Source organism: Periplaneta americana, chromosome 15, assembly GCF_040183065.1.
Source record: "Periplaneta americana isolate PAMFEO1 chromosome 15, P.americana_PAMFEO1_priV1, whole genome shotgun sequence".
NCBI classification, from domain to species: domain Eukaryota; kingdom Metazoa; phylum Arthropoda; class Insecta; order Blattodea; family Blattidae; genus Periplaneta; species Periplaneta americana.
Window position 1 is genome coordinate 176,785,184 of NC_091131.1, and position 72,089 is coordinate 176,857,272.

Here is a 72,089-nt window from a genome sequence, read left to right on the forward strand (position 1 = left end):
AACCATATTTATGAAACACACTATACACTGCAGTGTTTACTTCACTGCTTGAAGACTTCGAATGCAACAGCGACCGTAAGTTTGTGTGTCTGACGGGAGCAAGGACATTAGTGAAGGGGTGGGAGTGAAGTACATTCAGAAATACAGTTACAATAAAAATGCAAGTAAAAATAAAATGATGTCCCTGTATAAAGTCAACATACATTCAGCAGTGAACAACGCTTCTTGAGTTTTGATGTTTTTGTATAATTCCACCTTCTGCTACTATAGCAACGAAGACTCAGTGTATATATACTCCGCGTTGCAGTCAACTTAACTCATCGGTCCCAAAGGTGCTATGTCTGGTGATAATAATAACAACAATAGTCATAGTAATAGTAGTAATAATAATAATAATAATAATAATAAAAAATAATAATAATAGAAATAATAATAATAATAATAATAATAATAATAATAATAATAATAATAATAGTAAACATGCCAAATTTTGAATACACAATGGAATATAAAGAATATGGTCGAAAAAACAAAATAATCAGAGACATTTACTGAGAGAAAGCCCTCGTTTTCGGCAGTCCGGTAAGAGTGGAGGTAGTGCAGCAGATATTGCCGGCCGCGCCACCCTTTCCCCCCTTCCCTCTAAAATCGATTCCTTCAAGACAGATTTGTGGAGCCAATCGCCCGAGCTTTTGGCAAGACTTTCTGATTGCCTCATCGCACGGAATTGAGTTTGTTGGGTTGTCCGGCAATAGGGTGAGAATACGCGCGCACATACACGAGGAACGTGCGTCTACTGGGAACTGAGACATGGCAGCAGACTCGCTATGAGTGCGTAGTCTAGACTCTAGACCAGCCTTCGGAAAATTTGTACTCACGATGACATCACTGGACGCAAGCCGCAATACATAAAATGTTATATCAAGCGAGGAGTATAGAGCACTCCGTTCGCATCTCAGTGGCGGATTCTCAACACAAGCATCTGACGTAGACTACACAATATTGATTTATAGGTTGGCAGATTATACAGGGACATCATTTTATTTTTACTAACATTTTTAATATTAACTTGTCTATACCTCTGGATCAACGCCGTTTGCTGTCACCTTCCACGACTGGAGTTCGATGATACTGACGTAATATACAAACAAATCACTTTACTAGGTATAGGAGGGAAGAAAAGTAGTTCATCCATTTACGTAAACTAGGAAATATTGCGCTTTTGAGTTTAATCATTTTCATTAGGTTTTTGTTTAATCAAAATACAGTACAGTATTAACAATGAGTGTTTTTACTCACGAACTGAGCTATCCATGTGGACGTATTCATTATGCAGTGTATATTATACTGTCTACAGCACATTAGCGTACAATATAGAGAATGAAGTTAAATTGAAAAATAATCATAATATGGATATTAAACACATTTCGATACAGGCTTCAGTTCTAATGTGCATATTATCGCACTATAGACTATTGTACTTAATTCCAATTACCAGCTCTTCGTACTAGTAACTCATGTTGAAATAATTCTGTACCAACTCTATAAAAGAGTACCTTGCGTACTGTAAATTCAATCTTTACTTCTGCCCGAAAAGATGAAATTACTCAGACATACTATCTACTGTCGTAGGGTCATAGAAAGGGGGAAAATCACGTGACAGTTAATTACTTAACGAGGTCCTTTTATTTAAGTTATTTTAAACAGTTGTATAATATTTCGTAGACGTCCAATACCTAACGGAAATTAATGTTCTCAGAAAAGAGCTAAGACAGCCCAGCCACTAGCTGGCGAATAAAAGCTGGTTGGAGAAACCGGGATACGACGTAGGCAAATGGACGACAGTACCTGTGCGAAAATGATTCAATATTGAAAGCTCTTTCGTCACTGGAAATAGCGAACATATTTTTGGAACGTACTGTGGCTACTATGACTGTATATGCGGTCTTGGATCTGTGTGGAAGACGGTTGAAGGGGTGGGAGTGAAGTACATTCAAAAACTCAGGTACAATAAAAATTGAAGTAAAAATAAAATGATGTCCCTGTATTTTATTACACCTATATTTTTACTGTGCTATAACCACCTAGGAAAATACATCACGAATTGCCACTGTTAATATAAATAGTAAATTTTCGTCTGTTAGTCACGATCTTTGTTTAGATAGGCCTATTACAAGTTTTCGTTCAGAAAGTAAGTGTTCCGAAATATACTGAATATACAGCCAAAAATAGCAGCTATGTAATGTAGCTGCAGGCTGCCTATGATAGGAGATTATTTTTTCTATGGAAAGCATTTTAAATTAATGTAAGCCAGTCTGGTATGCATAATACACAATGGCAACATTTTATGTCCTCACTTATTTCTAGCTCTCTTAATATCACCTAGTAGAGTTTTTTAAAGTCGTATTTCGAAACCGTACGTTACTACAGATAGAAGTTGCTTTATCTTCAGATGCATTTCTTCTACAGGAACATCATTTTATTTTACTAACATTTTTAATATTAACCTGGCTATACCTTTGGATCAACGGTTGCTACCCCCTTCCACGACTGGAGCTCGATGATACTGGCGTAATATACAAACAAATCACTTTACTAGGTATAGGAGGGAAGAAACGTAGTTCATCCACTTACGTAAACTAGAAAATATTACGCTTTTGAGTTTGATAATTTTCATTAGGTTTTTGTTTAATCAAAATACAGTACATTATTAACAATGAATGTTTTTACTCACGAACTGAGCTATTCATGCGAACGTATTCATTATGCAGTGTATATTATACTGTCTACAGCACATTAGCGTACATTATAGAGAATGAAGTTAAATTGAAAAATAATCATAATATGGATATTTAAACACATTTTTCAAAATGGTGGCCATTCATTTCGATACAGGCTTCAGTTCTAATGTGTGTAATTCCAATTACCAGTTTCGTCTTTCGCACTAGTAACTCATGTTAAAATAATTCTGTACCTACTCTGTAAAAGAGTACTTACGTACTGTAAATGCAATCTTCGCTTCTACTCGATCCGAAAAGATAAAATTACTCAGACATGCTACCTACTGTCCGTCCAAGTGGTTATGTCGCAGTCGCACGATCGTGGAAAGGGGGGAAGTCACGTGACGGTTGTTTACTTAACGAGGCCCTTTCATTTAAGTTATTTTAAACAGTTGTTTGGGTATAATATTACGTAGACGTCCAATTCCTAACAGAAATTAATGTTCTCAGAAAAGAGCTAAGACAGCCCAGCCACTAGCCTTTACAGAGAGGCGAATAGAAGCAGGTGGGGAAAACCGGAATGCGACGTAGGCAAATGGACGACAGTACCTGTGCGGAAATGATGCAATATTGAAAGCTCACTGGAAAGCGCGAACATATTTTTGGAACGTACCGTTTACTATGACCGTAAGGCTACTATGACTGTATATGAGGTCTTCGATCTGTGTGGAGGACGGTTGAACTTCATTAGTAGAAGGGTAGGAGTGAAGTACATTCAAAAACTCAGGTACAATAAAAATTGAAGTAAAATTAAATTATGTCCCTGTATATATTTTCTTCATGCTTGGAATAACTCCTATACTTTGTACTTTATTTAAGTGCAATGACATCGAGCAAATATTCTTATACAGAGCGATCCTTCGCAACTCCTCGAGTGAACATTACCAATTCTGCTGTATCAATATCTGTGTTTCCACCTAAAGCGAGAGATTAGACCACTGTTTATGCATATTTGATTTAATTCATCGTTCAGCTAGTGTTTCAATATCCCTTATCCTCCTTTGTATTGTTCGTGTGGATAATTTCATGCTGTTAAAAACCTCAGATTATAATGTTAGCAACTTTATTCAAACATGTTTTAATGAACTGTCCTTCATTAAAAGTCTTAATTGATTTTGCGATTTCCAAAGCAATAACGTAACTTGAATGTAGTTCCCTTTGACTCGTAGCTTGTTTCATCATATTTTAGTACCCCAACTATTACTTCAATTTAGTTTTTCTTTAACGTTTTAATTGCTTCGCTCCGTCCAGCCCTACGAAAAGAAAATTATATTTATACTTATTTTCTACTGTACACATTTCCGTTTACAATTACATTAGATATGTTCATGCTTATCTATAATTCCGTGATAATCTTATGACGTGTCGTAATGTCGCTAGTTGTTTTATTTATAAATGCCTATTAGAATAGAACACAAGAGGCGTCTACATTGTCACCATGTGCACAGCAAGTACTGTTCCTCCCATTCTTCCTTAAATATACGTTTCCGAACAGACGTTGAAGGTTTTGAGAAAGAAGCAATGTAAATCTTATCAGGTAACCCGTCACTGATAGATGCCTGTGTACTGGAGTTGTAGGGGAGTTGGACGGAAGGGAGGGGTGAAGCAAAGACAGTTTACAGTACTGTGCCTGGGACGTCACTATTGCTAGTGATCACGATGACATTTCTGCCGATCCTTGCTCTAGTGAAGTAAGGATGGATAAGTAGACATTATTAACCATTATGGATAAATAATAGATCTACAGTGCTGACATACTAATGCAATCAAGACGAATATGAACTGTTATACAATAGTAATATACGTTACAAGAGCGGTATGTTGAAGTTTTCATGTTCGAGGAAAAGTTTGAAAAAGCGAAACGTAGTTGAGGAAGATCGTTTATTACATACCTGAAAGAGGAATTTCTAATTAGTTGCAATGAAATCTCCATCTTGATTTCTGTTCAATGACGGCAAATTTGTAAAACAAAAATATCTATCTTCAACATCGTTGCTTGAAAATATTATCTGTGTTTACTATACTCCAGCAAGCCGTGATATACGTCTGTCTTTTTTTCCCCCAGTCCATAAATGCGAACTTAAAACAAACGGTAAGGTTATGTAATGATTTATTTTTCTTTTTAATATTTTAACAATATGAATTATATAACATATTGCAGTAATAACATCGGCATCTGGAATCTTGTTGATTTTTTCACGGCTTCCTTAATGTTACTTGCATCACGATTGCAGTAACTTTAGTGGCGTTGTAGAGTTTACTTAATTTTTGCAAATATTTAAAAACAATAATTAACAGTGCAATTTAGGTGAAATTGCAGTGGTAAGTTTCCAATTTATAATTATTACTATATTGAACGTCTCTAAAATAATATGTTATAAGCCTAAAGCAGTAAAATCAATATGTCACTTAAGCGGTAAGAAGAGGGAAATTGTTATGTGTGTTAGGTTGGGAATACTGAATGTGGAATTTTAGACTTACCGCGGATTGGTTTTGTGCGGAAACCAAGCAAATACGCACGATCTCGCACAAAACTTATTACCTATATTCCACCAGTTTGTTCCTTTGGATATGTAATTGAAATTACTGTTGGAAATCGTTTGGATTACAATATCAGTGTTCATGCAACTCAATCCGTATCGAATATGATGCAATCCCACTTTCTAGATGTATCGACCTTGAGACCCAGATCGTTCTGAATCCTTTTTTTCATGGAAGTTTCAATACGGTAAACGTATTCAAATCCATTTGAATACTCCATGAAAACGTACAGACTATAGACGAACTTAGGGGACAGTGTATGAAAAGAAATTTAAGCACTACGGAAATAGAACAAAATCACTATCAACAGTGACATATGCCTTCTCTTCATATGAACTGCGGAGAGATTTGGGATTTAACCCAGACATATTGGTGCGCAATTTAGTGATTAGAAGTTGTGCATCACCATCTCTCCTAGTCTGGAAATAACATTTCTGACCCCGCCGGGAATCGAACCAGGGCCGGCTAGTCTGGAGGCAGACACGCTACCACAGAGCACACTCGACGGACTTATAATAATAATAATAATAATAATAATAATAATAATAATAATAATAATAATAAAACTGTCACATTCACATAAATCAGTATTATTGTTATTTAACTCAGTTTTGTACAAAAACCCAATTTATCATTGATTCTCTACAGTGTAGATCAGGCATGTGAATTGAAGCCTACAGGAGCAAGAGTGCTCTTTAGAGCCCAGGAGAGCCTGAGCGCTTTACAGCGGAAAGGAAAGAGACAGACGAAAGAGGTAGTATATGCCGCTTGGTCGAGCTATATTCAGGAATGGCCGCCATTGATTCAATATATAAAGGGAAGGGAACTTATTAAAACTGTATCCATGTTAATTGTTAGATTTGCCTGAGAAGTATAAGTGCATTATAAGAATGAAAGTTTTAATTTTAATGCTCATTTTTCACAAGTTTGATTTTTTTATTCAAAAGAAATATTTTCTCAACTTTTCGTATAGAAAAGTGGAATTTTCAGGTATAGGCCTATTTATTTAGTTGCCTTACAGAATGTTTTTGTAAATCAAATATATCGTATATACGTATTACTGAAGATAGTGTATTGAAAATTTTGATAATATTCGCATGGAAATTGTTTGTAAGGAAATGAATTAACAAAGCAACTACTGTTACATCATAAACAAAAGATATCTACCCATGTGTTGTAAAAATGTCAGCTCTATAGCTTCAGCACAATTCGAGAAAATAATTTAATATTCTGATGATAGGAAGTTGCTCACAAATATCACCTTAAAAGCATAATGCGATAAGAGTTTTGTTATGTAATATTAGTTACACTTAAAACAGATACAGTACCTAGGTAACTTTGCTTTGTACTGTAATATTGTTTTGATTAGTTTATTGATTACTTTTGTATTCTAAAGATACCATCAATATAAATTCCAACTTATCATGTCATTCTGAATCTCTTTCTTTGGAATATCACTTTCTTTATGAAAGATGTGTTTCATTCACTTAATACAGTATAATATTATACTACTATGGAATTTAAGTGAATATTCCTTCTTAACTCTCTATTATGTTATTAAGATTTAAAACACAAGTGCAATATTAAGAAATCAGTATTAATATACTTTTATTACAGACAATATAGATAATATTAAAGAGAAAGAAGCCATATAAAAATAACGACATAAAATTTCACGTTCCGTTTGAAGTTTGTGCACCACTGTTTTCTTAATCCAACAGGCTGCTTATTCATATACATAACTCTTCCTCTTTCCATACTTAGCGCTTGCTGCCCGCGCACGACGTCAAGGTCAGAAAAATGCGCTTGCTTTGACATCACTGGTGTAGATCATTAAATAAAATTCTACAGTAATTTTCTTTCTATTCTCTTGCAGGTATCATCTTCAAAACTAACGTAGCTCTACAGTATATCTTTGAAATAACTTTCAAATACCTTTTTTTTTTATTTTTTTTTTTCAAGATAGATATTTTTGGCATAAACATCCTATCTTCATGAATATTCGCGACTAATTTACTGGCATAAATGAGTCACAGTCATATAATACTGCCTTTATACTTATTTGTACATCTGTCCCATTTCGCGTAGATCTGCTGTTTATCAATAGCAACAACAAAAAGAAACCGGCTCTGAACATGTGTAAGATGTCTTACTATAAAGTCATATTTTGACGTTTACTCTTACTTCAGGGCAACAGGACTGTTACATGAAAATGTGTAATAGAGAAATCAGTTACGACTCCGGGACTTCATGTGACAGTATTTCGTTCACAAGTGGAAGTGGCATCAACGTTGCGTAGGGATTCCCCTATTGTTAAAAACACTTTCCAGCTGGACGAGGCTGTCGATAAGAGTAAAAAATGACTGCACTTGAAGAAATAATGCCATACCTGTTGAAGGTTCCGACATCTCTGTGACATCAAAGGAGGGGCAAAAAATCTTTAATGATGGCTCTCGTCCTCTCACTTTTTTATTTCTGTTCCTCGCTTTGACAAACTTATAGTGCAACGCTCTCAAAATTCTTTCCAACGTCAAGTATTAAATAAAAAGAAGTCCACATCTGTGGAGTAACGATTAGCGCTTCTGGCCGCGAAAACAGGTGGGCCGGGTCCGGGTTCGATTCCCGTTTGGGGCAAGTTACCTGGTTGAGGTTCTTTCCGGGGTTTTCCCCCAATCCAATATGAGCAAATGCTGGGTAACTATCGCTGCTGGACTCATTTCACCGGCATTGTCACCTTTATCTCATTGAGACGCTAAATAACCCAAGATGTTGATAAAGCGTCGTAAAATTACCTACTAGATTAAAAAATAAAAGGAACCAATGCAGAAAATTGATTTCTGTTGCATGTGTAAGAAAACAAAGGAACTAAGGAACGTAGAAACTATTACGAAATAATAAAGGATACAAAATAATGCTGTAATATGTTACAGTTGCGCAATACGATATTCTCGTACTGTAGAAATATGTAGAATTAATAATGGAGCAATATTGCAAAATGTTTGTAACCTTTTGCGCGGCAGAAATAAACTTCTGAAGCCATAAATGTGTAGTAAATTTTACCAACATTCAGTTTCTGCATTTTGATGTAGTAAATTGTCTGAAAAAACCACATTTTTCGCATCATTGTGTATTGACCTCCATAAGATTTTAACTGAGCCTAAAAAAAAGACATAAAAGTCCTGCTTATCTTTAAAGTCTACTCTTTCCAATAGTGTATTCATTATAAATTAATGTTATCTATTTCCGAAAATAGAGTATTTCTAATCTTGTGCTTTTTACCCACTATGTATATATACACATAGCCTATATATCTACAGGACATGATATACTGGGCAAACACCTAAATCGAATTAGGATTATGCAATCCCCAAACTGTATGGTCTGCAATCTTAATGAAGAGATGGACAGTTGACCTTACTGGGAAGCCAGGATGAAGATGTGTTATTTCAGTTAGCTGCAATTTTCCTATTACTCTTCTTGTTGTTTGTTTGCAGTCCATTGGTTAATACTTGAATACTAGAATGCATTTTCCTGTTTGTGATTATGTATTCAGTCTCTTTTTTTATTATATATATTTTTTATTATTATTTTAAAGTTAATACTGATTGTGCATATGTATTCAATTTGTTATTATTATTATTATTATTATTATTATTATTATTATTATTATTTTAATTTAATATTTGTATATCGGTATGTATTTTTCAGTATGTCATCTGATCCTGGTTGAGTGGAAGAGAAGGCCTGATGGTCTTAACTCTGCCAGGGAAAATACAACTATTATTATTATTATTATTATTATTATTATTATTATTATTATTATTATTATTATTATTATTATTGGTCGTGTACTAGCCATTTGCAAAATATATAATACATACAGAGTGATTCACGAGGATTTACCGCCACTTACGTAGCTTATTTCCGAAGTTATTCTAAGCAAAAAAAATGTCACAGGCTATAAACATTTGTCCTAATTTCAATGTATTCAAAGTTACAATAATCTGAAGTTGTTTGTAAAATACCTTTTTGCTTTAGTTGTAAGGGTAAAAGAATACTACAAATAGAGAATGAACTATTCAGAAGTGTCATTTCTTTATTTGGCTACTGTTATGAAGCTAAAAATACTTGTTAATTGCTTTGTACAGATTTTGTTCATCAATTTTTAGGAAAAATTACATCGTTCTTATGCACTTATCACAAAAATTGTTACAAATCATACGACTTTAGGAACTCGATTCTTAACAGTTTAATTATGCATCCTAATGTAGAGTCTTAAAGAATTTACAAGACAGGCGTGATTTTTTTAATACTTTACACTTGAGCTACATTAGGCATTGCAGCCCGAAAGAGCAGAAGCTCGTGCTCGGGCGCAGTTCAGATCAGTTATACAAAACATATCACAAAATTAAGAGAGTTCATTGAGCACAATAACATTAATAAATGGTAAAATACATACAGCATGTAATAATAGGGTCTATATACAAATAGAAAATACAAAAGTACATGAATATTAGAGTATCAATTTTAACTCAACTGGCTTAAACAATTAAATATTAATCGTATTTGTTTCTTAAATCTATGAGTGTTAAGTGTACGTAGCTCAGGGTAAGCTCTAATTAATGCATTACATAAACATTGTAACAACTGTTGTGATAAATGCGTAAGAAATTGTAATTTTGTAGTTAAAAATCGAAAAAAAAAATTCTGTACGAATCAACTATGGAATTCACAACAAATTTTTAGCTTCAGCTAATTAAAGAAATGATACTCCTGAATAGTTCATTCTTTATCTGTAATATTCTTCTACCTTTAAAACTTAATAATAATGGTGTTTTACGAATAGTTTCAAATTAGTGTAACTCTGAAAATATTGAGATTATGACAAATGTTTATATGACACTTTTTGCTCAGAATGTGTTCGGAAATAAGCTCCGTAAGGGACGGTAAATCCTCGTGAATCACCCTGTATATAAGATGATTGTTTAATAAGAGGAGGACGGATATATGCACAAAGTTTCAAGCATTTCAAAATAAACTCGAAAGTTAAAAAAAAATAGTAATAAACACAGTAATATTTCTAAAGTATTCCACTTTTCATAAAGCTTTGCATATTGAACTGACTCCTGAATACCTTCATACATATGCACTAACAGAAGTATAGTAATTTGAACATGGACTCGGCAAATAATTTGGAGTCGTTTACGATAGTCAGGGATTCAATTACTGTGCAAATCGATTCGACAGTACCGCGGCTTTGTACCACAATCCGTTAATCAGAGAGCACAATGGCGGCCTGACGGAATTACTATTGTTTGTTGGTTGCAACATGGACGCGAGCGCTAATTAATGTCGTTGTGATGAAGGGGGAGAATTACCCCGCCACGTGACATGCGAGAATATCATCACGACAGTCTCGTTATCAGCTTCATTACGTTATTAGTTACAATTGGCCTGCGAGTCTGCCTTCATATGTCACTTTAGCACAATGCACGTTCGCTGTGTTTGGTTGCTAGGTTACTAAATTCTCGAAACTAAACATTACGTAGCTACATTGACATATTATAGTAATATACGTTACAAGAGCGGTATGTTGACGTTTTCATGGTCGAGGAAAAGATTGAAAAAGCGAAACGTAGTTGAGCTTTTTTAATTTCCGAGAACATGAAAACAAACATACCGCTCGTGTATCGTACATTATTTTGTGCGAAGATCATTTATTACATACCTGAAAGACGAATTTCTAATTAGTTGCAATGAAATCTCCATGTTGGTTTCTGTTTAATGACGGCAACTTCGGAAAACCAAAATATCTTTCTTCTACATTGTTGCTTTAAAATGTTTTCTATGTTTACTATGCTCCAGCAGGCCGTGATATACGTCTGTCTTTTTTCCTCTAGTCTATAAATGCGAATTTAAAACAAACGGTAAGGTTATGTAATGATTTATTTTTCATTTTAATATTCTAACAATATTATTTATATAACAAATTGCAGTAATAACATCGGCATCTGGAATCTTGTTGATTTTTTCACGGCTTCGTTAATGTAACTTGTATCAGGAATGCAATAAGTTTCGTGGAGTAGTAGACTTTACTTAATTTTAGCAAATATTTAAAAACAATAATTGACATTACAATTTAGATGAAATTGCAGTGGTAAGTTTCCAATTTATAATTATTACTATGTTAAACGTCTCTAAAAATAATATGTTAAAAGCCTAAAGCAATAAAATGATTGTCGCGCTTAAGCGGTAAGAAGAGGGAAATTGTTATATGTGTTAGGTTGGGAATGCTGAATGTGGTATTTCTCACTTACCGCGTATTGGTTCTGTGCGGAAAACAAGCAAATACGCACGATCTCGCACAAATGTTTTTTGTATGGTATTCACTATATTTAAACTTCAGAATATGGCTGATAATACACCGCGTACTTAAAAGAATATAGCAGATTACAGTCATTATATTATCATTCAGATGAGGCGTAGAAAAATGTTTGTGCGAGATCGTGCGTATTTGCTTGGTTTCCGCACAAAACCAATCCGCGGAAAGTCTAAAATTCCTCATTCATTATTCCCAACCTAACACACATAACAATTTCTCTCTTCTTACCGCTTAAGTGACATATTGATTTAACTGCTTTAGGCTTTTAACTTATTATTTTTTAGAGACGTTCAATATAGTAATAATTATAAATTGGAAATTTACCACTGCAATTTCACCTAAATTGCACTGTTAATTATTGTTTTTAAATATTTGCAAAAATTAAGTAACTGTACAACTCCACTAAAGTTACTGCATTCGTGATGCAAGTAACATTAAGGAAGCCGTGAAAAAATCAACAAAATTCCAGACTCGTCATGGCGGCTACTTTGAACGAAGGAGATCAAAAAAGTTTGACAATAGAAAAAACTGGTGGTGGTGCTCCAGTGACTCTGAATAACTGCACAAATGTGACAATTAATTTCAATGTGCAGAATTAGATGTGAAAGATATTTTCCATTTCTAAACATCTCCTTGACCGGCAAAATTAAACTTGCCACAGTTATTACTGCAATATGTTATATAAATAATATTGTTAAAATATTAAAATGAAAAATAAATCATTACATAACCTTACCGTTTGTTTTAAATTCGCATTTATAGACTAGAGGAAAAAAGACAGACGTATATCACGGCCTGCTGGAGCATAGTAAACATAGAAAACATTTCAAAGCAACAATGTTGAAGATTGATATTTTTGTTTTGCAAATTTGCCGTCATTGAACAGAAACCAAGATGGAGATTTCATTGCAACTAATTAGAAATTCCTCTTTCAGGTATGTAACAAACGATCTTCGCACAAAATAATGTACCATACACGAACGGTATGTTTTCTTTCAATTCTCGGAAATTAAAAAAGCTCAACTACGTTTCGCTTTTTCAAACTTTTCCTCGAACATGAAAACTTCAATATACCGCTCTTGTAACGCATATTACTATTGTAGACTCAAATGAAACAGGAAGGAAGACAGTTTTAGCACAGTCTACTATATACATGACGAAACTCAATACGTAGTAAATATGCATCCATAGATATTTGCTAACCCCTAGGATCGCTAATATCGCCTCATTACAGACAATGCGAAATAGTACTGGCACAGTCTATTGTTCCTAGCACCCTCAAAACTCAAGCTTCGTGACCAGGTATGCCAAAACCCTACACATTGTGCAGTCGCGCACATTGTGCAGTAGTCTCTGTGCGATGTGCACTCTCTATTCCCCTACCTGCAGGGAGTGAATCGCCTTCGAGGGGAACGTGAGAGGGCTATACAGACCTGTAACAGCATATCAGCTTTTGTTTCAGTAATTCAATTTCAGCACGGGTACTGATTAGGCTGTGTCTGTGAATGAGTTATGATCAAAGCTCGGAACTTGGGGACTTGTGTCTTTGAACGTGGCTAAGCGACCGGACTTCAATGTCAACAAACTCCCGCTTCCAGCACAGAGGTACTGTAAGGTCTGCTATAAAAGTGGTTTCTGGCTGGAACAACATAATGATAATATTATGGTAGGTTGAAACAAGTAATTTTATAGCATATCTATAAATAAACATGCAAAATATTTTAAATTTACAGTTCTGCTCTGTATATTTTATTACAGTGTATGACTACATACATTCGAATATTTTTCGAACCCATACTTTCTTCGTCTGTTAGTTAAACATGATTTGAAACGAAAGAAACTTATTTCCACGTCACATGAAGTGACGGGTGCAAAATTAATTTTTTTATTATATTTATTTTAACTAGCTACCTACTGAATACAAATTACATTTATAAAAGAAAAATGTTTCTAGCCACTACCGTAAGAGCCAGGCTCGTGTACGGTGTGGTCTTAGCCAATAATATAACATAAAATTTACAAGGACACTTTACTAAATACAGTAAGTAACTTAATTCAAACCAATAAATACAACACAAGAGCAAGAATAAAGAAGAAAGAGAAAATGAGAGAAAAATACACATTTAATATAAATTGACAATTCGACAGTAGCCAGTGATATTCAATAAAAACAAGAATATAATAGACAGAAATAAAAGGAAAAAAAACATTTGTTAATATTATATTATATCGTGGATAATTTTACAAATGTATCTTTTAAAACCTTCAATTTTAAAAAAATTCAAATTTGGAAAATGGTTTGTAATTGTATTATAAAGTCTTAGGCCGAAATAAAGTATTGAATGTTTTCACTGTCACTGTTTCCTGTTCGATTTTCAGTAGTTGCTAGCTGATCTCGTATCTGAGAAAGATAAGTATCCTAAATTTGTCTCGAAAATAGTTTTCAATTTCTATGTCACTACTAGGAAAGGTTCCACTACGACTTGATCCATGGCTATGGACAAATTTTCCACCGATTTAAGGGACTGCAATGTATTTCAACGAATTCCCGTTTGCAATCTCTAGTTGGTGTGTGACACAACTTACAAAATATAAACTCTCCATTCGAAGAAAATAATATATCTCCTCAGAATTCCTCCACGAAATTCTGTACCTAAATTTTAATAAATATATTTTCAAACGTATACAATACCCATTCGAATAATACGTATTTTCTTATTTTCAAACAGACCGTTTACCTCTAATTAATTATCTGAATGTCATTGGCTTCGACACGACACAGTTTCCTCGTCCGTCTTCCTGTCATTCGATGTGACCACTTTCTTACTACACACGACTGTCCCTGAGCACTTGCAGGTACGTTGTACCTGTAACCTTACTCATGCACACGACACACAAGTCCCCAAGTTCCGAGCTTTGGTTATGATGAATAAAGTGAGGAGTTCACAGATAACGAAGAAGAGGAATTACGAAACATATAACATTAAGTTATACACAAACTGGTAACAAGTAACACATTTGTATGTATCGAACAACGGGAATTGTTCATTTATTACACCCATTTGTTTTGGTTAACATGGGAACAGGTTTTGTTCATGTGTCAAAAGTAAATTTACTTCTTATTGAATTTTTTAAATCATTGTCATTGACTTGGTTTTATGACTTTACAAGATCGAATTAGTCTTCTTCAGTATTATTACTTATTATTAGGTCTAGGATTTGTAAGTCTTAAAATCGCAAGTTGGGGACTAGCCTAGTTTGATGTTTACAAACTGTAGGCAGACAGTAAGAGGGAGCGGGTTCTGTGTACTGCTGGACTGTTGAAGCGGTTACGAACTCTCCACATTATATACAACGTTACGTGAATAGTAGGGGATACTGTTGTAACTATAAACACTTTCCACATTTTGGTTTTTTTAATTTTGGGAAATGCAATTATCATAATGAAAAAGAAACTTGAAATAATTATTGAAGATTCCTTTACAACTTCTTGTATGTATTTTGCTGTTTTACAGATCTATTAAGGATGGAAAAATAAAATAAAGGGATATGTAATATTTTGAAAGGTATAACAGGTTCATGTATCTTTGAACATACTCTCTTGTAGTTTGGAACACATGGAATATAGGTGGAAATATAGCGTAAAAACTGTCAATCATATTTAAAATGTATTTGCCATCATAAACCAGTGATGGCTTTTCTGATTGACATTTTATTTCCTGGGGGAGCAATAATTGCTTCAACAGCTTTCTTCAAGGCATCAGGATCAATTGGGGGCCTCAGGGTATATGTGCGTGTACGACCTCAAATATTCTCAAAAAAATGCAGGCTCTAAATTTCTTAAATTTTATAAGGAAATGAACTCACAATTGGACAAATATTACAAGGTACCACAACAAGACTTATTAGAACTTAAATATCTGATAAAGTTATAAAAAGGTTACTAATAATATTTTTAAGAATTCACATTTTACTTCAAATTAAATTTTCCAAAATTTGAAAATTTTCACACACATTTCATAACTCCACAACCATTAGAGATAGAATTCTGAAATTTTGTACACTGATTTAACATGCATTTATGCAAACGTTAGACTAAAATAATGCCCATTTCTTTGAAAATAGAGAAATTAGGTCACAAAACATTATGTAAATTTTAATATATTTTCCATAGAACAAATAAATAATTAATTTTATTAAAATATACGACTCTACATGTCTGAGGGTAGTCTACTTTTCAGAAATAAGTGTTTATTACATGCAGGAAAAATTACAATGTTATGGTTACCAAAATGATGTAACTGTAGAATTTTTTTGCTTTTGTCTTTCATACTCTGATAAAACTGATTTGAAAAATATTATTAGTGACCTTTTTTATACATTTTTATCAGATATTTAAGTTCTAATAAGTCTTGTTGTGGTATCTCGTAATTTTTGTTCAATTGTGGTTTCATTTTCTTATAAAATTTTAGAAATTTAGAGCTTATATTTTCTGATAATATTTGCGGTAGTTCACGTACATATACCCTTAACTCCAGACTTACTTCGTGACATGCTCTTAAAGTAAAAGAAAAACAAAAACCAATAATATCGTGTAGGCCTACCTTGGAACATGTTCCATGGTACGATATGTTTTGTGTTCAAAGGTACAAGAGGTTACACGTTTAAACAAGTATGGCTCCCAAACCTAGAGATTCGAATAAACCATGGAAATTAAAATATATTATTACTCACCAGATTATAGGGAACACACTGTACTTGGTAGATAGTCACAAATATAATTTGGTTTTGTGTTAGAAAACATATATCAATGAACGAAATGTTTACTTTTGGTATTAAAAAATTTATTTTGTCCACAGAACTCACGCTTTGACAACACTCGTAACCCACGCGGCTGTACTATATCCACGCAAATGCTCAACTGCACCAGGATCAGCAGTACACAGTTCCCGGCCTCTTATACTGTCTACCTACAGTTTGTACACATCAAACTAGGCTAGTCCCCAGCCGAAGGTTTTTAGAGTTATTATGAATGTAAATGAAGTTTAACGAAAGGCATACGAAAAATGATAACAAAACATAATTTGAGAATATTAGTCCGTGCAGTTTACAAGCTTACAGAAAGTTAATGGACAAATTTGAGAGAACTGGTTGTGTCACGAATGAGAGATAGTCTGGAAGATCCACACACACTAACTAATTATGTTAATGTTCCTGAAGTATTATGTCAAAATGAAGAAATAACTGAAGATAGTAAATATATAGTACCAATGAATTTGCAATACGCCTTCAAATGGGTTGCACAACAATCTGGAGAAATCTCAGAAGAATTCTAAAAAGATATCCTTATAAAGGGACATCATTTTATTTTTACTTCAATTTTTATTGTACCTGAGTTTTTGAATGTACTTTACTCCCACCCCTTCTACTAATGAAGTTCAACCGTCCTCCACACAGATCCAGGACCGCATGTACAGTCATAGTAGCCTTACGGTAAATAGTAAACAGTAAAGGTAAAAAGGTAAAGGTATCCCCGTAACATGCCATGAAGGTACTTGGGGCGGGCATGGAGGTAGAGCCCCATGCTTTCCGTGACCTCGGCACTAGAATGAGGTGGTGTGGTCAGCACCACGCTGTGACCGCCTTTTACCCCCGGGAAAGACCCGGTACTCAATTTTATAGGAGGCTGAGTGAACCTCGGGGCCGTTCTGAAAGTTTGGCAACGAGAAAAAATCCTGGCACCACCTGGGATCGAACCCCGGACCTTCCAGTCTGTAGCCAGCTGCTCTACCAACTGACCTACCCGGCCGCCCAATGTAGTAAACAGTACGTTCCAAAAATATGTTCGCATTTTCCAGTGACGAAAGTGCTTTCAATATTGAATCATTTTCGCACAGGTACTGTCGTCTATTTGCCTACGTCGTATCCCGGTTTCCCCCACCAGCTTTTATTCGCCAGCTAGTAGCTGGGCTGTCTTAGCTCTTTTCTGACGACATTAATTTCTGTTAGGAATTAGACGTCTACCTAATATTATACATCTTTTTAAAATAACTTAAATAAAAGGACCTCATTAAGTAATTAACTGTCACGTGATTTCCTCCCTTTCTACGACGCTACGACATAATCACTTGGACGGACAGTAGATAGTATGTCTGAGTAATTTCATCTTTTCGGATCGGGCAGAAGTGAAAATTGAATTTACAGCACGTAAGGTACTCTTTTATAGAGTAGGTACAGAATTATTTCAACATCACTTACTAGTACGAAGGACGAAACTGGTAATTGGGATTAGGTACAATAGTCTATAGTGCGATAATATGCACATTAGAGCTTAAGTCTGTATCGAAATGAACGGCCACCATTTTAAAAATGTGTTTAAATGTCCATATTAGTCCACACCTGTGGAGTAACGGTCAGCGCGTCTGGCTGCGAAACCAGGTGGCCCGGGTTCGAATCCCGGTCGGGGCAAGTTACCTGGTTGAGGTTTTTTCTGGGGTTTTCCCTCAACCCAATACGAGCAAATGCTGGGTAACTTTCGGTGCTGGACCCCGGACTCATTTCACCGGCATTATCACCTTCATTTCAATCAGACGCTAAATAACCTAGATGTTGATACAGCGTCGTAAAATAACCCAATAAAATAAAATAAAAAATGTCCATATTATGATTATTTTTCAATTTAAATTCATTCTCTATATTGTACGCTAATGTGCTGTAGACAGTATAATATTCACTGCGTAATGAATACGTCCACATGGACAGCTCAGTTCGTGAGTAAAAACACTCATTGTTAATACCTACTGAACTGTGTTTTAATTAAACAAAAACCTAATGAAAATGATCAAACTTAAAAGCGCAATATTTCCTAGTTTACGTAAATGGATGAACTACTTTTCATCCCTCCTGTACCTAGTAAAATGATTTATTTGTATATTACGCCAGTATCATCGAAATCCAGTCGTGGAAGGGGGTAGCAAACTGCGTTGATGCAGAGGTATAGGCAAGTTAATATTAAAAATGTTAGTAAAAATAAAACGATGTCCCTGTAAAATGCAAATTTAATTTGAAATTAAAGAAGATGATAAAGAAATTAGATGGAATTTCGCTCTTCGAGAAATTCAAACAAATCCGCAGTGGTTGGATAACTTCTTATGGACTTATTATGCAAAACTTCAATTGAATGCCGGTATTAATACTCATAACTAGGCTTCGTATTCCAGCTACCTAAAGACTGAAGTTAAAGACACATTGGGTATATAGTACGCCGTACAGAGGTAATGCAACGGATAAGGATATAAACAAACAGGTCGTCGCTGCGTGTTCGTGGAGTACAGTCAACTCCCGACATTCTGAAGCTTTACTAGTAAACACATGCTTGAGCCGTGATGTTCATTTTCGTCGTGATCTTTGCAGTGCATAATATCGTGCATTCGTAAGTTACGGAACTTGAACATATGCGGATGTCACTTGAAATGATTTATATTGCAAGAAATTCTTTCAATAGCACATGACGTTATTGGTGCATGATGTAGTACAAGATATTCCTATTGTCTGATATTTTTTATTGTTTCATTAGGATATTGCATATGTCTCCCATTACTGAAAACCACTAATTTTCGATGTAGGCCTATTTTTCTAGAAATTCCCTGAAATGTAGATTATTTAACTTATTAATTATTGAGATGTTGGCAATGAACATCATGGTAGGCTACACAAATCCATGCTAAACGTTGAGTTAATATCTTCAGATTGTGATGGTACTGGTTCTTTTGGATTACGTTCAACACACTTTCTACGGATTTTGGTATTGTAGTGTCTTTCAGTGCACTGTTTTTGTCACCTATACCTTTATTTTACACAATTTATAAGTAATGTTGTCCATATTACCAGTGAAAGTATAGGCCTATGTTCAAATACCCTCAACTATGCCCTGCAATATTACACGCTTGAGCGCCTTACCTAAAGCATTTTACCTCTGCAATGAACCTTCAATCAGCCACAAAGATGTAGTTACTTAAATAATACGACTAGTAAGAGTAGTGATCGATAAGACTACTCACTATGATTGCGTCCAGAAGAGGGCAGAGGATGTGTAACTATTTTGTATACGAACGTACCTATACCTGCGCTGTGACGTCACATACCTATACTTCGAATCAGGCAACCTCATTCCAGCTTATAGGTAGCTGAAATACGAAGCCTACTTATAACTGTAAGATTTGGTGTGAAACAAATCCCCATACTGTTATTCAGAAAGGACAATATGATATGAAAGTGACGTATGTTGTGGATTCACAACCCATTTCATTATAGGATCCTACTTTTTTTTGAAGAGAAGAGTTATTTTGACATGCTGCAGAATTTTGTTATAAAAATAAACGAAATCGTGACATCAAGAAAATAGCCTTAATACGGAATGACGCACCTCCCCATTTTTATACACCAGTTAAGTGATTGTTACGTAACACGTTTGATGATTGCACAAAAAGCAGACATTTTCCTAACACCTGACCAGCGTGTGCCCCCCATATCAATGCAGCACATTTTTGGCTGTGGGTTTATCTAAACTATCGACTCTTCATTTTCCTATATACACTTTTAACACTTAAATATCACTGATTAACTTTCCAACTTCTTTACATTTCTTAAATGTTACAAAGATTCGTAACCTTCTGAGGAACAGAGAATTTGATATTGGTGTCGTCATCCAAAGAGAGGGAAAGGCGTAGTTTTATTTAAACAATATCCTGGTGCCAACAAATGGATTTGTAAAGACGAAGGACTCTCCAACAGCGAATGGCGCGACGGCAATAAAATGGTTGGAAATATTGCAGCTGTACGTGCTGTGCCGGGAAGATCTCAGGACAATCGTTGTAGGCATTGCCACAACGAGGTTGAAACTCTTGCACACGTCCTGGGATCCTGTCCGCACGGCGAAAGTCTGCGAAACGCTAGACACCATTAAGTACGATCAATTATAGCCACTGCCCTTAAAGAAGCCGATTACAACACCTTTGAAGAAGTACATGGTCTCTCCGACAGTGGCAGTACACGGCGCATAGATGTAATAGCTTTCAAGGAATCTACAAGATCTGGATTCATAATTGATCCCACTGTGTGTTTCGAAACGAATGAGGAACAGCCAGCAGAAGTGGATAAGGAAAAAAAGAATATCTACAATCCTACCATTCCATATTACCTCCAAAAGTACCAGCTAGAAGAGCTTGAAGTAATCGGACTTCTGGTTGGAGCAAGAGGTACCGCTATTCTCTTCACGAAAGATGTGTTTAAGAGGCTTGGAATACCTACATCTATTATTCCGATTGCAACTTTAGCTGCATTGAAAGGATCAATTGGTCTCCTGAAGCATCATCTATATTCGAAATGAAACCAAGTTCATTAGCATTCTTTACTTTTTTGTAACACTTGCCTCCCTAAAACTAGGTATATTTCCACCAATCACAAAATGTATTTCAAGCTATGTACTTGGAGTTTCATTGTCAAAACAAAATTAATGGTTCACTGAATTTGTATACATTTCTATGGTAAAGTCCCTTGTGGCAGCTCACGAATACTGAGAAGATTTATAAATTCTCTTCTAATTAGAAATTTACCTGGCAACTAGTTTCGAAGTGTTGTTCTTCATCGTCAATTGGCTTGTTATAGCCTAGGCCAGCGGTCATCAGCACAGAGCACCCTGGGGCTAGCGGCTCTTACCCGCGGAGAAGACACTGCACTATGGTGCATTCGTAGCTGTTGGCGGGTATGCTCACTAACTCTTCCTGCTGCACGACGAGGCACAATATGTTACTCCGCTTTCCCTTTACCCATTTCAGCGAGTGCTGACAACCACTGCCCTAGGCTATGGACAATGAAGTACTACACTTCGAAACTAGTCGCCAAGTAAATTCCTAGGGTCCACACCTGTGGAGTAACGGTCAGCGCGTCTGGCTGCGAAACCAGGTGGCCCGGGTTCGAATCCCGATGGGGCAAGTTATCTGCTTGAGGTTTTTTTCCGGGGTTTTCCCTCAACCCAATACGAGCAAATGCTAGGTAACTTTCGGTGCTGGACCCCGGACACATTTCACCGGCATTATCACCTTCATCTCATTCAGACGCTAAATAACCTGAGATGTTGATGCAGCGTCGTAAAATAACCCAATAAAATAAAATAAATTTCCTAGGGGCCATATTCATAGACATTCTTAGCGTGGGCTTCCGGTGGATGATCAGCGAACTAACGTTATTCCTATTCATAAACCAGTGTCAGCGGTAAGATATGATATAAATCCTGTACAAGTAACCAGTAGATAGCCGGGGCTAGTTTAGCACGCCCGTAGCGCGGGCTAGCGAAATGTCTATGAATAGCACCCCTAAATATTAACACAGTAAAAGGGTTAAAAAGTTAATCAGTAAAAGATCGTGTTTTTAGTTAATTCTACTACTACCGCCGAACTAAAATATGTGATTTCGCAAAAATTTAAGATATATTATATATTATATTAGTAAATGCTATTCACAACATAGAAGAAAGATCGTTGAATGGCGGATGTATTCAACATTTAAATTGAATCCAATAAACCCCATACCTTTATAAGTATGTGTGTTCTTGTTTTGTGTATATTTTAATTCTTAAGTAGGTTATGGCGACGTCAAAAAGTGTATTGCTTACATATTTATGTTATGTTCTGGATCTTTATGGTCACCTGGACTGCCAAACAGATATCCTTGTTTTGGAATTAATAAAAATAATGATACGGACGTCAAAATTGTTTTTGGGTTTATTTCAACTTCGTATTTTGCACGTAAGTTTCAATAAAGTGTTACAATCAGTCTTTCTAGGTCGTGTTACAGCAATATTTCTAACTACATGTAATTTACAGATTAGAAAAGTTGTCACTATAATATCATTACTAGTCATAAATAACTATTAATTACGTCTGTACCTACATTAGCGTCTAGCTCATATTATGCTAGTAATAAAATCTCTGGAAAATCTACAGAGAATTCATTTATACATCTATGCGAGTTTTTTTGCAGTACATGTATCAATTAGTACTTTATATCCTGTATTTTAATGCAACACAACCAACCCCTCATTTCTTCAGTAGTTGCTGAAGTTCTTTTCTAGTTGCATTTCTTACATCCTTGGTAATTTCAATTTTCTTCCATATCGGAAAATCGGTTCAATTTGCGTTTGTGCTTTGCGTAGTATTTTTCTGGTATAATTTTGACCATCACGTTCGACTGGGCATTTCTTGTATTCATTTCCAATGGACATTCTCATGTTAATCGCTCATTCTTTCAAAATTCTGACATCTTGAATTAGCTTGTTCGGTAAGCGTTAATATGTTCGTTCACCACAAAATTCATTAAATTGATTCCACACACTGTCTACATTTTTCACTATATTTTTTTTGGATTCGAACTTTAAATGACGAAATCAGTTTCTATATTTGACGTAAAAGCAAAACGTTTTGACCTATCCTCCATTTTTGAAGTTATGATTGTTAGCTATTAATCATTTCTTGCACAGCGACTTAGGAAAACGAGTTGGCGACACTGAGAAAACAACTGAATGTCGAGGTGAGAAAACTAAAACGATCAAATGTGAACGATAAAAATTTATTCCAACGACATACAGCGGTCATTCATTCATTCATTCATTCACATTATTCTGACAAAGTTCAGGTCTTTCACTGCAAAACCCAGCATTCTCCAGTCTTTCCTATTTTCTGCCTTCCTCTTAGTTTCCGCATGTGATCCACATATCTTAATGTTATCTATTATTTGATATCTTCTTATGCCCCGAACTCTTACCCCGGTCACAATTTCTTCCAGTTTATCCTTCAGTAGGCAGCTTTTTCTCAAACAGTGACCCAGCTAAATTCTTTTTTCTCTTCCTGATCAGTTTCAACATCATTCTTTCTTCACTCACTCTTTCCAACACAGCTTCATGTCTTATTCTGTCTGTCCATTTCACATGCTCCATTCTTGTCCATATCCACATTTCAAATGCTTCTAGACGTTTCTCTTCACTTCGTCGTAATGTCCACGTTTCTGCCCCATACAATGCTTCACTCCACACAAAGCACTTCACTAGTATCTTCCTTATTTCTTTTTCCAGAGGTCAGCAGAAAATGCTCCTTTTCTATCAAAAGCTTCCTTTTCCAACGCTGTCCTCCTTTTCACTTCCTGACAGCAGTTGATGTTACTGCTTATAGAATACTCCCCAAGTACTTGAAGCTGTCCACTTGCTCTACTGCCTAATGTATAATTCGCAAGTTTACCTTCTTTAGGCCTACTTATCTTCCTATGACCAAGGTTTTCGTCTTGTTTGCATTTATTTTCATCCGGTGCTGATCACAGCTATCATTTTAGCTCCAGTAGCATATCTCTTAGTATAAATCTTCTCTTCTGCTAACAACCCCATATCATCAGCAATATTATGTATTTTATTCTTCTTCCTGGTACTATCGTTTCTCCCATGTTCTGAAAACAGTTCTTAACTAAATCCTTCACCATGTTTGCAGTTTTCTTGAGCAAGGTAGCTTCCCGTTGCTTTTCGCACACGGCTCTTTCTTTCGCATCTTAAAATATCCCAGGGGCTTCCAGCGTGGGGTGAGAAGACTGATTTGACTACTTAGGCCCTACGGACTTCACCGAAATGGTTAAATGTCACTTCTGAAATTAAAGATTTCTTTACATTTCATTGGTACAATGTAGGATGACATCACATATGTGAAATAGTCACTGTAGCCTCAATTGTATAACCATTACTGATTTGAACTGAATCTGGGTTGTCGCTCTTATTTTGACTTTTGAGTTAAAGTATATTAACTTATCATGGCCGCTTGGATACGAAACCGCTCCTGTAGTGTAACTGACGTTCCAATGATATTTCTCTTCTTCGCTTTACTGTATACGTACGCATTTTCCGTATATTGCTGTAACTTGATGTGAAGCGAAACATTATACTTCATATTTATTCGACGGATATAGCTAGAGGATATGTGACTTGAATTAGCAGCATTTAACAGTGTTCACTGAAAGTTGTAACATCATGATGCTGGGGATTCTGATTATAACGTTTCGCAATTAATTCCAAGGCATGTAGGTGCAAGACCAGCACATGTACATTGAATTCATAAACTTGTTATATCTCAATATACTAACTACGTAGGCCTACAAATTATTGTTGTTTTTAATTAATCTCTTCTTAAATGTAGAGTTCAAATCTCAAACTTGAACGAGTAAATTTCATTTCTCGTGGAATTAATGGTCGTTAGTTGGAATTCTAGAGAAGACAGGGATAATTATCTTTTTGTATTTAATATCTGTGTTCTTAGAAGTGGAATTGTTGTCCTCTACCGATCCATTTGCTTTTTTGATATTTAAGAATGTTGTATTTAGAGAGATGGCTCAGTGGTGCCTCACTAGATTCGCATTCGGAAGTTCCGGGTTCAAATCCCATGGTCGGCTAATCTCACTGAGGTTTTTGAAGATATCCCTCTTTCAAAAAGAAAAATTCCGGATTGGAAATTTATATCAAAAAGTAATTGGGCACCATTTTTGCCCCTTTAGAACCTCGTGGAACCACCTCCTGTTGCTATAACAGCAACCACCCTGTCAGGCATGCTCTCCACTAGTTTGTGTAGGATATCCACTGGAATGCGTCGCCATTCCTCTTGCAACATGGCACTCAGTTGTACAATGGAAGTTGGCCGCATCTCCCGACACCTCAATTGCCGGTCCAATCAGTCCCAAAGGTGTTCAATGGGATTGAGATCAGGACTCTGTGCAGGCCAGTCCAACCGGTGAACATTATTGTCTGCATACCACTGCATAATAGCCGCCGAAACATGGGGGCAACTTCCATTGACCAGCTGAGTGCCATGTTGCAAGAGGAATGGCGACGCATTCCAGTGGATATCCTACACAAACTAGTGGAGAGCATGCCTGACAGGTTGGCTGCTGTTATAGCTACAAGAGGTGGTATTACGAGGTTCTAAACGGGCAAAAACAGTGCCCAATTACTTTTTGGTAGTTAGTATATAATTAATCACCTCTTTAACCACCATTATCATAATCATTCAACATTTGAAATCAATTAAACGAACACAAGCCATATCTGTAACATAAGCCAATATAAACTATCACAACAATAGTTCAGAGCCTAATGATAGACGGTATACCCAAAGATAGTAGACACGCGATATGATCATAGATGTAATTTTGGAAAGAGAGGAAGAATCCACAGTGAACCGTATGAACATCGTTTACAAATGACTGGAGGAAACTTTCAACAATATTTTTGCACTTCAACAAACTTCACTAAAATTGTAGGGTGCTATGCATAGACATTTCGCTAGCCCGCGCTACGAGCGTGCTAAACTAGCCCCGGCTATCGACTGATTACTTGTACAGGATTCATATCATATTATGTCGCTAACACTGGTTTATCAATATGAAAAACGTTAGTTCGCTAATCATCCACCGGAAGCCTGCGCTAAGAATCTCTATGAATATGGCCCGTAAAGTTTCCCTTATCAGTTAGTCAATGTACTTCACAGTTTGAAACTAACGTAATGAAGTAAGAACACGATTCCGATCTCATGTTTTTTTTCAAAATAATGTCTTAAATATCATCTGTTCTGTTCTGACACACCCTGTATAATTTAAAAATTTGTTGTTCATCCACACTCGGGCTTTATCATTGTCAGACGTCTGCGTTACCTGTGATTTTCCTCTCCGACAATACTTTTACGTGGTTTAAATTTCGGTGTCATTCGAAACTGAAGGAGGTTGGGTCTGTTGAAACCTTTCCTACCCCTAAGTACGCATTGTCCTTCCACGTTTAAACTAAAACCGATATAACTCCCCTCCTGCTCCTGTTTCCGGCGTAAAAAGTCCCTCATTCAAACAAAATAATTCTTGATAGTTGGTCTGTCTGTTCAAAATGAATTGGGAAGTCTTTGTTTCAGTAAAAGGACCGGAGAGCAGGTGCTGATGACGTCATAATGGCTTGGTCTCCTGGGGTGGCTCTTTTTAGTGCGGGGCTGTTCTTTTATAATTGCGCGGGGTAGTGCAAAATTGATGTGGCGCATAGCACAAAAGACAAATTCGCCTGAGGGCTATGCAATACCGCCACGCCCTCCGGTTTTTGCCCTGCGGGATAACACGACATTTGGGCAGAAGCGTTTTTTTCTCGGTGGGAACAAGACTCCTGCTCTACTGACAGGCATGTATGGCGCTGCTGACAAAGTCAACGATGCGTTGGTCCAAAGCCTTCGTCAGTTACAAGCCGGAGCCATACGTCGGCAACACTGTGATTAACTGTCAAACGGAGGCCTACTATCCAGAACACGTGTTTGTGCTAATGCTGATTTCCAATGTAAATTAATGTTACAATATAAGTGTGTGTCGATGGAATTATGTTCGCAGTCGTACCAAACGTCAATTGTTGATGTATTATAAACTAAGTGCGTGTTGGCGATAAAAACAAAATAAAAATATGGCTGCAGTCTTTGGCAATTTTTGCGGTTATTAAAAATTACAGAATGATTGACAATTCATCTAAATATTAAATATTGTATAAACTACATTTTTATAGTCTTACTTGTGGTTTGTGGTGTATTAGAATTCTAGCCAAATTGTTGGGTCTCGTCTGCTATATCAATAAAGTTACGCCGTTGAGTATCAAGTTCATTGTAAACAGCTGTTTTGTGATCCCATAAATGTGTAGCAGTTTTGTTGAAGATTCGGAATTCCTGCTATACGTCGCAACTATCTATATTTGTAGACGCATATACTTACTTTCTTGGTTTTCAAGGTTTGTTTATTAATATTATTTCTTTCGTAATACTTTAGTTATAAACATGTTTCTTTTCACTTCGTATTTACAGGATTTAAAGTTCACTGAGTTTACGCTACTTGGCACGTACTTAATAGATAACGATGTGTTTTGTTACGTATTATGTTGAAGGTATTGTTTCTTCATTTTTTCATAGACCTTTATACTTGGCCTTGGCCTATTTAAAATTATATTTTAGAAAATTTGTAACAAATAATTTAGGATAACAGTATTGTTATGGTGACTGGCGAGGTTAAAACTAAAACTGGCTTCCTGGGCATCTGAAATATTTATAGAAAAGCACGACAGATAATCACATGAAATTAAAATGTATATGATATCCTAGACCTTTCACGTCAGAGGCGAAACAACATAAAACGGAAAAATATTGTCTGTTTACTACCCATATAATGGTTAATTGGTTGGAATAGGGTACTGCGAAAGTACGTTGTTATTTTATTTTCTTTTGGTACAAGTAACATTTCTTTAAGTATTTATTTATTTTCCCTTGTACCATCAATAAAAAATACGTATGCTTTTAACTTTTTAAAGTTATGAGTCGCTGTATGCAAGTACATACGCGGTATTCTGAAACTCAATTAAGATACCATTTCGGATTCCGTAATAAATAACGTACATCAATACAATGAATCTTGATCATATGCACTTAGTTTTGTATCAATTAATGTCGAAAATGTACATGTGACAACGAAATCAAAGCACTAAAACGTCAAACGTCATGCCTTTATTTCGCCTCCGCCCGCCTCCACTCTGCGTTGTCAAACCTACCCATGCCCCGGCTTGTAACTGAAGATGGCTATGGTTGGTCACGTGATAACCATCCGTGTTGATATGGCAACAGCACGAGAATTAAACTAAAGATTAGTGACATTTGAACACAATACTCATGCTGAAATTGGAGTATCGAGGCAACGTATCGAAGTTTAGCAAGAGGAAGAGAGAAGAAGAAAAATAAATATAGTTTATATAAAAAGAAAGACAGAAGGAAAGAAATAAAGAAAAAAGGTAAGAAAATGAGGGCAGAATAAATATAAAAGAATATAACTAAGTTGACACATCCTTTCTCATTATACATTTATATTGTTCGCAACAATTTAGTTCCCTAATTATGATTTGAATATAATACCGGTAAGTCGAAGCGAACGCCATATAACCAATCAACCAGCTTATTGACACTCGATTGACCTATGAGAATCTGATTATACTGATAGTACACATTCGGGCTGGGGACGGAGCGGTTCGGTTCGGAGCAATTACTGTGACGTCATTACTCGGTTGAATCGAATACAAATTTGTGGCGGCAGATTTAAAATTTAGATAGATTGTGTCGATTTTAGAACGTCCTTTGAAAGTGAAACCAAGCGTGTTTTAAAAGCGTTGTAGTAAAGCGCCTTCGCTTTGCCAATTGACGAGAAAAAAGTGCTTCTCTTCATTGCAAAATGGCGGTTGGAAACTTCATTTGCGTGATTACAACTATTTGCGAGTTATTTTGTATGAAAGGCCTATTTAACTCTCAGTGTTGTTATATATGACAGACGAAATAAAATTGATAAAATAATTTCTAATAATAACAGCTAATAAATTAACATGTGAGGTAAACGTTAAACGCTGCAGCTAATTAAAAAAGAAGTTAGAAAGAAACGGGGTCCATGAAACGCTGCCTAAAACACTTAAAAACATTACTAGCCTTTAATACAATCCTGTTCTCTTTGGTGAAGAGTAATATTATTGACAAATTAAAGTAATTAGGTAACATAATCCGTAGAAATAAATACAAATAAAATTATGACTGATGAGGTAACACAAAACCAATAAACACAAATAGAAGAAAAATATAATGCACTCCTTTTTTTAATATATTTTAATATTAATCAAACACTCTAATATGATGATGATAATTATTATTATTATTATTATTATTATTATTATTATTATTATCATTATTATTATTATTATTATTATTATTATTATTATTATTATTATTATTATTATTATTATTTATAGTAATATGTTCAGACAGTCAATGTTCATTAGGTCCACTTGATAGGTCATACAATAGGATGAATTTCCTCTTCAATACTAGAGACCTTTCAGCCCGCCTTGGGCATAAGGAAATAATTTGTCCTGCAGCAGAAAATATTTAAATACAACAATACCTACGTTGTTGTCTGCTAGAATTAAGTAAAACACGCGAACTCTGTTTGAATGTTTGAACTGACCGGTAACGGCCACAGTTAACTTCGGTGCTCCGCTGCCAAGCACATAAACCGATAGAACCGAGCAACTCAACGGTTCTACTCGCTCCGTCCCCAGCTCTAGTACACAGTATGATGCTCTAAAAATAATAACCATTCATTTGTTTATCCTACGTTCATTCTTTTCACGTCATCTATCGTCAATTTATTACAATCATCCACGCTTTAAACATTGTCATTGTTACTAGAGATATCTCCATCGACAACGTGACCGCCATACGTACGTCTGACTACATAAGTCGACGTTATATCGAATTTTTTGAGAGTGAGTGGTAATTTTATTTGCTTCTATATGTATTGTTTTCTTGACAGTCCTAGGAAGTCTAAATTTCCTATCATACAAGAAATTATGGTAAATGATAACTAGGGCTGAAGAAAAGTATTGGTATCAGGGTAGTAAATAATTTCTATATACATTGTTTACAAAATGCGTCCCGTTGCCGGAAATCTCTATTGTATGTAAGGAGCAGATAGAGTGAACATTCGATTTTCCTCAATAATAAACCTGCTTAAGGGGTTAGGTACAGCTTACAGCAGTAAAATTTTTTGGAAATATTAAACATTTTTTCCTCGATTATTGTATCTTGTACAATAATGAAAATTGGTATGTGTGAAACACTGTTCTTCTGCTATATGAAAAAAATATTTTTACGATTTAAAAAAATTATATATACATTTATTTTTTCAAAATTCAAAATGTGCCGTTCACTGTGCAGTGATGAAGCGTTTCCCTCATATCTCATAAACTTGTTAAATTTTTCATATTCTCTCTCTTATATTTTATTGTTGAAACTCATTTTTACAATATCATGCTCTTTCAATTACATTCCTTAATATTTTTTTGTGTTAGAACAAGATACTGATATTTGACCATTTTGTAAAATGAATTTCTTTTTTAAGATATGGAAGTGATCTTTCATCACATTGTACATATGACATACATTAATACACACACAAAATTTCATCACAGAATGTTGGATAGTTTTTTTAGTTATGTGGGAAACGTTTCATCACTGCACAGTGAACTGAATTAAAAATAAAGGTAAATAATTTTTTTAAATCGTAAAAATAGTTTTTTCATATATCAGAAGGACAGTGTTTTACACATACTAATTGTCATTATTGTGCAAGATACAGTCATGCTGTAAGCTGTAGCTAACCCCTTAAGTGACGTGAGGCTGTATCAGAATGCCGGAACAAAAATCCAACAAAGAACAGATAATAAGGCGACTGAATTCAGAACATGGGGGAATGTGTTTGACTTAATTGATAAGAACGATATTTTTTGTAAATATGTTTGCTCCGAGTTAATGAATTTGAAACAAAAGTAATGCTGTAAATGTAAATTTTATTATGAGCTGATTCATACGGAGCGGACTGTATAAACAGCCGCTACTGTAACTAGTCGAGCGTGCACACAAGCATTTTGTAAACACAGGGCTTTACGTATGATACAGCTTAGCCTATAACTAGATAGTGGATGCGGGATGACTTATCTTTGAATGAAAGTGCACATTTACTTTATTTTACATTGTTTTCATTCAGACCATTGGCTGAATAGGTTTTAAACGTAAACAGACGACGTCAATATGCTACTGTATCTCCGTACAATCAGAAGGAAAAGAAAAATAATGTACTGTAGTACTGTAGTACATACCTTGCAAGTTCAGTCCTCGTCATCATTGATGCAATTACCAGAGTTGCAGTAAACGACGATATATTCTCGTAAGTTGTCAAGCTGAATCGTCTTCGCCTATCGCTTAAACAGTTTTTGATCGAGAGAATTTCTGAAGAAAACCTCTAAAATGGGGATCACTCAATTTCTTTAGAGGAATATATTTGTACTGAGCATCATGTTGCACGTGTCGTTACACCCGCACAACTAAATGATGATGATGATGATGATGATGATGTAGATGGTTCCTCAGATTTCATTTAAACGCATTTTCTGTGCGATGTACTGATGCAATGTTTCTCTATAGCCTGAGTTGTTCTGGTTTTTATTTCAATTTTACATACATTACACACGATATTGTCTTCGTTAATACATAAAAGTCACTCTCATACTTCTTAATTGCATTTCGTATCTCTAAGCGAATTTAACGTTTTGACTTCTACATTATGAATGGATCAGCACTACACTATTCAACTCGTACTAAATACTTGAGCAGGATAACACAACTGCACACACTGCGTTGCAATGTTACTATGAACAGATTGGGGTTCCTTCGTTCTGTTAGCTGCTGTACTCGCCAGGTACACAAAAGACGGACGGCGCGGCACGTGCCATATACTCTGATATGAAACAATTTCACTTTTCCTTAAGTCATCCCGCATCCACTGTCTACCTATAACCAATACTTTTTTCAGCGCTAGTGATGACAATGATGGAAATTGAGATAGCGATAACAAAGTTGAGAATGATGATGACGACGTAGGAAATAATGACAAGAGTTAATGACAAAGACAACAACCGTGACAATAATTATAATAAACTTATGATTTATGACGAAATGTATGACAATGACGAACATGATGATGACAATGGAGAAGATTATAATGATGATGATGATGACGACAACGATGATAATTACGACAGCGATGAGACGATCATAATTACTTAATCTATGTAGATGACAGTGAGCCGGTATCGAACTCATGACTATGATTTTGAAACCCACTGACCCCAGCCCCTGAAACATTACACAAGCACAGTACAATGTACTGACGGAAAGCTGCTCTGTTCTCTATGGCAACCTTTGTGGCGCCCAGCTCTCGGGTTATTTAAATATTTAACATGGGCTTTCATCACGTGACTGTGGTTTCCGTCTGGGACTCAATCCCTGCCTGACCTGGTCCCGAGACGTTATAATGCAAATAAGGCTTAGAAAGGTCCATCACTGCCCCCTACACAGAAAAGGTTTGCAAATACTTGCATGCGGCCAGGTGTCTCTTGCGGTTGCCATTGGCAACAAGGACGTCATGCTCTCAGGCGGCTTTGGTTAATAAATGAAACTGTACAGGGGAAAGTGGGTTTTACACAGTTAACCTGTAGCTGTGCATAATAATAATAATAATAATAATAATAATAATAATAATAATAATAATAATAATAATAATAATAATAATGAGGTTAAATAAATAAATACTAATACTAAATAATAATAATAATAATAATAATAATAATAATAATAATAATAATAATATTGGTAATAAAAATCAGCAGGATAACATTAGACTCCCTTAGAAACCAAACAAATCATACAATCTTATAGAAAAAATCAGAAGAGAAGTGAAGAAAGTGGAGAGGAAGAACTGGAAAATAGAATTCAACTGGATTAAGGCCCATGCAGGGCACGTGGGGAATGAATTAGCAGATCAACTTGCGAAGGAGGCAGCACGCTCCGAGGATATTCAAAAGCGCTCCAGCAAGACACCAAAAAGTGCAGTGAAAGGTGAAATACACAATCTCAGTTTAGTAGTAGGAGTAGTATTTATTTATTTAACCTGGTAAACATAAGGCAGTCAGGCCTTCTCTGTCCCTCTACCAGGGGATTACAACTATAATATGAAGAATAAAATTACAATTAACATTAAATTTACAATTACAATAAAAATTAAAGTACGACAAGATTACCTGATTAATAAAAGGTAGACAATTTATCATAGAAGTTAAGAACAATGAATATTTTTGTATTTACTGAATTACAAATTAAACCTAGAATAACAAAATTCTATAGTGATGAAATTACCATATATTGAGATATTTTATGATAGATTAAGTGAACTATTTACAAGAAACCATGTTTGAACGAGTCTCAATTACTGACCAAGTGCCTAGTAAGTTTGCGTTTGAATTCAATTTTATTTCGACAGTCCCTGATGCTAGCAGGTAACGAATTCCAGAGTCTTGGCAGGGCTATTGTGAAAGAGGATGAGTATGAGGAGGTGCGATGGGATGGTATTGTTAGTATTGTTTCATGGCGAGAGCGTGTGTTCAGATTGTGGTGGGAAGAAAGGTAAGTGAAGCGAGACGACAGGTACGAAGGAATAGAAGAGTTCAAGATTTCGAAGAGAAGGAGAAGTGAATGTAAATTTATTTTCTTATCTAGTTTAAGCCAACCTATTGTTTCCAGAGATGGAGTAATATGATCATATTTACGAACGTTGCTTACAAAACGTACACACAAATTATGAGCACGTTGAAGTTTCGTTTTGTTGTCGCTGGAAAGGTCAGTCAGTAAAATGTCAGCATAGTCAAAATAGTTTAGTGAAGTGGCAAAACGAATGGGACAACACAGCAAAAGGACAAATCACAAAATCTTTTTTTCCTAATATAAACGATCGGTTAAAACTAGAACTTAACATAACCTCAAACTTCACAACCATAATAACAGGACAGGAGATATAAGATTTATCTAGTCTACATAAATATAAAATTATAGATAACTCATTATGTCCATGCTACAATGACAAACAAAGATAGGTCATTTGTTATACAACTGTAAATTACTTCAGAGAGAGAGATACAATCTGAAAGCCGCAGTTCTCAAGACTGAAAAATGGCCAGTGAATAAAGACAGGCTAGTTCACAAATACCATAAGAACTTGATGAAATTTACTAACAATATACAACTTGACAAATTAGAATGAAAGAAAAGTAGACACTTTAGTGAGTTTGAATCCCTACCTCATGTGTTTGGGAGGTGTCCTAAGGAAGAAATCTTAAGAATAAAACGACATAACATCATTCGTTCCCTTCTTGCTGCTGGTCTCCGGAACAAAGGTTTGGAAGTTTACGAAGAAGTTCATTGTTTGGCTGATCAAGATAGCGAACGGAGGATCGACATCATCGCCGTCAATAGGAAAAAATCTGTAGCAGAGATCATCGATCCTACAATACGCTTTGAACAATCCAAAGCACAACCCATGGATGTTGATAAAAAGAAGAAAGAAATATACGAGTCAACAATACCTTACTTCCGTAACAAACGCAACGTCCAGAGTATCACAGTGACAGATCTGCTGTTGGGGTCCAGAGGAACAGTGCCTAAATTTTTTGTGACGTGGAAAGGGAAATATAAACTAGGCAAAGATATTCAAGACGAAATTGTCCAAAACATAATTAAATACTCAGATGCCATCTGAGTATGGTAAACACACAACCTAATTCTTAAATTATATATTTGTGATTTAAAATATGTATTTTATCTTAAATTTTTATCTATATATATTTTCTTTCATGTGCCCATTCATGTACAACCATTATTGTAAATTGTGTGTTATTCTGTGCCTATAAGCAGGCCTTGCAAGATCAGATAGGGAAAATAAAAACAATTCATCCATCTATAAAGTTATTATATATACATAGTTTAAGAAAAACCAATGCATGTATTATTACCACAGCCTAGTACATACGTCACGAAGCTCAATACGTAGCAAATATGCATCCACAGATAGTTGTTAACCACTAGGATCGCTAATATCGCCTCATTATAGAAAATGCGAAATAGTACCTGAACAGTCTATTGTTTCTAGCACTCTCACAACTCAAGCTTCGTGACTGTATATACTAGACTGTGGTATTACTGCAGAGTAATGGAGCATGCAGGCTGTAAAAATAATAATAATAATAATAATAATAATAATAATAATAATAATAATATTTTTACTATCCCAATCTTTTCTCGTAGTTCTCGATGTTGTTTATAGGCTTCCTAAGTTGACAATACCGCACTTTGCCTGGTTTCTACACTAACGAAAGAAAAATCATTGATGTAATGATTACTTACTGCACTAGAACGTAAGTAAAATGATAAAGAAGTAAAACATTAAGTTACTTAGAAAGTGTAAACGTGAGATTATAATCTGTGCAGTTATTGAACGGTATTGGCGCAGTAGACTAGTGTACATTTTTGTTTTAATATAAGTTGCTGTTCATTATTCCAGAAGAGGATGGTACTGCTATCTCTTCGGAAATTGGGACAATGTCTGCTTTGCAAAATCTTATTGGAATTATGTAATCTTACTTTGAAGGGAATTCCCAACATACCCCTCTGTTACCTGATAAGATTTCCACTCACAATGTCGCTTGACAGATAGAATATCAGCTCTTGAATCTAGAAAGTTCTCCTGAAGACATCTCCGGTGAAATTCGTTGTACTTTCAAGATTAAGATATTTCGCGATAATTAAAGCACTGCACTTAGTCTGTTGAGCTACACACGTTTCAATTCTCTACAAAATCCCGGATCCAGTATCCTGAATGACATTTCATCCGCAAGGACAGAATGCCAAATGAAATATCAGAATCTATTTTCCTGAATGTTAATAATTCTGGAATGCTAGAAACTAAATGTTAATAATTTATTGCACGTTGTCATCCGTTCTATTTAATTTATAAGCTCGTACGATTCCATTAGGAAATGTCAGATAACCTTAAAAGGAATTTTATAGTAAATAATAGCCCCTTGAACACACTAATATTCGCACATGATCAGGTAGAGATGATCAGTACAGAAGATGACCTGCACAGAGTTATATAGAAAAGGGAAGTGGACTCCACATTATGTTAGGAGAAAATCCACTAATTATTAGGGAAAACACGGAAATTTTATTTGAAGGAAGTAAAGAGATAGGTTTGGAAGTAAATCCGAAATTACAAAGTATACGATTATGTCTCGTGACCAGAATATTGTACGAAATGAAAATATAAAAATTGGAAATTTATTCTTTGAAGAAGTGGAAAAATTCAAATACCTTGAAGACACAGTAACAAATAAATTATACTCGGGAGGAAATTAAACACAGAATAAATATGGGAAATGCCTGTTATTATTCGGTTGCGAATCTTTTATCATCCAGTCTGCTCTCGAAAAAGCCGAAAGTTAGAATTTATATAACAGTTATATTACCGGTTGTTCTGTATGGTTGTGAAACTCGAACTCTCACTTTGAGAGAGGAACAGAGGTTAAAGGTGTTTGAGAATAAGGTGCTTAGGAAATTATTTTGGGCTGAGAGGAATAAAGTTACAGGAGAATGGAGAAAGTTACACAACGCAGAACTGCACGCATTGTATTCTTAAACTAACATAATTAGGAACATTAAATCCAGACGTTTGAGTTGGGCAGGACATGTAGCACGTATGGGTGAATCCAGAAGTGCATATAGAGTGATAGTTTTTAGGGAGGCCGAGACAAAGATGGGAGGATAATATTAAAATAGATTTGAGGGAGATGGGATATGATGGTAGAGACTGAATTAATATTACTCAGGATAGAGATCGAGGGCGCGCTTATATGAGGGCGGTAATGTACTTCCGGGTTCCTTAAAAGCCATAAGTAAATAATCTATATCTTCTTCTAATGTGGAGGGTTATATCGCTTCCACACTCTATATCTGTGGACAGGGATTTCAAATATAACTTTTTTTTTTTGTCAGAGATTACTTTTGCCACGTGTTCATCCCAAATTCTCAATCCGTTCTTCCTGTTTCACTGCATTTTCATTACAATATAATTATTCCTTTGCGGCTTCTTTAGAATTGTTAATATTTATTGTAGTTTCTGTTTACAGGTACATAGGCAAATTAATTTCTTATTTTTTATTTGAATAGAAGTACTTACAGATAAATTATGAAACCTAGGCAAAAACATAATTGAGAACAGTAATAATAATAAAAAATAAACACTTCACATTACTCAATTTAATCATTTTTATATTGAACAATGAAATATAAAAGTCTTTACATGTTTTAAGTATATGATTAATGTCAATGAGACTCATAACAACTATTAAATTTAATTTTCTATGATGTGTTTGGTTCAATTTGCATGAAACTTCTCTTTGCTGAGACCCTAGATCATATACGTAACAGATAGCTCGTCCCTATGTTAAAATCGGTAGCACTTTGAAGAGAACAACCACCAGGATCGCTACCCGTCCGTCGTAAACGAACACGAGATGGCAGTACATTCGCTAATGCAATTCAAATGGGAATTATGACGTGACTCCTTATGTAACAACTAGATGGCAGTATAATAATAGTTATTACTGCCAAAACCTATAAGGCCGAGCTATCTGAGCACATAATATGATTTAGGCTGAGACTAACGTTTCTTTTTGTATACTATTAGGAATACATCTTCTTGTTTGTAAATTGTTTTGACAAAAGAACGCTATGGGATTGGTTGAAGGCCACAGCACTTTTAAAATAAAACTCTTTCTAGTCACTGGGTATATCTTGAGAACACTGAAGTCTATATTCCACCCTCCCACATTGTGTACGCATCTTTCGTTGTGGACCATTGTTTAGGCCTGAAGATGATGAGATATATCCTTTTCCATGATTTTGTGAACTGTCTGTTATTTTTCTGTGCATTTCGTTTTGCAGGGCACCTCTAACTTTTGACTCAGAATATACTTAAATCTACGACACCACCACCACCACAGGGAGCAGCCAGGCGGTGAGTAACTCTTCCATGTACATGAATTGAGGGGTAGGGTGCAAGAAAGGCAGTTCACTCAAATGCAAGTTTTGAGATAACTGATGTTGAAAATTCAAACCGTAATGATGTTACTATGCACGCCTTTACATTTTGGTTACTCCTGACCTCTATGATCACAGCATTGAACTACAACTTGGTGATCATATGCATAACAGATCAGAGAACTCAATAAAGCGTTTTACTCAAAAAGGGCAAATATTCTAATACGCCCTTCTTGCAAACCAACCCCTCAGAGTGGATGTTGCGTACAGGTAGGGAGGGGCATTTGGAATTTACCTGTGTCATTGTTTCTCTAATAGATTTCCACATTTCATAAGCAATTATTGTATTTCTTCTCTTGCTGTTGTCGAACTGGACGGAGTACTTAATTAAAGTGCACACAACTTATTCACTTATTAACATTTCACTAAAGATTTCAAGGGAGAAAATTTATTTGATAATCTTTCCGGAGATATATTAAAAAAATTAATTTAAAGCCATAATCATTATAACAAGAGCTGCAATAAAATTTTACGATAAAATATTTGTTTTATGAAAAAAATCTGCATGAATATGTTTTAGTTGTATGTGGTTTTTTCTACCCATTTCATAAACTGTAATGAACTACTACTATGGGATCAAGAAACGGCATTGAATTTCATAATACTTTGAAAAATACTTAACAACTGATCTAAAATTTGTGTGATGCAATCCGTGTATATTTTTATATGGCTTTACTTTGTTTATGGATGTTATTTTTCTTTTTATTTCTATTTGTGATGGTATGGAAGAGAAGGCCTGACGGCCTTAACCACATTAAAATAAATAAATATTAACAAAATCAACTGTGAATATTGTAGCCTGTACATATATTATATCAATCGGTACAAAAACACTTATCATTAGCCTATATCCATATGAGTATTAATTATAGGCTCTGCCTATACGAAGGAATAAATAATGACTCACCCAACAATATTAGTAACGCAAGTGGTACGCGCGGTCAGTGAGACCTCTTCTGTAATTGGAAGCAAATAAATCAATAATACAAGCAAGCACAACACGGCAACTCCTTACACAGACTGTTGACACGCTGATAAGAAGATAGATAGGTAGATGAGTGCACGTGTCTGTACCTTCACATGTCGGGAAATTATCTCATTGGATTTGCACCCTGCGGTCTGCGAGATCTCATTGTACCAATTGAGTTATCGTGCATAGATGTAAGGATTTCGTGGCAGGTGTTCTGATGAAATCTGTCAGTAGATTGTTTCCTTGGTTTGTTCTTATTAGCATTAGTGCTAAATCAGTAAGTACTGCTGGCAATTACTGACGCAGTGCTATATTTTCAACATGATTTTTAATAATTTCTTTTCCTTTTCTAGGTTGTTCCTCGAAGAGACATGCTAATAACGAGCCTGTTTGAAAACGTAACTATGTATATACATATACATATATATATATATATATATATATATATATATATATATATATATATATATATTCACACAGGTAATAGTATATTATATTGCTTAGAGGCTCTGCCTTAATAGCAGTACCACTGGGTCCCGTATGAAATGTGTTAATTGAAAAAACAACTTTTGGAAAATTGGTTTAATTTTAGAACAGAGATGCTGATACCGGTTTCGGACTACATATCTTACTTGTTCAATCTTTACAAGGGATGAGTTATTGTCTCTTTTTCATCCGCCTCCCTTAATTCATAATCATTCATAGGCACACATAATCCCGTCAGTTACAATTTGTTATTCGTGCATGAATTATCGGTGTCCACCGTTGTGGCTGAGGGATTAGCGAGTCTAACTCCAAATCCAGCGGTCCCGGTTCGATTCCCGGTCAGGACGAGTTGCCTGGGTAAGATTTTTTTCGGGGGTTATTCCCTCACTCCTATGGATAAATATCAGGTAACTTTATCAGTTGAATGCAACCCTACTCATTTCGCCACTTCCTTTCCTCCCCCATCATCCTTTCCTCATCATCCCATTTCTGGTTTTTCAGATCTCTCTACAGGCGGCCTCCTGAAGCTGTTGGCTCTCTCGACCGGCCTACATGGAATGTAGTTAAGCGACGTTGGATGGCTTCTGCAACGAGCATCCGAGGTAAATCTACTCGGGGGAGGAGTTTCTCCTCGGACCGACAAGGGGGCCTTGGGGGAAGTTGCCGAAGCAGCAATGGTATATAGATTTCTGTCTGCTGTAGGGACCGGTCGGTAAGGGAGTCATGTGATTAGGGCGGTGCGCGTAGGGGATCTGTGGCACGCAACTCATTCCATATCGAGGTTTAGCGCAATAGATCTCGATAGGTCGCAGTGCTGGGCCATCCGTGCTCCCCTCAGTTAAATTCCATTCCATGTATTATCGGTAACTGAATTCTGTTTTGTGAAAGGATATGTGGCGGCAACATTGATAGTAATGCTCTAACTTACAATGTTGTTACATGTCTATACGAATGACGCGAATATGTTAAGAGAAAATCCACAAATTATGAAGGAAAATATGAGAATTTTATTTGAAGCAAGTAAAGAGATAGGTTTGAAAGTAAATCCGGAAAAGACTAAGTTTATAAATTATGTTTCGTGACCAGAACATAGAAGGAAATGTAAATATAACGACATGAAATTTATTCTTTGAAGATGTGGATAAATTCAAATATCTTGGAACAACAATAACAAATGAAGGGTTGGCAGGAAGAACAATGAGGGTCCATAAAATTAATTTTTTTTTTTTTAGTTAGAAGTGCCATCTATTGGACTATGTTCAGAACTAATAGAAGCTTACATGGTTATTACAATATCTCCAGGTGCAATAAAAATTAAAAGTAAATGACATTACGCAAACGAATTAAAGCAGAGTGTTATAGGCCGTATTCATAGACATTCTTAGCGCGGGCTTCCGGTGGATGATCAGCTAATTAACGTTTTTCGTATTCATAAACCAGTGTTAGAGATATGATATGATATGAATCCTGTACAAGTAATCAGTCGATAGCCGGGACTAGTTTAGCACGCTCGTAGCGCGGGCCAGCGAAATGTCTGTGCATAGGACCCTTAGGGTTTAAAATTCATTTTCCTTTATAGTTTGTTATTTCGATCATCATCGTTCTTCCCGCCAATCCTTCAAATATAAATAACACTCAGGAGAATTTTTTTTTTAATCCAATGCCACCAGGTTGTCTTTTCGACATTTCTGGTCTTCTCTCCTGGCCGTGGCTTAGTTGTAACCCACTTCTGAGGTTGGGGCGCCTGGAAGGCGGAGTTACATTACCCCGATGATGTGATAGGATGATTATGATTATGTGGGACAGGAGAGGTCTTAAATCTAAACTTAACATAAATTCCAGACCATGGACGAACACAGGAATAATAACCAGAGTAAAAATGGGAAATGCCTGTTATTATTCGCTTGAAAAGTTTTGTCATCCAGTCTGTTCTCAAAAAAGCTGAAAGTTAGAATTTATAAAACAGTTATATTACCGGTTATTCTGTATGGTTATGAAACTTGGATTCAGACTTTAAGAGAGGAACAGATATAAAGGGTGTTTGAGAATAAGGTGCTTAGGAAAGTATTTTGGGCTAAGAGGGTTCGAAGTTACAGGAGAATGGAGAAAGTTACACAACGCTGAACTGCACGCATTGTATTCTTCACCTGACATAATTAGGAACATTAAATCCATATGTTTGAAATAGGCAGGGCATGTAGTACGTATGGGCGAATCTAGAAATTCATATAGAGTGTTAGTTGGGAGGCCGGAGGGAAGAAGACCTTTGGGGAGGCCGAGACGTAGATGGTAAGATAATAGTAAAATGGATTTGTGGGTGGTGGGATGTAATGATAAAGGCTGGATTAATCTTGCTCAGGATAGGGACCAATGGTTGGCTTATTTGAGGGCGGCAATGATCCTCCGGGTTCTTTAAAAGCCAGTAAGTAAGTAAGTAAGTAAGTAAGTAAGTAAGTAAGTAAGTAAGTAAGTAAGTAAGTAAGTAAGTAAGTAAGTAAGTAAGTAAGTAAGTAAGCAAGTAAGTAAGTAAGTAAGTAGGTAAGTAAGTAAGAAACTTGCAGATATTCAGGAAAGAATGCAGCTAAGCTCTATGTAGGAAATCTTCATGCCGTCTAGCACAATAGTAGGACTACAATATGTTACAAAGATCAATTTTTAAAAAAGACTGAAAATGTTGCACTTTTTTTCTTACAGAGTGACAATAGTTTATCAATTACAGCAAAGGGATTCAACTAGGCCTATTTGTGCGAAACGTTGTGAGTGAATGCTGTAATCTGTTCATGGCGGGACTCTTGATCCATCTCAATTTATAATTAGGAACAGACCTTGGTTACCTTAAGTCGTTATGAACTCTCTCAGAATACAATGCAGTGAGACACTGAGAACTCTCTTCCTTGCATGAAGTTCTTCTTCACTTCAGAATGTATGTAAGTTACAGAAAGTGTTTCAGAATTTTCAACGCCAATGTGATTCTTGCATCCATAAATTGGATATCATTTTCAATATATATTTTCATAAAAGATAAGATCAACATGACGTTTTCAATATATATTTTCATAAAAGATAAGATCAACATGACGTTTCCTTGTTACCTCTTTGTTTTACTTGGTTATTTCATGAGGCTGTATTAACTACGAGGTTATTTAGCGTGGATGTAATTGGTAATAGTGAGATGATATTCGGCGAGATAATTGTTACCTCTTAGTGGAACATTATTTCAAAGGGTGCATAGGCCTAAATCACCCCTCATTCATTGCAGATTCGCTTTCCTCCATGCGAGAGAGCGCTAGAATCTCTCCACTGAACACGCGTGCTACGATCGATTGTGTGCCTAATGCCGCGCTCTGTACTGTAATACCAAACGAATTACATAAAAATGGCTTATTTCGACATAGGGTAAAATAGGGTCTGTTGGACAGTCGGGCATGTTGGACACTCTGTACTTTAACGTGTTACCTCGCCACTTGTGGGCACCACATTCTGCTAGAAAGTAGCCATCTATAGAACTTCTAAAACTGTGTCAATTGCCATCGAAAAAGCAATAATGCTATGCGAAAATACAGTAGATCATTTACAACGAATTTTCACCACAATCTCTTCTTTGACTACTTCTTCGCACAAATCTTGTTGTTCTCTTTTTCGTTGGTTAGTTAACGACGCTGTATCACATACTATATTATTTAGAGTCGATGAGATTGGTAGTAGCGAGATGGTATTTATTTTATTTTATTTTAAATCCACCACCAACAGAAGCAGGCTTTCAATTACAGCTGGCTTAGACAGATACATATAAAAAATACATAATAAGAAAGAAAATACATAACGGTAATAGATGTTACAATATAATATTGCAGTTAATATAGTGCCAAATTTCAATATAATGATGCAATAGTACATTATGCAACGAGCCTATAATGAAGGTAATTAAGAAGTGTGTACGGATGTTTATGAAACGAGCGCAAGCGAGTTTCATAATTTTCATACGAGCTTCTTAATTACCATTATAGGCGAGTTTCATACGACTTTTTATGCTCGACCATATTTCTAACTTGATATTATTAATTTTCTTTGTATTTGACATTGAGCAATGTTCCGTATGTTGTGAGATGTGCGCAGACGCGAAAGTATTGATTTTTTCCGAGGAACAGATGTCCACATTGACCTTGCTAGGCCATAAGAACCTACAGAGATAACATTGAAATTAAATTAGACATTGAAAAACGAGATGACAAATTGAATTTATTTGAATATTATTTACAATTAACGCTAATTATTACAGTAACAGAACATAACCTTCTGCGACAGTATTGGATTTCCAGCCTCCGTGACTTTTCGCTAATTCTCTTTCGATTGCACATCCGAGAATAATCGATACTTGCAGTTTTATAACGGTAGAAAGCTGACCTGTCATTGGCTGAACAGTTGTAACCTGAGTCGTCATTGGCTGAAAGACCTGACCTTTAATGAGTAGGTGTACTTTAATGACATGCATTAAAGGTCTGCTACCAGGTGTATAATTACTACATTTCGGTATGGTCGAGCATAAAATTATTTAAAACTTGAGTAAAAACATTATAATACACTTTTTCATAGTTTAAATATCTAAGGAAATACAATTCTTCTTAATATCGTATGAAATTGTTTAACTGTTAAACTGAAATCTAATTGAGAATCACAGTTTAAAGACAGAGAGTTGTAAGTATTACATGTAACTTACAATGGAGAGTTCTTGAAGAAAACTGTTGTAGGAATTGGAATAACAAAAGGTTTCCTATGACGTAATTCTGTTTTTTATACATTGAACTGAAGGAATTTAAGAAAATCACAGTTGTTCAATATACCGTTAACAGTCTTAAAGAGTAAAATTTGACTATTTATTCATCGTCGAGATTTTAAAGTTTTATAATTGAATTAAAAAATAACTAATTATATGAAATTTGCTTGTCATTAGACGACACGTCATGTTTTTTGTTTAAATATAAATAACGTAAAAATATTTTCTGTATCCTTTCTATTTGCACCTGATGGGACTGGAACTGGGGTGACCATATTACAGACGCATACCCTAGCTTACTCCTAACTAGAGTTTTATATAGAGTATCAATAGTATTTATATGTTTTAATTCTTTTGTATTATAAATCCTAATTATCTATATGCATCAATTGCCACGTGATTTAAGTGCATTTTAAAACGTAAATTGTGTGTAAAATAAATACCCAAATCCTTAAATGATTGTACTCTAGGTAGGGTAAAGGTTGGTAATATCGTGATAACTCAAAATAAAATGCAGTTTTCTTCAAAACAAAATTTCATAATATAACTAAATTGACACTGATGGAAGTTCAGAGTTTTCCTTACACATACATTATAGAATAAACGTAAACAATTTTAAGACTTTGGAGGAAAAAGTTAATTGATTAAATGAAATTATACCTAGCAATATCGTGATATACAGAGTATTATCGTGATAGATGTTTGGTAATATCGTGATAATTCTTTTAACTTAGACTGCAAATATACAAATTCAAATTAAACTTAATTAAAACTTGGAACATTAGCTTTCAGTCAACATAGTATCTAATACAAAGTCCCTTTCAATCAAGTAATATTGCCAACCTTACAATAAAGACACTGAAAGGTCCTTGCAAACTGAACACTTTAAGCACTAATCACTGTCGTCATCTGAGAATTCCACGGATTTGTCGCATTCAAAGCACATGAACTGGGGTGAATCATCAGCATTAGCACATAGTTAATGATACCATCTTGTGCAAAATATGCACTGAATCCACTGTGCCCCATTACGAGCTGCAACATCTCTTGAATACATGCCATGACACACTTTGCAAGCCGTTTCATTCTCTTCAGAACTAGACGATGAAGGCTCTGTTGAGGGAGCTGCGTTTGCTGCTTCTGTCTTCTTTGGTCTACCACGAAATCTTTTCTCTGGTAGCGGAGTAAGCACTCTGGCCTTTGGAGCTACATTTCTGCGGCGCTTTCCAGCATTACCATCAGAGCATTTGGGCAAGCACAAGGTGTTCCCCACAATCCCGTTGGCACTGTCTGATGGAAGTGTTGCTGTTCGAGTTTGACTGGAATATCCATCTCTAGCTATTAGACGAGAAGATGCAATTGCTTCAGATTGTACTGCATTGCGATTCATGGGATAAATTCAGCTTTTCTAAACCCATTTCTAATCGTTTCTGCACTAAATTCAATTGCATACGGCACAGAAAACAACTTGCCGAAGTCGAATCTAGTTGGAGCGGCTACAGGATTGTTATGTTTGTAACGTTCAAGTTTGTTGGCCCATGCATTCTTCAATGATTTATAAACGCTGAGATCCAGTGGTTGAAGAATGTGGCTGCAATGACTCGGAAATGTCATCAAGTGGATATCATTTTCACGAGCTAAATCAACGACACCTATTCCCACATGTGATGCGTGCGAATCTAATAATAGCAACACTGGTCTGGCTGGTGAAATGTTCCTTACAAAGTAATTCATCCATTTTAAGAAAGGTTCTGAACTTATCCAGCCATTCGATGCACTGATTAGTGATCCTGTTGGAGCGTCTTTGTCCAAACCATTTACTAGTCTCACGCCTTTAAAATTATCATAGGCGGAATTGCTGTCCCAGAGGCACTACAGCAACCTAATCTAGTTTGTGTTACTCCCTTCTCCGCGAAAGTCTTGCTGTAAATTATTTTCTTTCCTGTTTCCGCGACGATTTTCGAAGGCTTCACCACAAAAGTGACTCCTGTCTCGTCACAGTTAAACATTATTTCTGGCTTCTGTTGCAGCTGAAGCTTGGCTACTGTATGTTCCAGTTTATCGTAGAAGTCCTCAATGTTTTCTTTATTAGCTGTAACAGTTCGACTTACTGCTAACTTTTCTGGTGCTCTCAATGATAAGCCATATCTTTGTCTGAATGACCACCACCAAAATGGTCCTGTTTTTTCTCTGTCTTCATTAAATGAAGACGTTTTTGAAGTGGCTTTCGACAACTCAAATCCAAGACGCTTTATTTGTGTCACATTCAGCCCAAAACCTAATTCTTGCATTGCAATTATATACTTCACTAACCTCAGTTCTACTAATTTAGGTACCGGTAGCATGAAGGGACGCCTGAGTTTAGGAACTTGAAATGGCCCGCCCTCTCCAACATCAGCATCTCCAACGTTACGACTAATATGAACCTTCAGTGTACTCCAGGGTACACCACACTCCTTTGCTGGCTTGTATATAGTCCAATTATCATTCAACACCATTTTCACAGTATTTTGTAGGTTGACAACACTGTACGTTCGTCTTTTGTTGACTTTCCTATCACCGTTGCTAGCAGAAGACGGAACGGAACTGTAAGGAAGAAGGCATAATTCGTAAGCCTCCCTCCGCCATATGTATCAAGCTACATAAACTGCTTGCACTCTAAAAAATCGAGAAGATGTTACACTTGTATAAAATCGTCAGAGTATGTGTCTATACAGCATATTAAAGACGTACTGCTAATATATCGACAGAGACTAATTTTTATGTTTACTCATCTGGTTTTACAACACTTTTCATTCTTTGTTGAAGCCTGTACACTCATACGTGCCTTCCCTTGCGGCGCCATTATGCTCACTAAAGGGCCACTGCCTGTCGGTCGGACTGCCTTGACAAACGCGCTTCTATTCCGATTGCTAATCCCATGGTAGACCTTCAAACATGGTATCACAATATTACTGCTATCACGATATTACCAACCTTTACCCTAACTCCACACCATTAATTTCATACGAATTTTGAGCAACTGCCTTATTTTTAGAATACGCCTTAAAGCAACATTTATTAAGATTTAACAATTGAAAATTATCGATACTCCATCTATATAGTCCGTCCAAATCATGATATAGATCAAAAACGTCTTTGGCGAGATAAGGCGGAGGATTCGACATAGATTACCTGATATTGTCTTTCGGTTGGGTAAAACCTCGGAAAAATCCAACCAGACAATCAGCCCAAGCGGGGATCGGACCCTCGCCCAAGTGCAACTCCGGATAGTATCACTCTTGATACCTTCGGTAAAATGTTAAAGGAAGAAACAAGTTTAAGCATATAACGCACGTAATCGTGGGACATATTTACTTTTAATGTAGGCTATGTTAATTGTAAAATTGTGCAAATATGAATGTGCTGTGGAAATCGTATTAATCTGCTGCAAGTTTACTAATTGTTCGATACTTCTCTATTTAGGGTTTAGGAATTCTAAACGCTACGTTGGTCCTCATTGCTACAGGCACTTGTTTTGCAATTATGTAATACGTGACAGCTCGATTATTTGCAGCTGCAACTCTAGTGGTAAATTCTCCGTAGTTACAGATGAGAAGAGCTCCAATTTGAACTTGATTACTTCCACTTAGTGTTTGTAAATAGTGTTTCTCCTTCATAATCATGTATTTCCCACATGATAAGCACATCATATCTACTACTTATTTATTATACCTACGCCTTCTTCCGTGTTTCCTTGTTGAATTCCAAACTTACACTTTCTCACAGGCCTACCTACTTTCTGTTGCTGCGTTCCTAGCGTACTCTAGCTGCGTCCACGTGCTCTGCGGTGGATATGGGCACCGATTGATATCACTGATGTAATGGCAGTGGAATTAGCTTTTGCTAAATTAATTTTTTAATGCTAAGCACGAAAATTGAAGTAAACTTGCAGGGTGACTTCAAACAAAATACGTAAGAATTGAACATTTATTATTTAACTTCAATGCATTGTGGTCAACAATAATAAGGGGAAGCTGTCTTCACTGCACCAGCGGACTATTTGCCGACTGGATGGACGTACAGCTCCATTAGCAATGAGGACTTCAGCGTGTGTCCCTGCTTCCCCCACCACTGCAGTCTAAATCAGTGTATTAAGTAGGCCTAGTTATAATAATACCTGTATTGCCATCCGAATTTTTGTGTATTGATGTTTAAAATTATTAATAACCTCTTGAGCTAGGTAGGTCAGTGGGGGGGGGGTTGCTACTTTGAGCAATTGGACAGATATTGAAAGTGAAAGCACTCATTTATACAAACGAAGCCACTAAAGCTTAATTTCTACTAAGAAGATTATTAAAAACAGTGAACTATTAAATTTAGTCTATTGATATCTATTGCTTTATTGTTGTTATCTTCTAATATGTAAAACTGTGGATGACAAGTGTTCAGTCGAAGCACAGCTACAGATTATTATTATTCTTTTTGTTTGTTCTTATTAGCATTGGTGCTAAATAAGTCACCACTACTGGAAATTACTGACTCAGTGCTATATTTTCAGCATAATTTTACTAATTTGTTTTTTCTTTTCTAGGAATTGACATACGGCGACAAAGTCGCTACATTCAGCAAAACCGTAAGTAACTCATGAACTACATAACCGTAGGTACAATAGTGCTCATATAATATGTTGCTTAGAGGCTATTCCATAATAGTGACATCACTGGATCTCCGTTGGTTAAGTGTTCACCGAAAAACAAAAATTCTCGAAAATAGATTTAATTTTAGAAAACAGATGTTAATTCCAGTTTCGGACTAGCCTATACCTTACTTAAAGAAGTCTATTTAGTTACATCTTCACATTGGATACAATGATTTATTGTCTCCTTTTTATCCACCTTCCTTAAATCATAATCATTCATTCTTACACTTATTTCCTTCAGTTACAGTGGTGCCATTTGAGTATGAATAATTACCCATGCTTGATTTTTTTATGGATAGGCATGTGACAGCGATATTGGTAAAATTTCTCTAGGACTCTTCGTCTTAAATATAAAAATATACGCTAGAAGAAAGTTTATTATCCTTAAGCTTGATATGATATGATATGATATGATATGATATGATATGATATGATATGATATGATATGATATGATATGATATGATATGATATGATATGATGATATAATATGATATGATATATGATATGATATTATGATATGATATGATATGATATGATATGATATGATATGATATGATATGATATGATATGATATGATATGATATGATATGAACTGATCATTGATCTGTCCACCATCACTTTAACATTTTCGAACTTTTGCACATCAGTCCATTGTTTGTCATTTCCGCTCTAGTTCATTTCCTCTTTTTGAAATTTCTTTAATCGCTTTATCTGTTTTACAAACCACTGTGTCCACACCTGTGGAGTAACGGTCAGCGCGTCTGGCCGCGAAACCAGGTGGCCCCGGTTCGATTCCCGGTCGGGGCAAGTTACCTGGTTGAGGTTTTTTCCGGGATTTTTCTTCAATCCAATATGAGCAAATGCTGGGTAAATTTCGGTGCTGGATTCCGGATTCATTTCACCGGCATTATCACCTTCATCTCATTCAGACGCTAAATAACCGAAGATGTTGATAAAGCGTCGTAAAATAACCTAAAAAAAAACAACCCACTATTTTCAATTTATAATTTATTTGCTAATTACTTCCTCATTTATTCCTCTCATTTTACCCTGTTTTATTTAGCTACCTCTGCCTCCCTAATCCATCCTCTTTAATCTATTCCAGTCCTATACTGCCTCCCTTCCATTTCTCGATCTTCCAACTGTTATGTTATATATTCTTTTCTTTAATTATCTGAATTATCTCCATTGTTAATACTCAAACCTACCTACATTCACTTACTCCTTCTTTGCTGTTCTCTCCTATAATTAATCCACCTAATATAGTTCCAGTAAATAATTTCAAAATTCTGAAACAATTCTGATCGTGTTTTACAACACATTGCAAATTCAAACATTACGAGATAACTCTTCTGTCTACATCATCTTGGTAATCTGAAATTTTACAGTTTGAGGACTAATTTAATTTTCGGTAGTTTTTTTCTGCTATGAAGTAAAGAACACGGAAAATTTAAAAAAATTCTTCCTCATTATATTATAGGGAAATTATTCACTCCTCTCCCTGTCCCAGGGAAACCGACTGAACATTCATCTTTCCATTCCTACCGTTCCCACTAAGACCCATCCCACTTACAGGCTCTCTTTAATAGTTATATCACTGAATCTTGATATGAAAATCATGTATTAAAGAAATTAAAAATTTTATTTACTATTCAGAACAAAGATATTGATGTCACTTTCGGATTATTTTCCTTCCTTTAAGAAGTTTTACTTTATTGCACTTACACAGTATGTAATATGATTTTTCTCCCCTTTAGACATCTTCCTGCTTTCATAATCATTGATTCATAGCATTCAGCTATTGTATTGTTAGTATTTTTGTTTTTTTGAATGGATTTTGTATAAGGTTGCAAATAGCCATAGTAGCTGACGCGCCCTTTTTAAACACCACTAACTAACTAAATAGCTAACAGAATAGCATAACCATTCATTGGCACAGAAAGCTTTCAGTTACAATTTGTCATTCGAACATGTATAAATTGAATTTGGATAAATGAAGAGACAAGCGAGAGCAGGATAATTATCAAAATAACTCCTTGTTTTTAATTATAAAATAAAGGTTAGAAAGAAAACATAATTTTTATGACTAATCTTGTAATCAAATCATATGCCTACAGGAATTAATTTGCAATGTGCTGGGACAATAATTATTTTAAATAGTGAGTCAACAATAAATAGAAAAAACCTCAAGAAACTTAGAAACGTAATTAATAATTACATATCTCCCTGCCATCTCTTCTAATTGAGTCACCATAAAGCCAAATGGCTGGTCTCTAAATTGAGACGATTCAACAAGGCTCATGCCAATCAATCACCTCCTACCTAATAGCCAAATTGGCTACTCTCTTATATGAGACAACTTATCCCGCCTAAGGTATTCCGTAGTTTTCCTAAGGTGTAAGACAAATGTCGAGATGAGCCCTAAAAGGAATGGGCCACGGACCCATATGCCCTTCCCCATATATTCCCCTTTTCTAGCAAACGACGTAATGCCCTAGTCCAGAACCTATAAATTGCCTATTAACTGTGCGAGGTCACTCATTTAGTCGCAATGCGAAAGGACAGGGAACCTTTCAAATTGCAGATTCAAATTACACGGCGCTTCTTCCGACGGCCTTCACCTGCCTTGTCATCGAACAACAGATGACGCAGTCTTCTCGACTCCACCTGCACTTCGAAATGGCTAGGACCATTTCAATGTGCAAGATTACTCCTGCCATCCTAACGGCAAACAACGAGTCTTCTCGACTCTACCTACACTGCGATATGACACAGTTCATTTCAATGTGCAGATTGACACCAGCCATTTGTTCCTCGTCCCGCTCTGTGATCACTTTGATCACATTTTCGTTCCCTCGCGTATGTGGTATCTAAGAGGTTACGTCCATTTTCGGTTTTTCCCCTTCAAAATTTTCTAGAGCTCCTTCAGTGGAGCAGCGTAACCTGGAGTGAGACTAGTGGCCAACAGGCTTGGAGCTCACATATTCAGTTTCCTACAGCTCCCAACCACTTGTCCTCCCAATTGTCCTCTTCCAATGCAATTCATATGTCCGTTTACCACCTTTATAAGATATCTCACTAATCGTTACTGTCTCCTACGCCGCCATCACCATCTTCCAGAACTTTAGTGAAGATGACCTGTTTGTTCGTTAAATGTTTGTCTATTTGTAATGTTATTCGAAATTCCGTTTTGTAAGCAAACGCATTTTTCATCATGATATTTTATTTCTCTGCACCAGTTCTTCCCAAGATAAATTATTGAAGCATCTTTTTCCAAAATGAAATTACTAATGACTCTGCAAACCGTTCCAATAAAATTCTTACTGAAGATTGTGTCGGTGTCATTTTATAATGAAAGATGATTGTAGATCAGTAATCGTTGTCTGACAGCTTGTGTGCATGCCTCTCCGTAAATTACACAGCAATGGGACAGATATTGAGAGTAACAGCACTCATTTATACTAACCAGGACATAAAAGCTTAATATACAGTATACCAAGGAGATTAATAAAATCAAGGGAATATTAATTTCAGTCCGCTGATATATCGCTGGTTCACAATGACAAGGTTAGTAGTAGTAGTAGTAGTAGTAGTAGTATTTATTTATTTAACCTGGTAGAGATAAGGCCGTCAGGCCTTCTCTGCCCCTCTACCAGGAGATTCCAACTACAATATCAACAATAAAATTACAATTCGTATTAAATTTACAATTACAATTACAAACAATATTACAATTAGTATTAAATTTACAATTACAATAAAATCAAAGTACGAAAAGATTACCTGAATAATTAAAGCTAGATAATTTATCATAGAGAAACAAATAATATTTTATATTTACTGAATTACAAATTAAATCTAGAATAACAAAATTGTATAGTAATGAAGTTACTGAATATTGAAATATTTTGTGATAGATTAAAGAAACTATTTACAAGTAAGGTTCTATCTAGTGTTTCGTAAATTTTACAGGAGAGAATTTTAAAAGTTTGGTTCTTAATAAAATCAATGCAGATGAAGTTTTTAAAAATATTTCTGGACTTTTAGATAGTTAAAGTCATTGTTTAACATGTGTTCAGAATTAAATTATTTGTGATGAAATGAGAAAAATAAAATGCAATCTGGGAAGAATATTGAATGACTCAAGTTTAAAACGCGGATTCAATTAATATTCATGGATTGTTCTCGTATAGAACCTTATGCTCCCAAATTGTGATTTTTTTTTATTGTCAAATAGAGATTTGTGTTTCCAAACTGATTTTTCTAGTTTCATTACCGTCATAAAACAAAAGAGATCAACGTATTATTTTACATAGTTAAATTCACTATTAATGTCCTTTTTTCTTAAATTCATCTCAATATAGTTTAGATAATGAAAAGGAAAGCATTAAGAAATCATTTTTAACTTTGTATCCATAAATAAAATATTACTGGTTTGATCAAGTTATCACTTTGAAAATGTAGTGTAGAAATAAAACAGAATAAGGATTAATAAGTTCAATTTTAACCACTACTTTTCAACGTTAAACATTGTGCATTACATACAATATAGCATTAGTGTTTCTAAACAAATATCACATTTATTTATATTACATATTGTTTTCTTTTTAATAGTTTATAGTCGGCCAGAGTAGCGCTGGCATTCTGTGTTCGAGGTTGGGGGTTCGATCCCGGCCGAGATCGATGGAATTTAATGCGACAGACTTAAGTCAGTAGATTTACTGGCATGTAACAAACCTCTTATGGGACTAAATTTCGGCACACTGGCGACGCTGATATACCCCTGAAGTTGCGAGCGTCGTTAAATAAACCATAATTTAAATTTTTAAATAGTATATAGCATTAATATTAACATAAATATGCTGTTACAATATTTTCTTCTTAATGCTGGATAATATTTCCATGTGGTAGCTCAGTTGGTAGAGCAGCTGGCTGCGGACTGGAAGGTCCGGGGTTCGATCCCAAGTGGTGACGGGATTTTTCTCGTTGCCAAACTTCCAGAACGGCCCCGATGTTCACTCAGCCTCCTATAAAATTGAGTACCGGGTCTTTCCCGGGGATAAAAAGCTGTCGGAGCGTGGTGCCGACCACACCACCTCATTCTAGTGCCGAGGTCATGGAAAGCATGGGGCTCTACCTCCATGCCCCCCCAAGTGCCTTCATGGCGTGTGACGGGGATACTTTTACTACTTTTTTTTTTTTACAGAAAATGATTACTGTTTGAAGAGGTTTTTGAAATACGTTTTGTCAACCTCTGGCATGCACTTACACATTAAATGAACGTCAGCTAGTTTTTCTTTTATAAGTTTAGGCTTGTCAGTATTTGCTGCATCTGTGGATATTTAACCGCGTTTGTTTCACATATTTTTTCTGCATACGCCAAATTAACAACATGAAATTCATCATCTCCATGGGAAAGCTTATATATATATATATATATATATATATATATATATATAAGTTTGAAAGAGGAACATCGAAAATCAATTGATTGACTTTACTAAATGGAACAACTGAATATGCCATGTCCAGAAGTGGAGGTGAAGAAATGACCTTAATCGATCTCTGCAAATAACCTAAAAGTAAAGTAAGTAGTAATATGCATTACAAGAGCAGTATGTTGAAGGAAAAGTTTGAAAAAGCGAAACGTAGTTGGGCTTTTTTAGTTTCCAAGTATTGAAAGAAAACATTCCGCTCGTGTATCGTACATTATTTTGTGCGAAGATCGTTTATTACATACCTGAAAGAGGAATTTCTAATTAGTTGCAATGAAATCTCCATCTTCGTTTCTGTTCAATGACGGCAAATTTGCAAAACAAAAATATCTATCTTCAACATTGTTGTTTTAAAATATTTTCTGTTTACTATACTCCAGCAGCCCGTGATATACGTCTGTCTTTTTTTTCCCCCAGTCTATGATGAGTCTGGAATCTTGTTGATTTTTTCACGGCTTCCTTAATGTTACTTGGATCACGAATGCAGTAACTTTAGTGGAGTTGTAGAGTTTACTTAATTTTTGCAAATATTTAAAAACAATAATTAACAGTGCAATTTAGGTGAAATTTCAGTGGTAAGTTTCCAATTTATAATTATTACTATATTGAACGTCTCTAAAAATAATATGTTAAAAGCCTAAAGCAGTAAAATCAATATGTCACTTAAGCGGTAAGAAGAGGGAAATTGTTATGTGTGTTAGGTTGGGAATACTGAATGTGGAATTTTAGACTTTCCGCGGATTGTTCTTGTGCGGAAACCAAGCAAATACGTACGATCTCGCACAAAAGATTTATTCACTACAAGTGAGATTTAAATTATTTTTATTATTATTATTATTATTATTATTACTATTATTATTATTATTATTATTATTATTATTATTATTATTATTGCCACTTAAGAAAAAATTATATTATTGACCAATATGCTAGGTAAAGCTAATTTGTGTTATATTTACACGTCTGTCCATGATGACTCTGATAATCCTTAACACAGGGTAAAATTAGCATCATTCTGTTTTGTTGACAACCAAGTTGAAAATTAAGAATTAATATATCCGTTGAATTAGGTTCTGTCTTTAATAATTGCTGAGAGCAATGTTTGCTATTATGGCAGGATTCATTCAATGATATCCACTATTTACAGGTCTAATTATAAATCCAAAATGATTAAGAGCACAGTTTGCAATCATTACTTATCTTCTCCTTTGGAACTTCATGCCTACAGGAAAAGGCTGTGGAATATCTTCAGCATTGCTTGATAAATCATTGTATTCTGGTACATAATCGTCTTCTGAATTTAAATTATTGCAGCAGGTAACGTAACACATCAGAAGAAATGTACCAGTGCTACCAATAAAAGGGAAATTATTCTTCAACAATATTGTGGTTTCAAAGTACGCCTAGTCTATATTTATATTGTGCAGTTACCCAAGTACCATCACATAATAATCAAAATTGATTAATGGTGCAGATTGATAAATTTCATACTTCATCATGAAATATTATTTTAAAAGCATAATGTTGATTACGTTGGTTTACCTGATTCAAGAAGAAACATTCAGAAAGAACCTTGTCATTCTCATAAAAGAACTCGGTGTGTAATTAGAACCTTTTCAAACTAACTTTATCACGAACAATAATAATGATATCAACATATAATTTACATTGTAGATAGCTGTGAAAAGTAGCAGAATTAAAAAATGTCAGATAGAACCTTTTTATTTTGGGCCCGCGATATGTTGTTGTTCTTGTTGTCGTCTAATGGCAGTCTCCCAATCTTCGGGCTTCCCATTACGATGCTGTCAAAGTAGATGCTTTCATGTAGTTTAGACTTTTACATTCCGTGATTTGGTTCATATTTATGACTGAGTTACCGTTTATTGCAAATAGTAGATAATCTACAAATGTACAGAGTGATTCAGAAGGAGTTAGGGCCACTTACGAAGCATATTTCCGAAGACATTTTGAGCTAAATTATGTCATATAAACACGAGTATTTTCAGAATTACAGTAATTTGAAGTTGTTTCTCAAATACTTTTTGTAATTAGTATTAAAGTTCAAAGAATATTACAAATAGGGAAGTATATATTTTTTAATTGGCTATTATTCTGAAGCTTTAAAAGAATTGTTAATTCCATAATTGTTTCTTACAGAATTTTTTTTCAATTTTTAATCACAAAATTACATTTTACTTACGCACTTACCACACACAATTGTTACAAATCACGCCACCCTTGTAAACTCTTTAAGACTGTAAATTAGGATGAAACACTGAACTGTAAAGAACCAAGTTGCTAGAAGTTATGTGATTTGTAACAAGTCTTGCGATAACTGCTGAAAAATAATGAAATTTTTAGTTAAAAATTGAAAACAAAATCTGTACAACCTCACTAAGGAATTAATAACATATTTTTAGCTTCAGAATACTAGCCAACATTAAAGAAATTATATTCTGAATAGCTCGTTCTCTATAAGAGAGGTATTTTACAAGCAATTTCAAAATAGTGTAAATCTTAAAATATTGAGAATAGCACCCATGTTTAAATGACTTTTTTTTCTCAGAATGTCTTCAAGATAATCCCTGTTAGTGGCAGTAACCCCTCTGAATCACTCCTTTATAAGAAGGGATGAGAATGAGATAGTGCAAAGCCACATTTTAAGCGAAATTGTTTTATGTGCGAATTCATTTCTCATACATATTGAGCATCTTCTTTTTGGATATTATAAACTTTACTCAACAAATGACGTAAATAGCATATATGTTCAGGAAATTATGACACTGCACCTAATAGCATTGCACTCAATTTTCAATATGCTCTCAATAATTTTTCTTTTCTCTTTGGCTTAGAACTATATAATTCTCACCCCTTCATGTGTATTAAAAAATTTATTTATGCTCGACCATGCGGAAATGTAGTAATTATACACCTGGTAGCAGTCCTTTAATGCATGTCATTAAAGTACACCTATTCATTAAAGTTCATGTTTTCGATTATTCTCGGATATGCAATCGAATGACAATTAGCAAAACGTCACGCAGGCTGCAAATCCAATACTGTCGCAGAAGATTATGTTCTGTTACTGTAATAATTAGCGTTAATTGTAAATAATATTCAAATAAATTCAATTTGTCATCTCATTTTTCAATGTCGAATTCAATTTCAAGTTTATATTATGTTTAACGAGATTACATCAAGGTCGTCGACATTCGTTTCGGGGAAAAAATCAATACTTTCGCGTCTGCGCACATCTCACAATTCACGAGATTGCACAAGGTCAGTTCCCTTCCCATTCACATTAGATAACGTGAAAGTTATGAATAATTTCAAGTTATAAATATGGTCGAGCATAAAAAGTCGTATGAAACTTGTCTATAATGGTAATTAAGACGCTCGTATAAAATTATGAAACTCGCTTGTGCTCGTTTCATAAACATGCGTCTTAGTTACAATCATTATAGGCTCGTTGCATAATGTACTATTATTTGCTTGCTTGTTTGTTCGCTTGCTTGTTTATTTATTTATCTATTTATTTATTTGTTAGTTTGTTTTGTGGATTTGTGTAAGGATATCATGGCTTGCGCACTGACGAAGCGTGGTTATAGATTATTGTTTTCTTTGTTTCTTCTTATCGGCATTGCTGTTCAATAACTACTACAGGCAATGCTACGTTTTCAGCATAATTCTTACTGGCTCGTTTTTTTTTTTATAGATCGCTACGAGTGATGATAAAAACATCTACGAAAAGAAAAATCTGGTAAGTAACTAATAAGCGAACACAGTTAATAGTATATGTTGTTTCTGAGCTCTTCCGTAAGAGTGACATCGCATTGCTGCTAAATGAGTAACTACTACTGGCAATGCTGTGTTTTCAGCATAATTCTTACTGGCTTGTTTTTTTTATAGATCGCTACAAGTGATGAGAAAGTTCTGTTATATAAGAAGAATCTGGTAAGTAACTAATAAGCGAACACAGTTAATAGTATATGTTGTTTCTGAGCTCTTCCGTAAGAGTGACATCGCATTGCTGCTAAATGAGTAATTACTACTGGCAATGCTATGTTTTCAGCATAATTCTTACTGGCTCGTTTTTTTTATAGATCGCTACAAGTGATGAGAAACTTCTTCATCATAAGAAGAATCTGGTAAGTAACTAATAAGCGAACACAGTTAATAGTATATGTTGTTTCTGAGCTCTTCTATAATAGTGATATCGCTGGATCTCCTTTGGTAAATGTTTACCTAAAAAAGTTTTCTCGAAAATAGATTTAATTTTATAACAGAGATATTGATACCCGTTTCGGAATGTATACCTTAATAATATTTAGAATAATTTAAAATAATAATTATAACAATGGTAGTCTAGACTTTCTGAGTACTTATTTTTAGGCTGTTGCTTATATTTATGAGCTATTCAGTTTTATCTTTATATGTATGTCTGTGGTAAGGAATTTCGAATATGACTCATTTTTGTCAAAGGTCACTTTTGCCACGTTTTCATCCCAAATTTTAGTCCCTTCTTTCTGTTCCTCTGTCTGTTGATTCCAGTACTGCCCTTTGCTCTCTCTGCTTTAGAATTGTTTGAAGTATCCTTCATTTCTCAGGATTTTATAGAACTGAAGCTTACTGTATTATATGATCTAGTCGTCTCTGATGTAACGAAATTCTTCAGGAATTCCTGAACAGACTCACTTTGAATCAATGACGGCATTATTTTTAGGGTAGATTTCTTTTTTAAGCGATGTGGGTTTTAAACATAAACAACAGACTAACAAGTGAAGCTCTGAATCAATTTTAGGACCTCTGAAAACCCTAACATCTAAAACTATATTCGCCAGCTTATACATAAATAGATGGATTTATTGAGTAATATTATACATACCGATTTTATATTATCATAATTTTCTCTAAAATCCAATGCACGGGTCTTCTGACCGTACGTGCTTTGTACCTAAAACAAGTTCTACTTTGTAGGTTTCACTCCCCTCACCTATGATTATATCCAACCACTCTCTAAAAAACACACTTATTAAAATGAAAATGACACAACAAAACACATTATATAATATATCCTAACCTAAAACAGACATAAAGTGTATAATTGGGTAAATACCGTTATCCTTCGTCAGTTCGTGTCCCAAACTTCAACAGCTGAAGTTCTAATCTGTCTCGCCTTCAAGAGGAACCATTCAGTCTTTAGTTCGTATTCTCTATTCTACATGAGGCCGAGACATGCAAGCGAACTCCTGTTGTGATTTAGCATCGAGGGTGGTAGATATTTTCTTCGTACATGTTCCAATTTGACACACTGTAATAAAATATGCTTATAGGAGTCCCTTTCTTTGCACAGTGGACAAAGGCGCTCTCCTTCTTCGTTGACAATTTTATTATCCTTCCATGCCCCCAATCTTAAATTTGCTAAACCTGCTCTACTATTTGATCTAAAACTATATTCGCCAGCTTATATCTTCCTTATGAGATGTGATAGCAATAGAATTCCTGCCGGTTGGTTGCCAGCCAATAGGGATCTAGTCTAGTAGCAGGGCTGCTACCAAGCGTGTAGAGAGGCATATCAGGTACTTACAGCATATTTTCTCTATCGCCATGATTCTGTCTCCAGAGCCTCGTTTGTAAAATAAGGTTATACCACGGAAGGGTGGGGATGGAATTTGTTAAAGAGAAATTCACCTAATGGAAGTATAGCTATAATTCAAAATAATGGTACAACTAGATTGTATATTGTTTGACTCTTACAACTTCTTCAGGGAATAATGTGCAACGTTCAGTTTTAACTTTCAAATGATTTAACAAAATTATTCTATGGATATAAATACTGATACATCTAAAGTTCTCGTTTTTTGTGGAAAATATTCTGTACGGAGCAAAATATGTTGAAATAATAAATTGTTAGAAAAAGTTAACAGCTTTACATATTTAGTTTTCAAGCTTTCATTTGTCGAAGAATTTGATATGCGAGATAAAATTGTCAAGTAGAACAGTACTGTGGGAATAACTCTCCTCGGGTTCTCAGCCAGGTGAGTTAGAGATTTTCTTCCAAGCTTTCGACGGCTAGCTCTGCCATCTTCTTCAGGGAATGAAGAAGATGGCAAAGTTAGCCGTCGAAAGCTTGGAAACAAATCTCCAACTCACCTGGCTGAGAACCCGAGAAGAGTTATTCTACATCAAACGCCGGGAAAGCCTCAAATCATACAGTACTATGGGAATTTAATAAAGTATTGAAGCCATCCTAGGTGCGAATATATACTATATTATCACTTTATAAAACATTATCAAGACTTGTATTAAGTTAGGAATGTGAAACGTGAACAAAAGGAAGAATGAAGGAAGCATGAGAAGAATGGCAGGGTATAAAGAAATGGGCCGTTAAAGGAATGAGGATGTGTTACAATAATTAAAATAAATCCTCTAATGCCCTACATTGAGGAATAGCACATCTAATGGTTCAATCAATTACGTCGAATCTTCTCGAAGAGGATACAACAGGTAATGTACTACCTGTGGTGGGGAGCAATAAACTGATATGTGCAAATTTGAAACTTTACAGGAGACGTTTTTGGAAGTTCGGAAAGATACCAAAAACCAGTTAATACTCCTAATAATTAAAAAATTTAAAGTGTCCTTGTAAAATGGTTTTTAAACAAACCACAAATAGCAATACATGATTTTTATAATTAATTTTTGCTTTAAAAAATAATCAATTACATACGAAGTTTTGATAAGTAATGTATTTTCAGATATATAGGGTGATTCACGAGGAAAGGTAAAAAATTTATGATGTGAATTCTGAAGTCATTCTGAGTCAAAATGTTGATATGAATATAGGTCCGTTTTCGAACGGTTACGGAGATACGGCTCTTTGATTTCAGGAAAAATTCTGAGATTCCATTGTACTAACTCTCATTTAGACACAGATAACGGACAAATTTCTAGACGTAGTGGTCGATTTTTTCGCACATTTTCAAAGGTATCTCCTTCTGCTTCAATGCACTGTTGCGCTCGGGCGTGAATGGCGCTCGTCGCTCGGGAGAGATGCATGTGGCTGTTGTTTATGCCGCATCCAAAATACGGTCGATTAGCGCTTCTTCCGTTTCCCATTCCTTTGCTATATCAAGTCTTTCATCCAACCCCATATACAGGAAGTACCCTTCGATATGGTACCCTTCTGTTCGGAAAGCGTCGTTCATATTCAGCGACGGCACGCAGGGAACTTCCATCGCACAAACCATACATATACACAATATCGACATATCCTTTAGTCGAAAATTTATAAGGCATCCTGAAAAACACAACTTAACAGTTCCGATAACTGTACCTGTATAACTACTGAACTGCTGTGAACTAATGAGAGTGTATTTGTGTTATCTGCGAGTTCTGTGTCATTACATCAGACAAAGGCAGGCGATTGGACATTTGTAATTTCCCACCAACCGGTTTCTTTTTCTTATCTACATCGCTCACAATGCAGATTCCAATGTTACGTCATTCATTGCGGTCGATGACCTTGCGCCTATTTCACGAGTGAACAAATTACAAATTACATGGAAGAAAAGTTACAGATCTACAAATTCACAAATTTTTGTTTCACAAAGACATTCTTGTAAATTTGTAAATGAAGTAGAAAGTAACAGGTTCAAGGCCATGATAATTGTGATTTGTTTACAATTTTACAAATGGTTTGTTACAAATTTACAAATTATGTAACAAATTCTTATCCTACTCTTGGAGGTTATACCGCATTATTTTAGATCCTAAAATTGTCTGAAGTGTGTTTTGTTAAAAGAAAAAAGGCATGTATTCTTCTTCTGGTGTTGATGAACTTAATATTTATCAACATAATCGACGTAGAAGAATATTTAGAGAAATAATTAATGTTAAATTTGAAACTTCAGCGAAGTTTAACCACAGATTCGAGAAACGTAATTGCTACTAAATGATGATAATGCGCTGGTGGATCTCAATACATTAATGGTAGATGTTTAAATGACTTACAAAAAGTCCATAGTTATTCTTTATTACATACATCACATTTAATTGTAACGTTGTTCAATTTTTTATGCATTGAACAAGTTGTAGATTTGAAATTAAAACCATCTTCTTAGCCGGGTATTTACCAGAAGGTATCGCTTCAGTAGCAGGGTGTCATTTAGAGAAATTGGACAGATATTTAAAATGTCGCAATTCTCTTATACCAGCGTTTCTCAAACTTTTTAAAGTGGGGACCACTTTTTTAAGTCAGAACAGTTCTGCGGACCACCTTATTCTTATTCTCTTCAAAGCAAATTTATCATTTTTGTAGCATATTTTAATGCCAGATTACTTATATTTTAAAACTTAATTAATTAATTAGAATTAATTTATTTCAATTAATTTTATATTAGTATTAACTAATTAAGTTAATGTCAATAGAAGAAAATTCATTTTAGTGTTTTTTAATAATTCAAGTCGATTACATTTTGGATAATATTTAACTGTTAATTAAGAAATTAAGTAAATATTAGTACTCACATTAATACTGTAATCCGACAGGTTTACTTCTTACACTTCTGTGTTTCGTCTCTAAGTGCCGTTTCAATTTTGAGAGTTTCATACACTCGTTTGAAAGCACTTCGTAACAAACAACGCACCGAGGTTTTGTTTCACTCTCATTGCCACGCCAAGTAAATCCAAGTTCCAAATAACTCTTGTTATATTTACGAAAGTATTTTTTTCTTTGAACAGCTACCACTAGGACTAGATATTTCGTTCATGGCACTAGAATCACTGATATTAATATCTTCACACACAGCTTCTGAATTATTAGCACTGCCTAAATGAAGCGTCTCATCATGTTCCTTTCTTTTCAAAGATGTATAATGGACACTATTTAACAGAGACATGGACAACTACCACATAAGAAGGATTTTAAACAAGTAACAGGCAAGCGATGAATCAATACTGCACAGAATGTGTTGTAAGTTGCTTGTGATTGGCTGCAAAAAATATAATTAGAAAGGTATTATAATTTGTATTTCTGGATCTGATTCGCCCGGATTTTAAAATAGGCGGAGTCTAAAATTTCTTATATCATCCAGAAAAACAGAAATAAAAAAAAAACATGTCCGATTTTGAACAAGTAAAGCTGCAATTTGGCAAGTTCTATTATTGGTGTAAGTACTGGGAGAAAAAATGAAAGGCGATTGCCATGATTGTGTCATTTTCAAACTCTGAGATTTTCAGCTATGGTGTGATACGCAATTCGTTTGAATTTTATTTTTTCTTCTGTCTTTTTCGAAGGACCACAAGAGCAGACCTCGAGGACCACGGGTGGTCCGCGGACCATAGTTTGAGAAACGCTGGCTTATACTAACCAGGCCACTAAAGCACAATCCTTACTAACAGAATTAATAAAAACAGTGGAATATTGCATTTAGTCCACTGTTGTCCTTTGTTCCTCTAAATATTTAGCTTAAAAAGTGTTAATTTCAAATGTCCAATATGTTCAATGCACAAATATGTTGATATATATGACATCTTCGAAGACCGGAGCGTGACAGACGACTTTGTGGCGATGAAATTCGAGATAAGAACCGCCATGGTATGGTGATTAACAGGGAAAGGATTTATATGTAAATACATATTTACTTATAAAGCTAATATAATTTATATTTTGCATTATCTTTATGTTTCACAATGTGTAGGGTTGAAAAATCCTACTTTTATTTTCCATATTTTTCCATATTTTAGAGTTTAGTACATATTTTCGTTAATTTCCATAAATTTTCCATATTTCATATAAAACAGTCCATATTATATTGGGTTTAACAATAAAACAAAACAAAATTCCATTAACTTTTAAAAATACATTTCAACAATAGAGATTTAAACACATGTTCAGTAATCCCTTTAACATCAGAGTTATTTGAAAATTAGCAGTCCTATCAACAATGGGAAAGTAAGTTACAAAACTGTATTAATTTAATTTAAAATTTTTAACAGACTTCAGTTGTGCAGCTCAACAGTTAAATGCCAGTCAGAGTACACATAGGTTCAGTTTTGTAAATCATACTATAAAGACGGTAAATATGCCAAAAGTACGTCATTCAGTCAATTTAAAATCAAAACTAACAAGTTACATTTCAGAATTTAAAGAAGATGGTTTATCAACTGACAATAAAATATTATTTTGTAATTTGTGTCAGTGTGCAGTATCATCTACACAAAAGTTCCTGGTGCAACAACACATTACAACTAGTAAACATCAGGCCAACAAACAACTAAATTCCAAGCAGAGACAATTGTTTTTAACACAACCAACAACATCGAATGTAAGATCTGAGTTTAACATCGACCTGTGCCGTTCTCTCATCTCTGCTGATATTCCTCTCTACAAACTAAAGAATAAGGTCTTCAGGGAATTCCTTGAAAAATATACTCAACATACAATCCCGGATGAGTCAACACTTAGGAAGACGTATGCTCCATCCATCTACGATGAGACAATACAGAAGATAAGAGATGAAATTAAAGATAGTTCAATTTGGGTTTCCATTGATGAGACTCCCGACAAAGAAGGTAGACTTGTTGGTAATGTAGTTATCGGTTTGTTAAGTGAACAATATTCTGAACGAATTCTTTTACATTGTGATGTTCTAGAAAAGTGCAATAACAAAACTATAGTTAAACTGTTCAACGAAGCTATGGGTATCCTGTGGCCAAAGGGTATTATGTACGATAATGTGTTATTCTTTATTAGCGATGCTGCCCCTTATATGGTCAAAGCTGGACAAGCATTATCTGTTGTATATCCTAAATTGACTCATTTTACTTGTGTGGCGCATGCATTTCATCGTGTGGCAGAAGTGGTCAGAGACAATTTCCCTAAAGTAGATTTGTTGATTTCATCAGTGAAAAAAGTATTTCTCAAAGCTCCCAGTAGAGTTAACGTGTTGAAAGAAATGTACCCTGAAATTCCATTGCCACCAAAGCCAATTTTAACTAGATGGGGTACATGGCTAGAAGCAGTTGAATATTATGCCGAACATATAGACTCTATTAACAATGTTCTCCTTGCATTGGACTCTGAAGATGCAGTCTCAATTGATACTGCGAAAACAGTTACCTGTGACATAAGTGTGAAGAATGACTTAGCTCACATTCAGCATACATTTTCATGCATCATAAAAACGCTCAAAAGTCTCCAAAATAGGCACCTTTCACTATCTGAAAGTTTTGAAATTATAAATAGTACTGTGGAACAACTGAATCGTGGTAGAGGTAAAGTTGCAGATGCAGTAAGAGCTAAGGTGGACACTGTACTTTCAAAAAACCCTGGATATGAAGAACTACAAAAGGTTGTTGCTGTGATGAGTGGTGAATCAACAGTGAAGATTAACTTGGACTTATCCCCAGCAGACATTGTGAAATTGAATTATGTACCAGTTACTTCTTGTGACGTCGAACGCTCTTTTAGTCAGTATAAATCTATCCTCAGAGACAATAGAAGAAGATTCACTTTTCAGCACTTGAAAGAAATGTTTGTAACCTATTGTTATGGTAACAGACAATAAAAATTGTGTTTTGTTGAAACTACATTGGAAGATAAGGTACGTCCATTATATTTTTTGTTTAATTTGATTAAAATGTACCAATATTTAACGTACATAGTCATTTTTTTTATAATTTTAAGTCCATATTTAATTCCATATTTTGGTAAAAATCCATATTTAATTCCATATTTTGGTAAAAATAACTACATATATATTTACATATTTCATATATTTTTAGTCCATATAAATCCGTTCCCTGGTGATTAATTATGGAGTTATGAGAGGCAATACCCAGAAGTCAAATGGAGTAATAGTTACTTTTGATCCACAGCGCTTAGTAATTGAAGTAAAATGTCAAAAACACAACAACGGTGTGATGTGTGCGACATGTACCCATCTGTCCCTGAAATGGTCTGATATCTCGGTTTAAACGCAACAACTGCGAAGAAAATAACTGTAGTTGGTTTGTTTTCAAGTACTGCACAGCGAGTTCTCTGTGCAATGTCACAGTTTAAATTGGCATTACAATACTTACCTGTTTCTCATTTTGCAGTAAGTTAAGCACGTGATGTTTACATTGCGAACGTCTCGCAGACGCCGGTTTTCAAAATGTGTTGTGCGATTCACCCGATGTTCGGCGTTGGACCAAATCCTAGCAAACCTGTGTGCGTCATGCTTGGAGTAAGGAAGTGTAATTTGGAAGTGCGGGATGTTTGATGTGGACAAGTCGGGGTCACAGTCTGAACTGAAATCTTGCATACAAAAGCGTTTCACACGGAAATAATATTTGATCCAATAGACAATTGGGAAAAATTGCGAAATAGAATATTGGTTTCTATCTTATTTATGCATGCTTTGATGTGGTTTATTACGCCATGGTCTTCGAAGATGGAATTAATTACAGTTGTTCTGACGAACATGGGAGTAGATTGTTTTCCTGGTTTGTTCTCATTAGCATTAGTGATAAATCAATAAGTACTGCTGGCATTTACCGACGCAGTGCTATGTTTTAACATGATTTATAATAGTATCTTTTCCTCTTCTAGGTTGTTCCAAGAGAGGAAAACTTAATTACGAGCGTCCATAACAACGTAAGTAAATATATATGTATACAGGTAATAGTATATATATTGCTTAGAGGCTTTTCCTTAATAGCAGTACCACTGGGGCCCGTATCAAATGTGTTTACTGAAAAAAAAAATTGAAAAATTGATTTCATTTTAGAACACAGGTGTTGATACCGGTTTCGGACTATATGCATTACTTTAAATATATCAATTTTCATCAATCTCCACAATGGATGCAACGAGTTATTGCATCTTTTTTATCCGCCTCCCTTAATGCATAATCATTCATAGGCACACATATTCCCGTCAGATAGAATATGTTATTCGCGCATGCATTATCGGTAATTTAATTGTTTTGTGAACAGGTATTTGACGGCTGAATTGATAGAATTTCTCTAGGACCTAAAATGTTATTTCATCAGCTGCTTGTCTATTCTAATGACGCGAATTAGTTAGGAGAAAATCCACAAGTTTATTAGGGAAAACATTGGAATTTCATTTGAAACAAGGAAAGAGATATGTTTGGAAGTAAATTCCAATAAGACGATGTATACAAATTCATTATGCCCCGTTACCAGAACATAGAAGGGAATGGAAATAGAACAATTGCAAATTTATCCGTGAAGATGTGGATATATCTTGGAGCAACAGCAGCAAATAGAAACATAAATCAGGAGGAAATTAACGCAAAATAAATATGGGAAATGCCTCTTATTATTCGGTTGAGAAGCGTTTCTCATCCAGTCTGCTCTCAAAAAAGCTGAAAGTAAGAATTAATAAAACAGTGATATTACCAGTTGTTCTGTATGGTAGCGAAACTTGGACTCTTACTTTGAGAGGGGGACAGAGGCTAAGGGTGTTTGAGAATAAGATACTTAGGAAAATATTTGGGGCTAAGAGGGATGAAGTTACAGGAGAATGGAGAAAGTTACACAACACAGAACTGCACGGATTGTATTCTTTACGTAGCATAATTTTGGACATTACATCCATACGTTAGAGATGGGTAGGGCATGTAGCACGTATGGGTGAATGCAAAAATACATATAGAATGTTAGTTAGGAGTCAGGAGAGAAGAAGACCTTTGGGAGTCACAGACGTAGTTGGTATGATGATCATATTAAAATGAATTTGAGGGAGGTGGAATGTGATGGTAGAGACTGAAATAATCTTGCTCAGGAAGGGACCGATAGAAGGCTTGTATGACAGCGGCAATGAACATTCGTGTTCTCTAACAGCCATAAGTAATTAAGTAAGGGCCTATAGTGTTTAATTAAAAATTAATGCTACAAGAAAGACGACTGGATGGACGTACAGCTCCATTAGCAATGAGAGTGCAGCGTGGGTCCCTGCTTCCCCCCACCACTGAAGTCTAAATCAGTGTATAAAGTAGTTATAACAATACCTACATTGCCATTCGAATTTTTGTGTATTGAACACGTTGGATGTTTACAAAGATTCATAACATTTTCAGCTAGGTAGGTCAGTAGGGGAGGGGGTGCCACTTTGAGCAATTGGACAGATATTGAAAGTGAAAGCACTCATTTATACAAACGAAGTCACTAAAGCTTAATTTCTACTAACAAGATTAATAAAAACAGTGAACTAATAAATTTAGTCTATTGATATCTATTGCATTATTGTTGTTATCTTCTAATACGTAAAACTGTGGATGACAAGTGTTCAGTCGAAGCACAGCTACAGATTATTATTATTCTTTTTGTTTGTTCTTATTAGCATTGGTGCTAAATGAGTCACCACTACTGGAAATTACTGACTCAGTGCTATATGTTGAGCATAAATTTACTAATTTATTTTTCTTTTATAGGACTTGATATTTGGCAAAAAAATCGCGCATTACGAAAAAACCGTAAGTACCTCATGAAATAACATAGCCATAGATACAATAGTGCTAGTATAATATGTTGCTTAAAGGCTCGTCCATAATAGTGACATCACTGGATCTCCGTTGGTAAAGTGTTCACTGAAAAACAAAAATTCTCGAAAATAGATTTAATTTTAGAAAAGAGATGTTAATACCAGTTTCGGATTAGCCCATACTTTACTTAAAGAAGTCTACTTAGTTACATCTTCACATTGGATACAATGATTTATTGTCTCCTTTTTATCCACCTTCCTTAAATCATAATCATTCATACTTACACTTATTTCCTTCAGTTACAGTGATGCCATTTGAGTATGAATAATTACCCATGCTTGATTTTTTATGGAAAGGCATGTGACAGCGATATTGATAAAATTTCTCTAGGACCCTTTGCCTTAAATATAAAAATATACGCTATGCCTAATACGATACGATATGATACATGATATGTTATGATATGACATGACATGACATGACATGACATAACATGATATATGATACATGATATGTGATATATGTGATATGATATGTTAATATGATATGATATATGATATGATATATGATATGATATGATATGATATGATATGATATGATATGATATATGATATGATATGATATGATATGATATGATATGATATGATATGATACGACATGACATGACATAACATGAAATGGTATATGATATGATATAATATGATATGTGATATGATATATGGTATGATACGATATATATATATAATATGGTATGATATCGTCGCCTTACTTCCATAAGTTCGTTTGTGCACTTTCCTAAATTTTATAGGAGAAAAAATTAAAAGTTCAAATAGCCGTGATAAATCTAATTTTTATCCAATGGACTTGAAATTTCTGTCAATTTTTACTTAATTGGGTACAGTTTTATAACCATTTTCACTAATGTGGTAGGTCTGTCCTCCCAAAAAATAAATGAGATACGACCTTTTGGCACAAACATTGCTTACCTTTTTGGACATATGGCCCTGGAATTCTTACGAAAAATTATTATTTTAGCTCACTAAATATCTTTTTATTGAGAAATTAGGTTTGCATTATAATTAGGAATGCCATGATATTTAACTATAAACGACATAACTATTATAACTACAATGTATATTAGAAGAAAGTTGTTGTCTATCTTTTCACATAAAGTTTTTACTCGTATTCACTGTCATCCTCTAAATCTGGTTCTGACAATTCGTCGACCTTCTTTTTTTCCCTTCAGTTTCAAATAGAAGTCATGATAGGCTCTTGTATCACACCATCAGTACAAAGCTTTAACAAGTCCTTCAACTTAGCTGCAGTAATTGCAAGTGGAGCCTGTACTTCTGATGTACTTCTACGTGTTTGTGTGGACGTCCTTATTGTTTCACAGCTCGTGCAGGTAATGTTAAAAATTCAGCATCAGCATGATTTGTCTTTACTTTCATTATCTGTGTCATTTTTACACACCTGTATGGCCTTAATATCCATCCATGGAATGGGTTCACCAGTCGAAGTACTAGATAAATGGTCACTTGTAACGGATTGCTGTAGCTGCTTTAAATCCAGAAAATCTTCACGAGATAAAACATCTACAGTATAACGATATTTGATTCAGGAAGATTTGATGATTGTGGTCCATTCTATTGGTGTGTACACAGGTATATTCTTTTTTGCTCATTCGATTGCCGAATGCATCGAATCAATTTCCATATCCGTGTGGCCTCATTTAAGAAATTTATGTTCAATTATTTCAAGTTAAGTTGTCCTCACTAAGTGCAAAAGGAAACTTGGTATGAACCTGTAAGCATGAAAATACAGTTATCTAGTTGGGTAATTTTCCCAGTTCTATACCTAGTACTACTAATTACTGCAATGAATGAACAAATGAAATAATGTTACCTGTTACGATTTTGTCCGTCACAGGAATCCGAAAATAATGATATGTGTGTAATATCTGCTGGCAAATTCTCTAAATGCTTCTTCAAGGAGGTGTTAATTTTATCAGAACCACGTTTACCATATTTTTCGGGCCATAAGTAACAGCTTCCTTTTTTAGTTTCTTGATCATAAATGATGAGATTATAAGTACAAAATTTTCTTGTGTAATACAGTGTTGAGACCTGAGAACAAGGAGTATAGAGCACAGATTGCAGGTCAAACGTGAAACTCTTGAAGTTACTGACATTCTTCGCTTTGTGTTTGTCATTCGCTTTTTATTTTCTTGCATCACATTTGTTATTAATGTGTCTTTGATATTCAATTCCAAAAGCGGCTTTTTCTTATGGAGTTATGTAATTATATTTTTCACATATTCTGCAGAGATCCTTTTTTAGACTATGGAAGTTGAACTCTATGGTGAAAATTCTACGGTACACGTTATCTTTTACGAGTATAAATCTTTTCTCTGCGCTCCATGTCTTATATAGCCGGTATATTTTTTGAATATTCATGGCGGCATTGAGGAATTGCTTTGTAGATGATTTTCGGCAATAGTGGCTCTCTACTCGAGGAAATAAGTTAATGTGCTCTCTAACACCATCAGCAGCTTTATCATTTGTTGTATTTGCAGGGATATGACAACCACGTCGATCATCTGTTACAAATGAAGGACCCCCAGCTTCCTTCTTCTTGGCAGTAATTACTGTTTTCTCCCCAATGTTCAGGGTGTCCAAAAATTTTCTTGCATACCTACAATGAAAATAAATCACTTAAACACGGCGTTTATTAATTCTATAATAATTATACTCTCCAAAATTTTATGTATTCACTTTTAAGTTATTTAGTTTTGAACACCAATCAAAAT